At 37.3% G+C, this 72,089-nt stretch overlaps 1 protein-coding gene across 1 annotated transcript; it reads right to left on the minus strand.

Moving 5' to 3' along the window:
* Positions 1 to 4,497: 4,497 nt before the first annotated feature.
* Positions 4,498 to 47,087, minus strand: LOC307097146 (zona pellucida-like domain-containing protein 1; the record flags this gene model as incomplete). Its single annotated transcript, XM_079767128.1, has 11 exons — positions 4,498 to 4,673; positions 5,079 to 5,108; positions 10,907 to 11,015; positions 12,256 to 12,427; positions 19,773 to 19,853; positions 21,470 to 21,567; positions 26,601 to 26,673; positions 28,541 to 28,722; positions 31,866 to 32,086; positions 43,945 to 44,058; positions 47,051 to 47,087. 11 exons carry the CDS (start codon positions 47,085 to 47,087, stop codon positions 4,498 to 4,500), a joined length of 1,293 nt encoding a protein of 430 aa, XP_079623254.1.
* Positions 47,088 to 72,089: the final 25,002 nt, after the last annotated feature.

Here is a 72,089-nt window from a genome sequence, read left to right on the forward strand (position 1 = left end):
AGGATATCAAGGGAGAGATTGATAGCAATATGGTGATAGTAAGGGACTTTAATACCCCAGTAACACCACTAGACAAATCCTCTACACAAAATATCAGCAAAGAAACATCAATCCTAAATGACTCACTAGATCAGATGGAATTAATTGACATCTTCAGAACATTTCACCCCAAAACCACGGAATATACATTCTTCTCAAGTGCACATGGGTGATATTCAAAGACAGACCACATATTCAGACACAGGCAAAGCCTCTTCAAATTCAAGAAGATAGAAATTATATCAAGCATCTTCTCAGATCACAATGGCATGAAACTATAAACCAACTACAATAAAAACAATTAAAAAAATCAAACACCTGAACGCTAAATAGCATGCTATTAAACAATGACTGGGTTACCAAAGAGATCACAGAAGAAATAAAAAGCATTATGGAAACAAACAACAAGAAAACACAACAATCCAAAATCTATGGGACACAATGAAAGCAGTCTTGAGAGGGCAGTTCATAGCTCTACAGGCCTACATCAAAAAACAAGAAATAATGGTAATAAATAATCTAACCCTACAACTCCCTACAACTCAAAGAGTTAGAAAGAGAGCAACAAGAAAAGCCCAGTGTAAGCAGAAGGAAGAAAATAATAAAAATCAGAGCAGATATAAATGACATAGAGACAAAAAAATACAAAAGATCAACAAAACCAAGAGCTGGTTCTTTGAAAAGATAAACAAGATTGATGAATCTCTAGCCAGGCTCACCAAGAAGCAAAGAGAGAGGACCCAAATAAACAAAATCAGAAATGAAAGAGGTGAAGTAACAACCAATGCCACAGAAATAAAAATGATTATGAAAAAATACTATGAACAACTCTATTCCAACAAAATGGACAACCTAGATGAAATGGACATATTCTTAGAAAAATACAAACTCCCAAAACTCAACCAAGACGAATCAAAAAACCTGAATAGGCTGATAACTACTGAAGAAATTGAAACAGCAATCAAAAATCTTCTAGCAAACAAAAGCCCTGGTCTGGATGGCTTTACAGGGGAGTTCTACAAAGCATTCAATGAAGAACTAAACCTACCCTTCTGAACTGCTGGTGGGGATGCAGACTGGTGTGGCCATTGTGGAAGACAGTATGGAGTTTTCTCAAAAAGTTGAGCATGGAACTCCTATTTGACCCAGTAATCCCACATCTAGGACTATATCTCAAGAAACCAAAAACACCAATCAGAAAGGATATATGCACCCCTATGTTCATAGCAGCATAATTTACCATAGCTAAGATTTGGAAACAACCTAAGTGCCCATCAGCAGATGAGTGGATTAAAAAATTATGGTACATTTACTCAATGCTGCTATAAAAAAGAAGGAACTTTTACCATTTGCAACAGCATGGAAGGAACTGGAGAGCATTATGCTAAGTGAAATAAGCCAGTCAGAGAAAGATAAATATCACATGATCTCACTCATATGTGGGATATGATGATAAATATAATTTGATGAACAAGAATAGATCCAGAGACAAATGGTAGGGGATGGTGGGTTAGAGAGCAACCAAAGAACTTGTATGCATGCATATTAGCATAACCAATGGACACAGACACTGGGGTGTTGGGGGCTTGCCCGGGGTGGGAATGGCTGGGGAGGGGGTCAATTGGAGGGAAAAGAGACATATGTAAAACTTTAGACAATAAATAAAAAATAATAAATAACTTAAAAAAGAATAGAAAGGAGAATTATCTTTTTTTAATCTCACTATTTTAACAAAATTCATTTACAATTATTTTATTAAACAATCATTTTTTACATTTCATCACACCTTACCCCTGAAGTGCAAACAACCGTCTGAGGTATTAAAACTGAAGGAACATTTGCACATATTCTGTAAGGTTTCCACACTATAGTAACCAGAATAGTTAGTATAGCTACATATTACATGCAAAAGCAGGTTTGTAAGAACAAAGGTATATAAAACAGATCTGGTTTTATGCAGAAAGGGTGGCAAAAGATAATATGAGATTTAAATTGCTTGCAAAATGATATGTCTGTTATTCAGTTTTACAATATGGTGTACATAAGTTAAAAGGTCAATAGCTGAAACAGTAGCCATCCTAAAACACAAAAATCAAACTGACAAACTAGTGGCAATGATATTATGTCCTATTCATAGGATTTAATCCTCAGGCCAATGGCAGTTCACTTAAAGTATCTGAAGTAGAGATTTTCCAGAATATTTCAATATGATCTACATACACTTAGGGTCATATAAGTACCATTGTCCATATTTTTCTTTTTGCACAATTTTTCCCTTTATATTAGAAAATAAATTTGTTAACACAGATATAGTTCAGAAGGTCACATCAAAGTTATTGTGAAGTATCACAGAGGAGATTTGCTTTTTAAGTAGTAGACTTAATATTGAAGAAATTATCCAGAGACTTTCCAGATCCCATGTCAATCTGATTATGCCTATACCTTGGAAGAGAAAGGTGAGGCCATTATATAGCTAAACATTGTAACATAAACACTTTCTTCTGAACTATTCAGGCAAATTGGAAGAAAGGCACTTTTTGATTTGATGATTTATTTAATTATTAATTTTAGAGTGTAGGTACTTACAGACTGTCCCATGCCTAAGAGGAGGTGGTGGGATTAGCCAAAGAACATATATGCATACCCCATGGACACAGACAATAATTTGGTGAAGGTCAAGGTAGGGGATGCGGGGGTGGGTGGAGGTAGACAAAGAGGGTGAAAAGGGAGGATACCTGCCATAGTGTCAACATTAAAAAATGTTAATAATAAAAAAAAAGGATACAGATACTTTATTTGAGTCAAACCTAAATTGCATAGTGATTTGCATGTAGTATAGTAAATTAAGTACTGAAAAATGGGTCACAAATGTTGAATAGAAATTAGTTTCTACAGAAATTTTTATAGTTAACACAGCATTTCTAGGTTTTGGTGTTTGTCACTGAATTATTTTAATTGTTCAATTGTGTGGATAGCTTGAACAAATGGAAGGTTGTTTTTTTGTGGAGATTTTTTGTGTATTTTCTTCTTGTAAGAACAGAGACTGCTTAAAACTTGGCTTTTTAAAATTTTAGCAAAACTGGTAAAGTGTCCAATGCTTCTTGCAGCTTATTATTAGAAGAATACTGTTAATTCTATAGCAATTATGACACTTTCAAGAAGACACCTTTAAAATAAAGCCTCCTCCACACTATTTGTTTTGTCAGCATCAGAAATTTGTAGGAAAGAAACATATTTTTTGAAGACTCCAACAAAGATATGCAAAATACATTTAACCTATTTTCTCTTTGTTCTAGGGGAGAAAATAAAGGACCTAGATCATTAAAAATCCACATAGGAACATTATGCTTATGTTTGGGGACAAGGTCCTCTTCCCACAACTGCAGCTTGCTTTCCCAAATAATGGTTCTTGAGTTAAGAATAATCTTTGCAGTTGTCTCACTGCTGGAAGCACAGCTGCTGGAGAAGAGCCAACACATGCTGACTTGGGGAAACTGATCACAGCCAAAGGAATAAAGGTCTATGGTCACTTAGTATCTTTCAGAGGTTAAAAACTACTTTTACTGTTTGATCAGAAATGGATACTCCACAACATTCCTTCCCAACTAGGTGAAAAAAAAATAAATAAGGTAAAGAGATTAAGCAAATAAAAAGCAAAAAAACTCATAGACACAGACAAGAGTATGGTGATTTCCAGTGGGAAAGAGGTGAAGGAAGTAGAAGAGGATAAGGGGGGGATAAACGGTGATGGAAGGAGACTTGACTCTGGATGGTGAACACACAATACAATATACAGATGATGTGTTATAGAATTGTATACCTGAAACCTATTTAACTTTATTAATCAATGTCACCGCAATAAATTCAATAATTTTTTAAAAAGACCTATTTCCCAAAAGTTTTTCTAGAAAATTAATGCCAATTTGAGAAATCATCCCAAAATACAGGAGGTCATAGAATGAGTAGTTAAATCTCAGATGTCTAAATTGGTCAATTCAATGAAAGTATATTCCCAAACTGAAATTATCTGGAATAAAACAAAAACAACTTTCATTTCAGGACTGCAAATCTAAATGCCAGTACATTGGGTTTTAATGCTTATGGGGCAAAATGTAAATAATTCCTTTTTTTCCCTATTCCTATCTTTTATCTCTATAACCAATAATCACAAGAAAATTGAAATAAAATAAAATATGACTTATCCTGTAAGATATAAGTCCTGAATGTTATTTGCTTGTTGTCAGTATAATCATTGGTGCCATACAAATATGGCTGACCACATCCATAAGAGACAACAGCAATATTATTAAAATTCTTTCGCTAGCATCACGCTGAAGAGCTACACTGTGAAACCTACCAAACCTACAAATATCAAGTGCTGGCTCACATTCAATTCAGATGGAACACAGACTGAGATCACACAGTGAGCCTTCTCTCCAGAGCAAGAATCTGTTGCAGTCAGTCAAAGACTGGGTTTCTTATGCCATTCAACACCAAACTATTGGGTGCCTTCTTATGCAGAAGGGCCAGTGAGCACAGGAGTAGGGAAAAGCTCATGACGCCCAGAATGACCATTCCTGATATCAGTGCGCTGGTGACGGCATTCAGCTGGAATGGTGGTTCATTTGGAGAACCTATAAGTAATAAGACAAACACAGTGGAAAGGCCCAATGTTAGATTAATGTTACCTTATCCCTATATATATGCAAGCATCTGCCATCGGTATCTTATAGAATAACAGCATGACACTAGATCAAGCAACAATCTATGTGACTGTTTTTAAATTCAATAACCAAAGGATTACATTGTTTCGAAGCTTGGTAGCCCCAGGTTATCAAAAAATAATAGTCATCTATAAAATTCAATAAAAATTGACCAACAGGTCACATATGAATTCAGAAATCCTCAGTGAACTGTTATTTAAAATATAACAAACTTGTAATATATTTAGTTGATTATGAATTTGCAACTGATCACCAAAAAAACTTTAAAATTTAAAAAATCATAATTTTAGTTTCAGTATATGTTAATTATCTTACCAAGCTGTGAATTGTTGGTTGGAGTCTCATCTGGAAGGGGAAAAAGAAACAAAAGAATAGCAATATTGTGTCTCCAAATATTTATCTATGTTTATTATAATTCTATAATTACTTTTTACCAACATGTCTCTTCACCTTCACCCACAAGCTCCATGGGGAAGGCAATTGATAATAAAAATTCTCCTAAACTATTCTGCTTTCCAATTTTCCATTCCACATGTGAAAAATTTCATCATCTATCTGTTCCCCAAGCCCATACTCTGCCACAATATAATTGCAAAATATACTGTTCTGTGTTCTTTTCTGCCAGCTTTGTTTCATCATCATCTCTTTAGTCATGTTAGTGGGGGCAGTAATTGTTAACAGTTATTACATTTTTTATAGCCCTATAGCCTGCCATTTGTTATTCTGTTCTAGAGAAATATTCATTATTTAGTGCTGCTCTATTTTAAGTGTTGCCAATTTGCCCATCGAAATCAGCAAAAGCATCATTTTACACTCCAAGAAGATAAATTCACACTTAATAACTAACTGAAAGGGAAACATGAAGTCTGAGCTTGAGTTGTAGGTTAATTTGCATCTGGGAAGCTGTTGATTTTTCACTTTTTCCTGGCAAACATAATAATAGATGCAATGAACACATTCACTTGGCTTTACAATTTTTGTTACCTGTTTAGTAATCATATAGCAATTAACCCTTGAGCTTGTACAATGTGTGAACTTTGTATTTGTGTTTAAATATGTGGTTGTGTGTGCATCTGTGACTGTTTGTTATTTGAACCATAAAATGAGTGCAGTTGACAGATTTTGGAGTATAAATATTATGACAATTAATGTGCATGTAGTGCCATACAGTTTATAAAGTGCTGTTTTGTATGTTATCACATTTAATCCTCATAATAGCCATATGGTTTAGATATGATTGCTACCCCCACTTTACAGATGAAGAAACTTCCATCTGTCACAGCCTCTTTGATAAAGTAAACATGTGTTTAAGTAAAAGCTCAGCCTCAGCCTCCTTTTTCTAAAATAATATAAACTAGCCAAGTATGAAAAAAAATATTTTTAGTCAGAGATGAATATCTCAAGCTACAAAACTCTAGGATCAGTATTTGAAACCATTGATGGGAGAACTTGGTGAGATATTTATAAAACATCTGATGCCATTTCTTTTTAGACATGTGAGTCTCGGCAGAAATGATGGTTCCTCTGTTTGATCCCTGAAGAGCAATGCCCAAAATTAATAGAGCACGCATTCTCAGGAATCTTTAGAATGGTGCGGTGCATTGCTATAGGACAAAAAGAAAAACAGCTCCAATTTTCCTTTTAAGGCACCCTTAGGAAAATCCTAACCTCCAAGCAACGCCATTTTATAGACACTTTCTTTTCATGGAAAGAGATGGGATGAAGGAACTGTGATTAATTCATCCAAAAGGTCCATGTGACTCTTCTCTTAAGGCAAACTGCCTCCCTGGAACATGGAGAAGAATATATAACACTCTAAAGTTTTTTCTAACAGTTATTCTTTGTTTAGAAATCAAACTCATTGGCTCTAAAACATGTTTCTATTAAAAAATAGAAAGCTCCTTTCTCCTATATGTCCCAAATTAGGCAAAAGTATCCCAACTATTTTCTGCATCCTGAGGTTAATAAGAAAAGTCAGAATATCCCCTCCTCTCCCACATTATCTCCAACACTTCTGTAAGAACAATATCCCAGGTGTCACCCACAAAGGCTTGGCTGTGAACAAAATCTCTGTGGGGACACAAGGCCACATGAGCCATACCAGCTCCAGGTTCTAGGACTCTGAAACTGGAAGCATCCTACATTTGGCAGATGGCTGAAATCAAGCATGTAATACTAGAACATTGTATGGGATTGTATTTGATAGTGGATAAATATAGAGAAAATAATTTAATCTGGTTGCTGTTTCTGATGCCCAGCAATATTAGTATCATTGCATTTTTTTAAAAAAAAGAAATAAAAGCCCCATTCAGCCCAGAAAGGGGAGGTAGACATTTTCCAGAAAATTTTTGTCACCACACACTCCTGTGTATTTTTTAAAAATTATTTTTCTATATTTTTGTTAATCCTCACCCAAGGATATTTTGCCATTGATTGTTAGAGAGAGTGGAAGAAAGGGGGAGAGACAGAGAGAAAAAAACATGACGTGAGAGAGAGTCATCAGTTAGTTGCCTCCCCCACATGCCCGGACCACCCTTCTGTCTCCGGGCCGATGCTCTATCCACTGAGCCAAACAGGCTAGGGCTACACTCCTGTTTTTTGTTAGTTAGTTTGTTTGTTTTTCATGTCCTCTTGTTCTTAACAGACATATATGCCAAAATAAACCTTTGGAATTAGATCAGATTAGAATACTAAACTTGATGGGTTCTTCAAAAACATGTTAGCTGAGGACCAATAGGAGAAAAGTGGTCACAGCAATGCCACAGCTGTTCCAAAGCCAGAAATGGCAGATAAATTATCATTCTCTGCTTTTCTTTCATATAAGTAGTTGAAATAAATGGGGGGGGGGGAAGAACATTAGTACAAAGATATATGCAAAATGAATAGTTTTCTTAGCACAATATATTTTTTAACATATTTTTATTGATTTCAGAGAGGAAGGGAGAAGGAGAGAGAGAGATAGAAACATCCATGAAAGAGGCACATCAATCAGCTGCCTGCTGCACACCCTCCACTGGGAATCTAGTCTGCAACCTAGGCATGTGCCCTGACTGGGAATTGAATCTGGGACCCCTTGGTCCATGGGATGATGCTCAGTCCACTGAGCTACACCAGCCAGGCACAAGCTACTTAAATTTTTTTTTTTCAATTACCTATATAGTAAAAGGAACCACATATTTCAAGTTCAGAGCCTTCAAAATTTTTACTTTCTACCCTGTTATGTTTGTTCATAGTCTATCTCTACCTTTGAACTCTGAGATCACTGAGAGCAGACTATGGCCTGTTTTCTATTGTATTTCAGATTCCAACCAGAGTGCCTATCTCTTATAGGGGCTAAATAAATTCAATTGGGTGAATTACTAACTACCGAAAATACTCAATGATACTAGTTGAACAAGAGTTTGTCTTGGACTTCTCCATTGGAATTTATGTAAACAGACTATTTATTATTATTGTTTTTCAGTGATGATACCTTTAAATTTCCAGAATTGTACCCCGTGATAAGCATTTTCCTATCAAATAGTTTTAGTATTTGGGAGCTTAAAAGAATAACACTTCAGGACTTTTATAGATATTTGAAATTTGAGGATGTAAATATTTTCCTAAATCAACTAACAAAATGATTTAACAATGTTGGGTAAAAATAACCAGAATGGATTTGATCTCATTAAAACACAAAACAAAACAAAAGTTCTGAGGTTTAACATCTTATTAAACTTGACCTAAGCCAAGGGGAAAGGAGTGGTTCAATGAGTAAAAAAAAGCAAAACTTCCAAGTATCAGAGAGATTTGACCAGAGCAAATCAAGCCTGAAATTGGACTTCTCTCTATAAAATCGGCCATAGGATCTGGAGAGATGAATTCTAGCTGACCTACGGTAAAAATAGAGTGAAACCAAGGAAAGAAGGTTGCCTTGGTTATTAAGCAGGACATTAAGTTTATATTGGATTTGCCTGTGGATGGATACAGCTTGATTTCCTAAATTCTGTGTTTACATGGAATTTAAAATATTATTTAGTAACTAAATACATTTTTTTAGGAAACATTGTTATAGATGGTCCTCTACACAGTGAGACCACCATGATCACCAAAAATTGAGAAACATCCTATTGCTATTTATCTAAATTATTTTAAAAATAAATTCACAGAGAGTCAGAGAGGAAGGAAGGGGATCTGTAATGTTTGAACATAATCCTTTGGGAGCTTTGCCAGTGGAGAGCCCAAGGTGACTAAGAGGCAACTTCAGTGTGTTGGGAATAAATATCACCCATGAGGTAAAAACAAGTTGAACTTAGAAAGGAAGAAATCCCGCATGACATCAGTGGTGTTGTTATTAAAGGCATTAGTTCGTTGAGTTTTTAACATAGTTATTTTGGATGACTAGATATGATGTAGGTGAAGCCTACAATCCTGAATTTCTGGTTAGCTATTTAGAAACTTCTACTTGGTAATCTATAGAAATTTTGGTGTTTTTGAAAATTATGTTACACTAGCAAATTATTTGAAATGTGTAATATTTAAATTAAAAAATAAATTAATTGAATTTGGTTCCAGTAAAAAGGAAAGCAAGGAGGTTAATAAGAAGAAAAGCCATCTACTCAACTTTCAAGGTTCTTTTCTTACAGCAAACTGACACTAGACACACTCTATAGAAATAAAAACATTTTTATTGTACCAACCCCAAAGCATTCCTAATCATTGGCAACAAGAGCTGAGTTTCCATTCAGTCTGATTCTAGAAGCTATTTCAGACAGCTAAAGAGAGATAAGATTTGGGCCTTTTATAAGCCACTAACTAGTTCTTTTCAAACCTTTCAAAACACATACCAAACTCTCAGGAGTGTGGACTAAGTTTGAAATTTTATATTTAATAAATGTCTGCATTATTTAAAAGGCCTCTTAGCTTTTTTTTTTTTTTTAATGCTATGTTGATACAAACACAGGGGAGTGAATAACGCAATTGTCTGGATTTTTCAGGCCTAAACCACTTTTTGCTTAATCACCTACTTCACGTAAAACATTTTTCACTGTGGGATGGAAGAAAAGGTAAAGATAATCTAATTGAAATACAACAATAGACTTATGGCTAATATAAAATAGATAAAAATATTAAAATATAACCCAAATCAGAATTCTGCTTTTTAAGACAAATTTAGAACTATAGATTTAGAAAGAATCTTTAAGGGTACTTTTCAAAACCTTTATTTAAAAACTGGAGAAACATTTGCCCACAGAACTGAAATAAAATTCAATCCCAAGTCACAAAGCTTGTTAGGACAAAAGATGGAACTACCTAGTTTTTTGGTGTGTTTTTATTTTTAATTAAAATTTAATTTGTTTTGTTTACACTTCATGTCTGTTTTATTCTGGATGTCTCTGGTTTCATGCTGATGTAAAGCAATATCACTTGAGAGAGAGAGAGAGAGAGCATATACATATACAAATATTGTACTTGCATAAATGAGGATATATATGTATGAACAGTTGTGTATATTAGTAGATTCATGAGTATGAAAGAGTACATTAGACGGGGTTATGTAATATTCAGGATCCTGGGAGAAAAGAAAGGGTACGCAAACTGGGCAATTTAAGGAGAATTTAATAGGACTATTAATAAAAATGTAGGGAATTCACAAGAGAAAGTAAAGTTAATCCGGCAATGGGTGAAGGGGAGGGACCAGCTCTGAGACCAGCTCTGTGAAGGGAGTTGTCTGGCAGGAGCTGGGTGGACTTCACTACCATTCTCTGAGAGCGCCACTTATTGGCCAAGCCCAACCGGAAACTGGATGGCAAAGCTACCTATAGTCTAAGTTCACACAGGTCTGTCAGGGGCAGAGGGCAGGGCGGAAAAGTAGAGTGAATTGGGAAGGGCAGGTGAAACTGTCCAGGATGGTATACTTTCTGTGTGTGTGTGTGTGTGTGTGTGTGTGTGTGTGTAAAAGGAAATGTGATAAAGACAATACTGCCCTTTGTGTAAGCTGAGTAAACAGGAAACTACTGTGAAATTAAAGTTGTTTAGCAGTTTATCTTGTCTTACAGTTAATTAGCGCTCTTTAGGAACCACTTTGTGTTCTCCTTAGAAGCCAACTAACAAGCCATTTTGGAACTGACTATTGCTACACACAAAAGGAGGGGCACGCTTACCACTCCGCGTAATGATGGGCCCCGCAGAGAGGATGGCATTTCCAGAAGTGCTCTGGGGGCTCCCAGTGGTCCTCCTCCCTGCGTCTCTCCTTTCTCTGTGGCTGCAACTCTGAGGAGTTAATGAAAACAAATGAAATTCCACACCGGCACAAAATTGTTTCTTTATGGCCATTTGGAAAGCAGATTCTTTTGGAAGAGATACCACATGTTTAATTTTATTCATTTACTTCTGTGCATTTATTTACTTTACATATAACTGCTACAGTGTTTCTTATCCTGGCTTGGGCCACATTTCTTATTTCCTCCCGTTATAGTAGTGCATTGCCTCATTAATTTACACAGCTCAGTGGCTCTCCTGAAAAAAGAGCTGTGTTTATCAAACTTTTCCTCTTTTATTTCTCTCAAGCCTTTAATAAATCTTTCCCTGAAATGTTGGTCAGCACAGAGCCAAGGTAATGTGAACTCTCCATTTAACCCCATCTGATATAGCTGGTTAGAACTAAACTAGTCTATAACAATAAAGAAAATCATGAATTTGAACATGAATATAAACATACTAAAGTCATTTCATGTTATAAAATGTGCCTGTATTTTTCTCAGATTAATATTGACATGACCCTATAAGGTCTGTCAACAATAGAATTTTTTTATTCAGTAGTAAATGGTTCTATAGTTTATGTGATGGCTTTAAGCACACTTCAGAATCTCACCTTTTATAGATTTTAAGTTTTAATCCAAGGGATCCCTAGTCCATCTGGCCCCAATCTCCCTTTCTAGTGCCAGCCCTGCCCCCTCCTCAGGTTGTCCATCATCTTCCACTCTGCTCCACAGCCTGACTGTAGGCCTGGAGGTTCCCTGGCTACTCTGTTTAAGTGTCTGTGACTTTGACCACTCTTTGGCATGGAGTGTCTCTCCCAGTCTTGATTTTTTTTTCCTTTTGGGTTCATCCATATTCTGGCACAGCTCAAGGTTCATCTCTTCCACCAACCCTCCTAATATCTTCTGCTTCATCTCTCTCACAATGATGGGCACTGCCTCTTACTACAGCCCATATCTATGTCTGCCTTGTGCCATAACATTTTTCTCTTGTTTCATTTCATGACTATTTCCTGCTCCTAAAAGATAAGCTCACTGAATTCAGAATTCATGCATGCATCTCTGTATTCCCAGTACAATGCTTGGCACAAAGTCGGTGTTCAATAGATCTCCACTGGATGAATGAATAAATCCTACTGCAAACAGTTTGACCTGATGCACATCCACTCTCACTACAGAAATTAGTGAGCACTTGATAACCTTTCAGCTTAGATCAATTTGACGATTTAGACTAAAGTTGCTCAGAAACATACTGGCATCAGGAAGGGGCAGTCATCAGCTCTGCAGAGCTTGGTAACGCAGTGCAGGAAGACGGTGGACATTTTCTGATTCTTGTGCTTCACAAATCGGAACACTTCGAAGGAGAAGCGGCCCTGCTGGCTTCTACCGTTTTCAATGACCGTGGTCTGCGGATCTTTGTCACAGCTGCATTTTAGGGAATGTGAAAACAGGATATTATGGAAATTACCAGCCCACTGGGACTTGTAAATAAATCTCTGCAGTCTTAAAAGTACCCCACTACATTAAGAGCTAACAAAATCATGCCATGCTAGAGACATTTAATAAGAGAATAAGCTAGCTCAACAGATATGGTAAGAATGACTTTGATCATAGAACATAAATAGATCAGTTCCTGATTATGACATTACTATCAATTTTTAGAGGTAATTTCACATGGTAACAATAAAAAATATAAGTATATATAGTGAAAAGTCTCCTCCCATCTTTGACCCTGTCCATACCAGTCACATCCACATACAAACCTGACAGAGGTGATCCCACTTGTGTTGCATCCTCCCAGGGAATGTACAAAGAGAAGCACAAGCAACATATTCTTATTGTTCCTTCCTTCTTGCACAAGCTGTAGCACAATCAACATGTTTTGACCTTGCCTTTTTTTTAAATTTAGCAATGTACCCTAAGAGATCCTTCCATATCTATACTTAGTGAGCCTCCTCATTCTTTATCCACAGCTGTATAGTGTTCCATTTGACAGAGTTTATTTAGTTACCTAATTGTGTATCCTTGAATATTTTACTTTTTACAAACAGAGTAAATAATAGGTTGCCTTATAATGCAGCATTTTGAACATGTGCAGGGTATCTATGCAATATATCTGTGAGATTAATTGATAGAGTTTGCTACATAACCCTCTATAAATACTGTTACATTTTTATACTTCCTCGGTAATATATGAAAAAAATCCCTATTTTCCCCCAGAGCTACATGAATAAAACCTATGGAAAAATGTTTGGATTGTTCCCTATTTGAAGGGAAAAATAAACTATCACCATATAATTATTATTTACATTTTTCATATACATTAGAGCCACTTTGTGTTTCTTAATCTGAAAACTGCTTATGTCCTTTGCCCAAATTTCTATGGTTGGCCTTTCCATTCTGATTCCTACAAGTTCTTTATATGTTAGGAAAAGGGCATCCTTGCTTCTAATATCTTGTATATTGTTTTACTTTGTTGTTTGGCTTTGGACATTCCTCACAGTGTGTGTGTGTGTGTGTGTGTGTGTGTGTGTGTGTGTGTGTGTCTGCATGTGTGCACACATACACACTTTTATTTTCATGTTATATTTTCAATATTTTCTTTTATGGTGTCTAGTATTTGGGCTGAAGACAGGTTTTCCATATTCCAAAGTTTTAAAAATATTTCTTGTGGGATCCCTTGTCACGTCCCGCATGTTTCAGGGTTCCCGTTCAGGTCCGGTTTCTGGAGAAGGCCGCAATCAAAATGAAGAGAAGCTAGAAAAGAATCAATTTGGGGAAATGGGGGGCCAGGCGGGAGCCCACCTCTAGTGGGAGGACTACTCACTGCTCTGGCCTTTGCCATCCCTTTTATTGGGGTTCTGAGATACACCCATATCCTTTAGGCTGGAAATTCCAATAATAGACAATCAGCAAAAATTTACATATGTTTAACAGGTGAGAGTTGATTTAACTACCAATGTCTCAACTAAACAATGAGTGACTAGCTCTGACCATTCAGAGCGATTAAGGTTGACCAAAGCATTCTGGATTCCCTTTTCACATTTAACTTCCAATGTTTCAATGTTCGGTTTCAGGCAATTTCTTATCTAATCTAATAATAGACAAATATGCAAATTGACCGCACCTTCGCTACGCCCAAGCCACGCCCACCAGCCAAGCCACGCCCACCAACCAATCAGGACGAATATGCAAATTATCAAAACAAAGATGGCGGCTAATTTGCATATCGCGACAGTGTAGAAAGAAGCCAAGAGCTGCAGAAGGGAGCAAAGCTGCAGAGAAGCAAGCAAGCCGGGGGGAGGAGAAGGGAGGAGCGGAGGCGGGGCCGGGGGAGAAGGAAGTTGAGCAGGCGGGGCCGGGGGAGAAGGGGCGGGGCCGGGGGAGAAGGGAGGAGCGGAGGCAGGGCCGGGGGAGAAGGGAGGAGCGGAGGCGGGGCCAAGGAAGAAGGAAGGAGAGCAGGCTGGCGGAGAAGTTACAAAAGCAGGGGGGCTGGCGGAGATCGCGGGGCGGGGGACAAGGGAGGAGAGCAGGCAGGGTGGGGTAGAGTGCAGCAGGAAACCCTATTGCAGAATTTTTCCTGCAATGGGAACGCTAGTGTTAATATATTTTTCTACCACTTTTAAAGGTGTAGTTTTTATACTTAAGTTAATAATCTGTGTAAAGTTCATTATGGTGTATTGAGTGAAGTATACTATAGATCTAGTGCTATATTTTCTCATGGTTATCCATTATCCAGCACTATTTAAAAAATCTCTGTTTATCCCACTGCTTTGTGATATCACAGCCTACCATATAGTATATTCCCACGTTTTGGATCTATTTCTCAGCTTACTTTTCCAAATTTTTGTCATCTATGTGTCTAGTCTTGCATAGTATCACATTTATTTAATAATTTTAGAGTTTTATTAACTACTAGTGGCCTGGTGCATGAAATTTGTGCATGGGGGGGGGCAGGCAGTTTCCTTCAGCCTGGCCTGCACCCTCTCCAATCTGGGACCCCTCAAAGGATGTCCTACTGCTGGTTTACAGGGATCGGGCCTAAACCGGCAGTCGAACATCCCTCTCGCAATCTGGGAATGCTGGCTCCTAACCACTCACCTGCCTGCCTGCCTAATTGCTCTTAACCACTCTGCCTGCTGGCCTGCTCGCCCCCAACTGCTCCCCGTTCCAGCGTACTCGCCCCCAACTGCCCCCACTGCTGGCCTGCTCGCCCCACCCTGCCCTCCCTCCTGGCCTGCTCCCCCCCAACTGTCCCCCTGCTGGCCTACTCACACCCAACTGCCCCCCCTCACCAGCCTGATCACCCCCAATGCCCCTCCCACTGGCCTGATCACCCACAACTGCCATCCCATCCTGGCCTGATTACCCACCCTTCTTGGCCTCTAACCACCTCTACCTCTGTCCTGCCACCATGGCTTTGTCCAGAAGGTCTCCCCGTCTAATTAGCATATTACCTTTTTATTAGTATAGATAGAGGCCTGGTGCATGGGTGGGGACTGGCTGGTTTGCCCTGAAGGGTATCCCAGATCAGGGTGGGGGTTCCCTTGGGGCATGGGTGAGGGGCCTGTGGTGGTTTGCAGGCTGGCCAAACCCCTTCAGGGTGGGGGTCCCTGCTGGGGCGCCTGGCCAGCCTGGTGAGGGGCTGATGGCTGTTTCCCCAGCCCCTCCTTGAGTAAAGGCCAGGGTGTGTGGGAAGCTTGACTTCCTCCGTCACCAGGGGCAATCCAAGTCTCCTGCTTGCTCTAGCTCCATGGCCGCTGCCATCTTTGTTGGGTTAATTTGCATACTCACTCCTGATTGGCTGGCAGACGTGGCGGAGGGACAGTCAATTTGCATGTTTCTCTTTTATTAGTGTAGATAATATCTGGTAGGGCTATACCTTCCTCGTTTCCATGTTTTTTTGTTATTGTTTTTATGGAGTTGTATTTTATCACTTTTTTTCTTGATTTGAGTACCTTGTACTTGTCTATTTTTTTTTAAATAACTTAATTGTTCTTTATATTTTCTAAAATGTTGATTCATATTTTCATTTCTGATCCAAATGTTATTTAAGAGTTTTAAACTTCCAAGTGGTAGTGACTTTCTGTTTTATGATATTGTTTTAAATTGCTAGCTATCAATATATAGCTTATTTATTATGTCATTTAAACTCCTATATCCTTACTTAATTATCGGCCACCAGAACTAAGTTTCCTGAGAGCAGGTAATTAGTCTTTCACTTTTATTATATTTCTGACTATGTCTTTTTATAGTTCCATTTTGTGAAAGCTTCAATATTATCCAATGCCCTTTCATTATGTTGGTACAAATTTCTTTAATTTAGGAGTGTATTCTTGAGCTTTATTTTTAAATATTTGTTTTATTCTATTATTTTGGTTCTTTGGGGGATTCCAATTATGCATATTATACATGAATTTAGTTCCTTTTGCCATCTTTTATTTCTATTGTTTCTACTCTAACCTTTTTATCGTCTCCTTCACATTTGTTTCTTTTTAATTGAATTTCTCATTTTTATTTTCCATATCCCACCCTGTACTGTCTGCTGTGTCTATTCTCCTTTGCACGCCTTCTAATTATGTCCTCCATTTGCAATAGATTTGTTTTATTCGATTTCATCTAAAATTCTCCCAATTCCCTTTTCACATTTTCGTGGCCTTAAATTTTACTGTTCTTTCTGACCTGAGTTCTTTTGATTGTATCTTCATAAATATAATTACTTCTTAAATTGTAAAACAAAATTATTGTTAGAATATTTGATTACAAATCTATCTGTTTCATGGCAACATTTATTATTATTATTATTATTTTAATTATCACCCGGGATATGTTGAGAGGGAGAGAAAGAGAGAGACATCAATGTGAGAAACATTGGTTGGTTGCCTCCACTACACAACTGGACTGGGGATTGAACCCACAACCTTTTGGTGTATGGGATGGCACTCCAACCAATTGAGCTATCCAACCAGCACATGAAAATATTTTTCCTAATAAGTTTAATTCATCTTTAACAATTTTTTTCTGACATTTTTCACATTTCTTTTGTAGTATATAGGAACATTGTCAGAAATGCCTTCATTTATTGAATATATATATATATCCTACATAATAAAATGGTAATATGTAAATTACCATCACTCCGCTACACCCACAATTGGGCCAGCAGGAGGCACAGGGGGCGGGACTCAGGGTGGCCGGGGTAGCTGATTGGGCCAGCAGGACACTGAGCTCGCGGCGCCAGTGGCGCCGCGAGCTCAGCGTCTGTGCCATGGCTGCCCCGGAGGCTTTCGGAAGGCCTGGGGCACCAGCGGACAGCCGGCCAGGTCCCCCGCGATCAAAGGCCAAAGCGGGGGACCTGGCCGGCTGTCTGCTCCGGCGCAAGGCCTTTCGAAAGCCTCCGCAGCAGCCGGAGGCTTTCGGAAGGCCTGGGGCACCGGCAGACAGCCAGGCCCCTGGTGCACCAGGTGCATGATTCACATGCACTGGGCCTCTAGTATATATATATAAGCCTAAGCGACCATCGCAACGGAAACAACCAAACAGATGACAGAACAGGCTGCATGGGGCGACCAGACCAGCAGGGGTGTTAGTGAGGGATGACCTAATGACTCAACAAGCAGGCTGCATGTGGCAACCAGGCTGGCAGGGGAGTTAGTGAGGACCAACCAAATGACTGAGTAGTGGCTGCATGGGGTGACCAGGCTGGCAGGGGGGGCAATGAGGGGCGACCAGGCTGGTGGGGGGCAGTAAGGGGTGACCAGGCAGGCAGGCAGGTGAGCAGTTAGGAGCCAGTGGTCCCAGATTGTGAGAGGGATGTCCGACTGCCAGTTTAGGCCCGATCCTTAGGATCGGGCCTAAACCGGCAGTCAGACATCTCCTGAGGGGTCTTGGATTGGAGAGGGTGCAGACTGGGGAAAGGGGATCCCCCCATGCACAAATTTTGTGCACTAGGCCTCTAGTTCATATATGAAAGAGTTGGATTTTCCCAGACCTGTTTGTTTGTTTTGTTTTTACCTTGGGGACTCATAGGGCAATGTAGAATATTAATGACCTTCCTCAAGGGTTTCCCTAATTCATGGGCTACCCTCCTGTTTTACAATGACAGGCAATTTTTTTTTTAATAATGTAATTGTGCAGCTGAGTTTTCTCGGCCCTGTGTTTCTCAAGTTTATTCTTGATCATATTCCACCGTTTTCTCTTAATCTTAACTGCTTTTATTAGCACTATCATATTTTGGACTTTCTATGGGCGTTTTTTCCTCCTAGTTTTACTGAAACTGGCATTTTGGAGACTTCTTTTAGTTACACATTTCACTCTTCTATAGTTTCCAACAAGAAAACTGAAAAGACTGAAAACTAAGCTGAAGCCAGGGTAATACCAGATAGAAGTTTGATAATTGTATTCCACATTGGCAATTTGTGATCATTATAGACATTTTGGAAAAAGAAAAATGTCAAAACAAAATTATCCACAGTTTCATCATGCATTAGTAATCTCTGTGAACCATTTTATGTATTACCTTACAGTCTTTTCTATCATATATAACATAAATGAGGTTAGCTGTACATATAATCAGATATGATTCTTTCACTTTATAGTTATTACATTTAAATTATAAGAACTATATATTTCAAGTATAGAAACACTGAGAAGATGGAAAGGGAGAAAGTAAAATACAACCTATCATTTTTTTTTTCTATTTTATAAATAATTATATGATTGCAGTGCCTGGGTGAGCTCTCAATTTACTGGTTCTCCGTAATTCACCTAGCCATTTCCTCATTGCTGAACATCCAGTTTTTTCCCATGTTTACCATTTTAAATAGCACTGATATACCAGAAAATTATCAATATTTTAGAATATGCTTCCCAATTTGTAAACATAGAGTCAAAAAACACGAAATCTTTTAAGGCTTTTGATAACTTTTCTCAAAAATATTGCCCAAATTAACACTTCCAGCAATACAATATGAGTATCAGTTTGACCTCTGAACATCATCTTCACCTTGATTAGCCAATAAAACAAATTCTTTTGGTTTCTCATCATATTACTCCCATCGTGTGTCAATTAGCAGCAGTGATCTGAGCCAACTGCATTTTATAAGGATGATTAGAAGCCATTGCTTGACTCTCAAGTCTGTTCTGCTATCAGATAAAAATGCTGAAAGGGAACTGAGATGATTGAATGTTTTTATGATCAATGTCCCCTTTCCCCAAATTTAGATTACATTCACTCTATCACTGTCTATTGGAGAATGAAGTTGAAGTTACTGGCTCTAATAAAAAAATGAATAGGAGGCTATTTTATACTTTCATATTAAATACTGATAAATGGAGAAAAGCATTTTGGGGTCTAAATTATCTAGACCATTACTTTAAGTTTACTCTCCTTTTAACTTGGGAAGAGTCAAGTCTAGCTGTGAATAAATAGTACCCTCCCACTGCCTTTCTCTTATTGACAATAGTAGCCTAGCCATGCTTTTGCCAAGACAGTGAAATATTCCCATATATCCTAAACATGAATAAAACATCTTTGATGAACCTAACTTACTTGCAACTCTCATTCAACAATAGCCTTATCAGCATTTCCTGTTGAAAATGGGTCTCAACTCTTATACTTACAGCTTTATAAGGAATAAAAGTTCAAAATGTAAAACTTTACATTTGAAAACTATAAAAGTGCCCTATAATGTGTATCAATGGCTTGTATTTTCCAATTCAATTACCTACAATTTAGTTTTTGCTATCAGTGCAGGGCTTAGACACCTACCTAAGGAAGAGATCGTACCGAATATCATCATTTGGATTCCCTGATGGGGTTGTGTAGCAATAATCCATTAAGACATTCCATCTGCAGGAAGAGGCAAACAAAATCCAGAGTCACGACTCCTTTTGGGTAAGGCAAGTAAATATTGACAACTGTCTTACCCCATGAAATATAGTTTTTTATTAGTTATTTGCAGAACATTCTTATTGATTAAGACGTTCTCCTAAACTCAAAGGTGTTTTAAAATCTGTAATAAGTTGCCATCCTACATCAAATGGATGTCTGTACAAGGCAACTGAATGGTCAAAGCCTGAGGAAACAAAACCCAAAAGTGAGCTGCATAGATGCTTCTAAGTTCACTGTGAACAATGGTAGTTTGTTGCCGGAAACAAATCAGTTTCACTAAAAGAGAGATGTTGACAGGAAGCCAGGAAGGCTGGTCAACAACCTTAATTGCTCTAACCACTCACCCTTTAGTTGAGACATTGTTAGCTGAAGCAGCCTCCACCTTTGTTTTTCCCATGTAAATTTCTGTTTATCCTGGCTAAGATGTTTTCCCCAAAGCCTCAATAAAAGGGATGGCAGGGCCAGAGCAGTGAGTAGTTCTCCCACTAGAGTTGGACTACCGCCTGGCCCCCCATATCGCCAAATTGAATTTCTTCAAGTCTCCTTTCATTTGTGTGCGGCCCTTCTCCAGAACTCGAACCCTGAACCGGAACCCTGGACCACATGGGACGTGGAAAGGGATTCCTACAGTTTGTTTCCAAAAGTTACTGTCTCTAACAGATGACAAGAATATTATAATACCACATACAGCAAAGGAGTTTGGTGTGTAAATTACACACTCTACATTATGCCAGAATCAGTGGTGGTGGGTAGAAGAAAGTCATGAGGCAAAGACACAGCCTTCCTCCACAAGGCCAGACTATGTGTACATTTATACATTACTTAATTTCTACTCTGGTGTTATAATAATTACTAGTCCATGGGAATTGAATGCCAATAAAAGAAGACAGAGAGAGAGAGAAAGAAGCTAAAGTAGAACCAAATTTCTAGAGTATCTCTTCAGGATACAAAGTTTAAGTAATAATATGTGAGAAACCCAAAATAAGCCATTACATATTAAATTTTTATAGGACAGGACTGGATCTTTAGCGTTTGAATTCTTTCCATTTTGATCATTCTAAATTTTCTAAGTATCATATGGAAATGGAATGATTTTTTTTTTTGGTGGTTTTTCTTTACAGAGATGTTTCTGAGGATTGTTTTATACAAATTTGGTGAAGATTCTTGTGAAGAGAGTTCTTTGATTTTTTAATAAACCTTTTTTATTGAATAGTAGCATACAAATAGAAAAGCACACAAATCATCAGTTTTCACAAAATGATAGCATCTGATTAATCATCTTTCAGGAGAAAAAACAACAGAACATTCTGGCATCTCAGAAGATTTCCCATGCCCTCTTCCAGTCACTACCTCTCCTTCTTTATAGGAAGACTTGCTATTTTTCCAATTAATGACATAAAAATGAGTGTTACCCCTTAATCTTTGTAATTTGTTATTTCTGTTTATTAGCATGATTAAACATTGTGGCAATGACAGTATTTTTGAAATTGAAAGGAATGAGCTAACTTTGTGATTCATGAGGTTTTAGGCAGCAAAAATGTTTTAACCAACAAAAGATAAGAGTGTGAAAGTACCTGCCATCCAGATTAGTGGCTTGCACAGCTGCAAATACTTTGGTTTTTAAAGGCAATCCTATACTCGGGATAATTAACTGTTGACTGTAGGTTGAATCCTAATGATGAAAAAAAAATAAACAATACATTATTGCCTTGCCAACTACAGCATATTTACCATTTAAAACAGTAATGTCATCCAAAAGGGGACAAATCAATGTAAATCTATCAAACCGACTCCAAAAAGGACCTAGTTAATCTTCTAGTTCTCGTCAAAACTGTCCTAAACCATATGCAAGTAACAAATTCTTTTCCATGCATAAATCTTTTTTCCCTAGTTTACAATATATGATGGTAAGTGAATTTAAATTATAATTAACTGTTAGTCAGTGGTTAATGTTTTGTTTGTTTCATATTCAATTGTCAATATTCAGCTTACTTAAACTAATATTTCATTTATTTAAAAAGTTTATTTAAATTATACCTGCTTTAGTTTAAGCCCTTTGCCATGAGAATTGAATGTCTTTATACACTGGAAAGTTTTTACCCAAAATCACTATTCTGGCAATTTCAAATTACCAAATTTAATAGAAAACCAAAAAAAGAGACCAACATGTTCTCCCAAGTTGTCAAAATGCATGCCATAGAGTTGTAAACTGTCAAATCATTTAGTCTGGAGGTAAATTGTTTCTCCCAAATTCAGTAACTCTGAAGATATTGTTATTTTGTAGCAAAAATAATTTTTAAATATTCATTATGAAATCTCAAAGTTATCAAGCAAGCAAGACAAAATACAGAGCATATGTTTTAAAAGGCTGGAAAAAAGCAACAGATTTTGAATTTTTAAAATTAAAACAGTAATAGTTTGTATGTTTAACTTTTTAAAAAGTTGCAATCATGTGGAATATTTCATTCCCAAATAAGCTAGATAAATGAGAGATTATATGCTGTACTTATTTATTTCTGTGATAAATGATAATAGCTCCTCTAGCCATTTCAGATAGGTAGTATTTTTATTTAATTATCTTTCTGGCTCCCTGTAAGGACAGAAAAAGACCTTTTCTTTTCTTTGCTGTGGCCTTCTACAATTTATGAAAAACACCTGGTAATTAAACCCCAAGATTGTTAGCTCCTCTGTTCATACTGTACTACAAGATAAGCTACTCTCAAGGCTACATTCTTGCATCCCCCTCCTCCCTGATGTTTCCACAACTCAAGGATAATTCACACTAAGGAGTCTCTATCTCTAGTTAGTCGAAAGTTCCCCTACTCTCCTCCCCTTTAAACAAACCTCTTTTAAATTATTTATAACTTTTTCTCTAAGCTTGTTTTACAGGTTTGGGAGAAATACTTTACAGGTTTGGGAGAAATACCCTCCCTAGGAAATCTGTGGAACTATCTCCTAGAAAGCAAACAAATGGTAACTTTTCAAGACAACCCCTGGTATCTGCTCAACTTCAACAGAATCCCCCTTCCTTCCTTGTCGCTTAGTAATAGCCACTGCCTGAAAGAGTAGGCCACCCTCTCTTCCCTGCGCTGTATTGACTAGCAATACTTGGCCCTTTCCTCTCCTGGAAAGTAAAATAAACTTTCTCTCTACATCTGTTCTTTCAGTTGTGAATTCTTTCACAGCCCTTGTCACTGGCCAAACCCTAAACCCTCCCTTTTCCAACTTTCAAGTAATTTTTCTCTAACTATCCAGCATTTTTCTCTTATATTTGCATCACTGTTGTCCAGAAGAAACTTACTTCTTTACAAATATTATACTGCAAAGTCATTTGCAAATAATGTCGTTTAACCATGAATAATCACATTTTTTCCTCCTAAAATTGCTTCTAAGAGATAGTTCTCTATTTTGGATAGTTGCCTTTACTCTTGTCAGTACAATATTGTCTCTAAAATAAATTACATTTATTTTAGATTTTTTTCTTCAACTTTTAAAAACATCCACTATTTCAGATTTACAGTTTTTGTATCTGCTCAGAAGACACCTAATATTTAGGTACAATTTAAATTCACAAGATCACTCTTACTTTCTATTTTTGCAGAGGAGAAAACGATATACTTATATTGCACAGAAATAAAGCCACATTTCAATTCAAAGTCACGTATATGAAAATATGATAGTCCATATAGTCATTACTTTTTATAAATAAATTTTTCTAACTAATATTTACTGAATCCAAGAACACATAGAAATAAAAATTGCACTGAATCCCAATTGGGTAAGCATAAATTTCCTCTCCAAATGACTAAACAGAGAATAAGAGTAGTAAGTATATAATGCAACTTTTCATCATTCCTAAAGGTTAGAAATAAGAGCCTGAATGTGAAATAGGAAGATAGGGCTCCTCATGGTTTTAAAATAATATTTAATTTGAAGTGCTATAATACAATCACATTTGGGTAGCTATATGTTAGTGTTTCCAACAAGTAATAAATATGACTTGGGATTAATTAGTGAAAGTATACTAAAACATATTTCTATTACAAATTACTAACTTTTTGATGTCTTATAACTTGGAAAAATATTATTATGGTCCCATGTGTTTTTTTTAAGTAATTTAGGGCAGTGAAACTCTTGTGTAAAGGTGGACACATGTCAAAGATATTTGTCAAAACCCACAGAATATAGAACATTAAGAGTGAACATAAATGTAAACTATGGACTGCAATTAATACTATATCAATATTGCTTTATCAACTGTGACAAGCATATCCCAAAATAATAGAAGTTGGCTGCAGACAGTGGAGATCTGTGGGGATTCTTTGTACTTGCAGGTCAATTTATCTATAAACCTAAAACTGCTCTTAAAATAAAGTCTGTTAATAAAAATAAAAAATAAAATACAAGTTTTTTTGGGGAAATGGTTGAACTCTATTAAATAACTGGTTATTAAATGAATTTAAAATTCAATTTAATTTTTAATTCAACCATTAGTAATATTTTTATTGCAAACTGATTAAACATGAGAAGTATTCTGGCACTACCTATTTCACTGATAGTCTGATATCCAACAATTCATTACCTTTTACCATGGAATTAAAATCTTAAGGTTATCATTAAATTATAGGCTTTTGTTTAGCATTAAGATTATAGAAACTCTCTGAAGAATTATGTCTGGTTAGCAATGGTACTATTACATTATTTCTAATAATAAAGGGAAGGCTTTAACAGTAGTTTTCCTCAAATTATCATGTCTAAATTTTGATTTTCCAATGAGAAAATAGTTTAATTTCACAGAATATGCTATATAATAAAAGGGTAATGTGCAAATACACTGAACAATGGAACAACTGAACAACTGGTCGCTATGATGTGCGCTGACCACCAGGGGGCACGTGTGGAACATGGCTGGTGTCAGCAGCAGCAGGATGGTGGAGCAGGTGAGCAGGGGGCGCCAGACCAAGGCGGGATGCTGGTCGCTGTTAATGGGGGCGAGCCTCTGGTAGTTACTGAAAATTCTTTACTCCTGCATGCCGCGGTCCCACATGGCGCTTGCACCTGCTGCCAGCACCAGCCCTCCTTGCACCTGCTGCCAGCACTGGAGCCACTGCTTGCACCTGCTGCCGGTGCCCAGCACCAGCCCTGCTCTCTCAGCACCATCAGCAGGTGCAAGCAGTGGCTGCTGGCCCCAGACGCCCCTGAGGGCTTCTCCCCCTCCTCCTGCTCCTGAGGGGCTATTGGAGCTGGCAGCTGCCACTAGCACCTACTGATGGCGCCAGCCCTGCTCGCACCCGCTACTGGCACTGGCCCCAATCGCTCCGCACTGTCAGTGGGTGTCAGGGGGCTGGTCCATCAGCACTTGGGAACAGCAGCAGTGGGAGCGGGGCTGCCGGAGGCCGAGGCAAGAGGGACTGGAACAGGGCACAGAGGATGGGCTGAGACCCGCCCCTGTGCCCACTGCAGCCTTGCAGCCCACAGTTTCTTTCAAGGTGCACAAATTCATGCACTGGGCCCCTAGTATGATTATAAAATGCCATGTGGATATATTTTTCACTTTTTTTAAGATCAGAAATTATCATTCTTGTTTCACTCAATTATAACAAATAATAGTGAGTCCACACCAGTCATCAAATAGAAACTTCAAATTAAAATATTGTTCACAATAATAATAAACATTTGGTCATATTGGGAATGGATATTGGCACATATTTGCTGAAATTATAGAACCAAGTAACTTAGCAACCACTTACACAAGAAAGTTTAGAAATGACAGAAAATCATACCAACAAAAGCAATCTTCTTTCCAATAGATTTTAATTTGTTGTTTAGAACTCTGTGGTGTCAGACTACAAACTTATAAACATGATTTTTTAAAATGCCTTTGGAAAATGTCCTACTACAATATTTATAGCTCATTATATTCAAAGTATAAAGCACTGACTTTTAAATCAGTTGTGTGAATTATAACTCAGTGCCATGATGACATGAATAATAATGTAAAAATCAGATTCATAATTTACAGAAATGTTGGTTGATAGATTGAAAAATTGATATTTAAATCAGGCATTTAAAATGTATGAATAATTTTTTTTAATCAACATGAAAATATCATTTAAAGGATTAATGTTAGAGTTATAAATAGAAATCCATGTACTTTTCATATTTTTCTGCCACTGTTGATATTTACATGATGAACATTTAGGTAATATTATGTAGTCAACCCAAATTATTTCAAATGTGACAGAATTGACATCAATCAAAAGCCATGTTAAAGATATTAACACATTCATAACCAAGCATGCCTTCAAGAGAAGTGTCATTTGGATTTTTCTTAACTTTTTAATACAAATTTATTATTCTTCAAATCTTGACCCTGACTGTGGCTACACACACACACACACACACACACACACACACACACGTAAATAAACATATACACTTAAAAGTAGAGAGACACTTAGAATAACTGTGCAGAATCACATTTATGAAATAAATTTAAGTCATTTATTAACTTTTAGGAAATAATAAATTTTTATTACACCTTTATCACCAAGATATATAAAAATGGTAGGAAAGATGAATAAATGTACCAAAGGATAACAAAGTTAACGTGGCTTTAAGTAGATTTTTATATAAAATACATTTGCGAAAATGGTTCCTCAGAACAGTGGGAGAGAAAATAGCATCCTTCACCCATCAACTTACATTATAAAGGAGCAGGTTCAAAGTGCTGACAAATGTACCATTGTTCTCTCTCACAGAAATAGCAGCTGAGGACCTAAAATAGAGTTAGGGGAAAAACACACAACACATTGATGGAATTTCAAACTAAAAGTTCCAGCTATACCTTAATGTTAGATTTAAGGCACTAAAATCCTTAAGTAGGCCTGACATATTTTTAAGTAAGGCCTGGATGGAATGGGCATATGGTTTAAATCACTAGAGATAGATAATAAAAAGGCAAGAACAGCCAAAAGTAAAGACAAACTGTTCTTTATATATATTTTTTTATTTATAAAAGCATCTTTCCCTCCATTTTGCATTACCTATATGAGACTTTTTGCAGAATTTGAATCTGATGCACATATATTTTCATCAATTCTATTAGAAGTTTCATGAGATCAGGAATTTTGTTTTACTTTGTTCACTACTTGAAGATGGCATGGTACATATTGGTGTATAATAAATATTTATTAAATATTTGAATGAATGTCCATACACAGTGGAACTCAGGTATGTTTAGTGTGGAGATAGAGTATGGGCAGAGTAAGACCTGCTTTTCTCTACACCTGTTTCTGTTAGACTCAAGGCCCTTCTTGTCCTGTTTTCCATATTAAAAACTTGTTTTTGACCAAAATATTTAACATTATTATGCCATTAAAATCAGCTATGAATGTTTTTTATCTGAAGCAAAATGTGTTCTTCACATTCCCTTGTAACTAAGATTAAACAATAACTATACCTTTGTGATAGCAAACCCTGGAATTGGAGAGGGAAGGTTTCCTATAGAACACCCCATTTTGTCAAAGTTACTTGACAAATTTACATGCTAATTTTGTAACTAGAGGCCCTGTCCACGAATTCACAATCCAGGACCCCTCAGGGAATGTCGGAGAGCTGGTTTTGGCCCGATCCCACAGGCCAGGCCAAAGAACCTCACTGGTGCACGATCGGGGCTGGGGAGGGATGCGGGAGGTTGGCCAGCTGGGGAGAGACCATGAGAGGGCTCCAGGGTGTGTACTGCTCCTCTCACTCAGTCCTGATCGGCCAGACCCCAGCAGCAAGCTAACCTACTGATTGGAGCATCTGCCCCCTGGTGGTCAATGCACGTCATAGCAACTAGTCAATTGGTCAACTGTCTGCCCCCTGGTGGTCAGTGCACATCATAGCAAGCAGTTGAGTGGTCTTAGCATATCATTAGCATATTACACTTTGATTGGTTGAACAGATGACAAGACGGCCAGACACTTAGCATATTAGGCTTTTATTATACAGGATGTGTATATAACCCTGTCTTGAAATATGTGTTTTTGGAAAAATGAATGGATACATAACTATAAACAAAGGCTATGAACTCAGTCTATGGCTAGAGCTCTTTGGCTCTGGGCCATGCCACCTTTCTTTGCCAATCATCAGCATCTGGGCAGGTGACACCTCAGATTCTGAGACAGCAGAATACAACAATGAGCATATGGCAGAGACTGAAGCCATACAAACCCAACAAGGTAGTCACTGAATGTTCTACACACAGGAAATATGACAGGTCCTTCTGAACTGCACAAGTACCCAGAGTTCTTAGGTTCTTGGGCTATTTTGAAGGGTGCAAAGAGAACCTGAGGCAGACACCGGATTAGTTTGAGGTTTAATTTGGAGGGAAATATATATAATAAGTATATAAAAATATAATATATATTTTATTGCTTGAGCTTTTGATATGGACCATACAATTTAGATAGATGATAGATAGATAAGACCTAATAGGTTTTCCATTACATTAGTTTGGCTACTTTCAACAAATTCTTCTAAATAAATTCTTATAAATCTTTATAATTCCTTTAAGAATTAGAAATGACTCAAATATAAAAAGTCACCAAGTCACCAAGAGTCTTTATTCTATGAGACACCAAGAATAAAATGGAACTTACGAAGCAAGCTGTGTATTATTAACCAGGTATTCCAATGGATAACTACAACTAAATTTGTAAAGAAGCCCGGGTAGATAGCTGATGATTGTTGGTGGATCTGGAGTATCGATGTATCCTGAAATGTTTCCTATTTGTACTGAAGTTGTGTTTCCATAAGCACTGACTCCAGGGACTGTGGATACCTGTTGGGATGGTAAATAGCTATGTATAAATCACAGCATTTCATGTGCAAAATAAAACATTAGACCAGATCATTATTAGGGTCTCTTTCAACTATAATATATCATGATTGAAAATTAAACAAACATAATGCTATCTTGAAGTGATTATATGTGTCTGAACTAAATGAAACTTTATATTTACCAAAGGCAGTTCATAAATAAAAAATAGATTATATGTTCATAGTGCTATAACAAGTAATTGAAAATCTTGAAAATGTTCATGACAATTCCAAATTCTGTGGCATGGTTTAAAAGATTCCTATTAATCTGATCTTTTTTCCACTTTACCTTCATATTCCCAGGCTCCCACTCTTGGTTAATAATAATGCCCCAGCCCCATAGGCCCTTATTGCTCAGGGCTTTGTGCGGACTCCGCTGCCTCCTCTTTCCCCACTTCACCATGACGTATGCTACTCCTGCCTTGCATCTCATCTTCCTTAGGAATCTTCTGACACCCTCCCGCCCCTGCACATGCAATGTCTATCTCCATCATAGGAGTGGCCACAGTGCATGAGCAGCCTCCTGACTTGGCAGTCTGCTCAGCCATAGTGACACCCCCTTGTTCACCTTCACATCTTTGGAATAGCACAGTGAGGCCGGCATCTTGGGGCCTCCAGGATAAATTCTAAAGAAATGATTTAAGGTCACAAATGTTCTAAGAGTTGATCTTCTCAGCCAGTCTTCCTCTGTGAGACATACAGATTCTATCTCCTTCCAGGGCAATAGTTCATACATGGGTTTCAGGGGGATCACGAACCCCTAAAAGTATAGTCCATGTGTGTATTTTCCTGGAACTTATGAGCTTTCACTGTATTTTCCAATCCCATTAAAATTTAAGAACTACCATACCATATTAAAAATAATCTTAATAAGGTAATGCTCTTGACCTTCATAATACCATAGAGGAATGCAGCCTCTTTCACTATGTCAAATATCTATATGACACTCAATAAATATTTTTAGCAGATATTATGGAAACCTGTAATAGTTAATTTTGGACAACAGAATAAAATTTAGGTATACATGAACCTAGGAGCACATGGGCAAAGCTAATGCGCTAATAATTCATGAACAGAGCCAGAATCATTATGAACACTTTGATTCAAATTCAAGTAATAACTAGTCTACTTAATTTTTTCCATGAAGGATTATCTTTGGAATAGACTCCAACACTGGTGACATTAAAGACAAATCAGAAAACAAGCAGATTTTCCTCTCCTCTCACCATTCCTCTGACCCCTCACTAAACATACCAGTTCTTTCTGTGAAATACACACACATGCTTTGCCTGGAATTTCACCTGAATTGTTTTGTAGGCAGCAGTGCAAGACTAATCCAGAGAAGAAAGGTTAGTGAAGGAAAGCCTTGGGGTGTGGTGGGGGGAGAGCAATGGCTGGGGCTCTCCACATGGACTTGCTCTCTCCACCAGGAAACAGACATGTAATAATCAACCTGAACCATTGCCCCTTAGGCCACTTCATAACCTCTCTGCACACAACTCAGAGAGATGAATAAATGTTTTTAATAAAGAGTCAACAATACTCAAGCTGTGGGATTAGGATGGTCATGGGCACAATATTCTAGCCGACCCTGGGAGGAGATAAAGGACTCTCTTTTTCCTATAGTTCTCTCTCACCAAATCTTAGAAACTCTGCCCTCAGAATAAGCAAGCCTCCCCCATAATCCCAAACAATAATTTATGAAGAGGAAAAGCCAATTTTTCTTTCTTCACTAGGCTAAGTGACCTTGCTCATCATAGTTCACTTTTGTCTTTGCTAGGACTTATCAATAATGTTGTGGAGTGGATGCGAGTGAATGACCACTGGAGCCCAGACCAAATTAAAATTTAGGGAGCCTTCATTAGCCGGCCAGCCGGGCCAAGTGACTAGCTGGGAGACTGCTCTGCCATTCTCCACGCAGGGAGTCCAGAGAGCAGCAGCCACCCTTTGTGTAGGACCGCTTTTAAGCACGTTAACCACATCCGGTTTTTGCAGAACAAGTAACCCAAGACAAAACAGTTTTTCCCAAGCAACGTCAGAATCATGCCAATGACGACCATGTTATTCACAGGGTCATCCTATTCTTCAGAAAGCTGACAGTGTTCTGTGAAAGAAGGCCTACGTGCTGTGAAGGGGCCATGAGACCATATCTCAAGGCCTGGCCTGGTGTCAGCACTGACAATTCTATATGGGGCACAGTCCACGGCCTCTCTGGAAGCATGCTCAAAAATTCCCACTCTCCAACAAATAATATTGTATTTAAATAAGCAAAATGAAAAAAACAGTACAAAATGAATCTCAGTGTAACTCTCCCCAGATCATAACATTTTTACTTCAATTAATTTTAATTCCCAGGAGAGTCAATGGTTTATTCAATTCTATTTTTGGTGTTCAATGCATGAATAAGTAAAGGGACAGCATAGACTCATACTAGTAGTTCTTATTCTGGGTGGAGATATTTGAAGTGATGTTTTGATATTCTCAATGACTAGAAAGAGTGCTACTGGGATTTCATGGGTACGATTGGGAATGATAAGCATTATGAAATTCAAAGGACAGCCTCACACAATGAAGAATTTCACACTGGATATGCTGACAGCCCTCTTTTACAAAACATTGGTGTGAATTATTCAATGTTAAACAAAAAACCTAGACAATTCTAAAAATTCCCTTCTATACTTCATCTTTCTTTCTGAATGAGGTCACTAAGAAGCAATAGGCTAAGGGATTCATTGCCAAATTCACTGGAACAAATAATTTCTCTATGATAAGATGCTTCCATAAAAAGCATGAGGAATGTAGCTAATGACAAACTGGAGAGAAATATTCATCAATGTCATTCACACAAAATAATGTTGCTTAGAGTAGCACAGCCCATCTCAGGCCCCTCAACTGCCCGGCTACAATAAAGAAAACCATTTTTGAAAAATAAAATTGTATGTTTGGGAGCAGAAGCCTCAAGCAGGCAAAGGAAAGTGATTTGTTCAGTTTTATTGGAATTTTCTCTTGAAAGATAGATTGAACTTCTGGTTATTTCATGGAAAGGGATTTTTTTTTTTTCAGTTATGACCTCAAACCCAGCACACTATTTTACACGAATCTTACCACTAAGTTATTGCCACAGCCCTCCAAGGTGCTGAGATTGATGATGAAAATAACCACAGCAGGAAAGGTGTTGTTATTGATGAACCCCCTGCAGTGGGAATCCCCATGCCTTCCATTCAGGGCAAGATCGGTTTCAGAATAACCGGAGAAAAGTACTGTGCAAAAATTAATCTTCATTGTAATGGCCTGCACCCCACAGTAGACACTGATGTCTCTTTCAGCTGAAATTAAAATACATAAAAAACAAATATAAGTCATAAAAACACAGGAGAGGATATAAGAATGACTTTAACATCCCCTGACATATTTATCTGCCCTCTCAATCTGTTTAACTCATTCCTGTATTTGAATACACCATAATCCAAAGTGAAAGGTATAGAAGAAAAGGAGCCAGGAAAAACAATCCTGATTTAGTTATTCAGGGAGTGATCTTTAGGTATAGGATTAGTTTATCTCTGTTTTCCTCATAGTAGATGTGTGTTAAATGTTGGTTGGGTATTATCAAATGATTAGAGAATTTAGTAGAAAAAAAATCAGGTTACTGAGGAAATTCAGAACTAAAGTAACTGAATTATTCAGATCTCCTGTCTAGAGTAGTGAGGCTCACCACCTGATGTATGTTCCCATCATAAGGAAGAAATAGTTAAAATCCATCCTAAGCCAAAAATGCCTACTAACTTCAAAATGTATCTTCAATCTATTGATATTTCTCCATCCTCAGGATATTCCTTGGCCTTTACTACCATTACCTTACCCCCTGGAATACTATATTAACTCCCTAGCTGGTCCCTTTATTTCCACTCTTAACCCCTCTCATTAACACAGCCATTAATACATGAATCCAATCATCTCACCTCTTTGCTCAGATCTTCCATAGCTTACTGACTTGGGTCAAAAGTACACATCTTGAACCTGGTCCTCAAGCCTCTCTGTGATCTTATACTCTGCCGCCCACCCTCCTCTGCATTCCCCGCTCTTTACTATCCCCCTTGGTCCCTACATTTGTTTCACTGAACTTCTCTCAATTCTTTAAAAGCATTACTAAGACTGATAGAAGCCAGAATAGTGGTTACCTCCTGGAATGGAGCTGCCTAGAATAGAAGAAACAAGAATAAATTTAAGGGGTGATGAAAATGTTCTCTATCTTAATCTGGGTAGAGATTGCATGAGCATATGTTCATGTTAAATTTCAAGATGTACCCTGAGAACTGTATGGTATTGTATGTGAAGTATTCCTTGATAACCTACATCAAGCCTTTTCAAAGCCCTACTAGCCCTACTATAGGTTTTATACACAAGGCCTTCAGTATGTGCTCTATCCTCTGCTTGAGATCCTCCTCCTCCCCCCAGCCTTTGTCTGAGAAACTCCTATTCTTCCTTCAGATCAGATTTCATTGTCCTTTTCCCAAAGACATCCATGATTTCCAATCTAATTTATTTCACTCTGTTGTAAGCTGTTATGTTGCCTTAGAGTCATATATGTATTATATATTTGTCTTTTCATTAAACTGAAAGTCCTGGAAAGCAGGAAGCTATGATATTCATCAATGTGCTCCAGTGAGTGTTCAATGAGTTAATTAATCAATTACATACAGTGCTGGAACCATAGACCACGCTGAGGATTTACAAAGCAGTGGTCCTTGTTCTCAAGTGGATCACAGTCCATAAGGGGAGATAGACGTGACCCACAGTATCAGAAGGACTGGGCAGAGAGGTGGGGTGGCATAGAAAGTGAGCTTCACCCAGACCCACTGGTTAGAAGCGGCCTCCTAGAGAAGATGGCATTGAGATGAATTTTGACGTATCAATAGGAGTTAGCTGCACAGAGTGAAAAATGTGTAACATGGAGGGGACAGTGTCAATAATGACACAAGTGTGCAATAGGCTCTGGTTGGAGCTGGAGAGTTCAGTTTTCATTAGGATTTAAAATGCAAAGGAAGAAATGGCAGAGAATGAGAGCAAGTGGCAAACGTGCAGGCAAGATCACCAGAAACCTTTATGTAGAAAACGGTCTCTGTAAAATAACGCAATGTCTACCTGAATGTCACATCAAATCCTCAGCTATTAGAGGGTTCACTAGGAACTCTTTATGCCCAGGGAAATAGAGAGCAAGCATCATTGCATTATTTGGCATGTCATAAATGTATCGAAGTGAATACATATCATTAAATGTTACAAAAGAGAAATATCATTCTTCTTAGCTTAAACCAACTGAAGACTTGAGTTTTATCACCTTTGCTTCAGAGGAATTCATTGATGTTTACAATAGCTTTACAAATGGCGGTGATTACTTTGTCCAGATCTAGAGCTCCCTTCTCTTTTCTGCTTTATCACTGAAGAGGTGTAGCCCCTGCAATGGAACTGAATTTGCTACAGGCTGATCCCACATGGAGATATGACAACAAACTAAAGGCATTTTGCAGTGTAAGAAAAGAGATCTGTTCAAATCCATCCTAACCCAGTTTTCTAAAGACTTTTCACTGCCTCTTCCAAGGAACCCATTTTTTTCTGATTGTAGATACTAAAGACATCCATTCAGCACAATTTGTCCATTTGTGAGGCTCTGGAGTTGGGGGTGAGTTACTTCAAGCTGCCAATGGGCAATTTCTGACAAAGGCAGGTAAAATTTTTTTGAGATACTGAATAACAGTTGCTCTCAATAATTAAATTTTTTGAGACTTCTTCTTATTGTTCAATCCCTGGCCTGAATTGTGACACCCCTTGGGACAATACTTGAATATTAAACAACAACAAAAATCAATGAATAAATGCCTTTAGATGTTGGATTTTTAGTGTTTTGTGCTTAAAGATACCAAGTACGTCTAAGATGGCAGGCCTGCTTACAGAATTTATGTGCCATTATGTTGCCAAAATGGCATTTTCTCCTTGATACTTTATCCAAGCCAACCTTTTCATAGAAATTTTAAAAATAAAGTATTTAATTGAATTCAGATTAGAGAAATGTTCTGCACTCCTTTCATCTATGAATCAGCAATGAATTTGTTTCAGATTTTTAAAAATTATTACATTTTAAATATACTATCACACTGTCAACCATCTATCTACATATAAAAAGGTGTTCTGATTAGGAGTTCATAGAATATGGTTGCCATGTAAATGGGAGTCAAGAGGGGATGGATCCAATTCTTGGAGGAAAAAGAAGGGACATCTATAATACTCTCAACAATGAAGATTTTTAAAAATATCACTTTACTTCTTTATCCACAATAAAGTTCCATTCCTAGAACACCTAATTATACTTTTCCTTTTAGACATAATTACTGACAATATATTTGCAGCATATCATTCACATATCCAATAAGTATATCTAACTTTGTTCTTTTTCTCAACAATTGCATATTCAACTGGCTTAAAACTAACAGCATCTGAATGAGGCTAAGTATTCCTAGCTGGTGATAGACAGAATGACTTTCAACTCATGTCAATACTTTTAAGTTTGAGAACATTTCCTTTCACTAATGTCAGAATATTTATTTTAACATTTTTTATTATTACCTGGAATAATAAGAGTGCAGATCAATGCAATTATTCAAATAATTTACATACACATATTCTGCAATACAAGCAAACATGGTAACACCCCCTAATTGGGCTGTCAGCTTGTAGTTAGCGCAGTGGCTCAAAATGTTCCTTCACCAATTATATAAAAATGTAAAATTCTGTATAAAAAACAATCTTGGGGGTCAGTGCATAATAATAAAAGGATGGGTTGCACAGGAACAGGAGTTGAAAACACAAAATCAGTGCCACCCCTTTAAATAAGTTCTCCTAATTTCAAGATCTAAACTACATGCTACTTCATGTCAACAACAAATTCAATCAAAGTATGTACTGTTTACATATTATGTATCAGTCTCTGTGCTGGACTCTGAAGATAAAGACATTAACAAGATTCCTTTACTACAAGGAGATTATGGTTGAGTAAAGGAGATAGAAGAAAGCCAGACAATTATAATGCAGCCTGATAATGATACAATAGAGGTCTGTATACCATGTTATATACAACCATGTTTGGTAGAATAGAGGCATTTGGAAAGAATTGTTGGGAAAAAATAAAATAGTTCTAACTGGGTAAATTTTATAAAAAGTTGAGTAAAAGATGGCATTAAGAGAAAGGAATGTCGAACTGATACTCAGGTTTCTAGCTTTCATGACTGAGTGCATTATTTCCTGAAGTAAGGAGTACAGGAAGGAAAAAGATAAGCTCAGTTTTTGAGAGGTTGGGGTACATATGGGACATTCAAGCAGAAATATACAGCAGGTAGTAGGAAATATGAGTCTAATATTTGGAGAATAGAACAGAGTAAAAAATATAAAATTAAGAATCACCAAATACTCAAGATGTCAATAATAAGCAATAACAATAGGTGAACTGCCCAAGAGAGTGTTCAGATAAGAGAAATAGGCTGAGAACAAAATAATTATTTCTACATTGTCCTTTAATGAGACTTTTCCTCATTTCCCTGATGGAACATAATGATTCTCCACATCACTTTAGCTGTGAGTCTACTATATTGCTTACATTATATCTAGGAATGAATATTTACTTTCTTGCTAAATTATGAACTCATTGAAAGCTCTGAGTTTTCCCAGAGTGCCTAAGAAATACTCAGCAAATGTTTATTAAAATATACTTGATTCAATTATTTCACAAACAGCATGCATGGTTTCTAACTTTTTAATATTAAGTCCTAAGAATCACAGACAAAAAAAATGTGCACAATTAATAGGGATTTGTCTAGACTGTCCATCTGTAGCTCGTATTTCCTATCTGTATTCTGCCAACTGCCTGAGATGATTCCTGTTTTCAGAGTTTTAGATGAAAATTCAAATCCTTAATGTCAGGTACATTCTGACTTCTAATTAAGAAAATTCAACTCGTTAAATAATATGAATATAATGGTTTTTCATTATTTGTTTAATTACTTAACCTTTTTTAAATGCATTAGTCTTAGAGACTAATTATCTTCCCTCATTATTAATGAGTTGTTTTTTTAAAAAAATCACTTCCCATTAATAGTGATAGATTTGTTAATCCATATTGTCATTAGTAGCAAGCAAGTGCATGACAGCCTCTGAGGCTGACATAAGCACCGTGGCTATATCGTAACACAGAGCTAACAAATCATTATGAGTACCATGTCTAACTGGCACTTTTTATATGTTACTGTGCATATGTATTACTAGAGTCTTATTAAAATGCAGATTCTGATTCAGTAGATCTGTGTGGGGCTTGATTTGTGCATTCCGCACAGGCTCCCTGGTGAGGCCAAAGTCTCAAGTCTTTTATTTAACCAGTTGAGTTCCTTAATCACAACTATATATCTTGACTGGGCAGAAGCTAACCCTTAGGTAGATTCTGTCTGGTGAGATCAAATACTCCCACCAAATATGTATTATCTATTTGTATGATTCACATGCTCATAAGGGAGAAATTTATAGGATAAGGGACAGGAGAGAGACAGAGAGAATGAGCCCTGAAGCAGATAGATGTGTTTCATCTGACTTTCTTCCTGAGGAACTAGCTGATTTGAATCTCAGTGAACAAAGATTCATGAAAAACTTTGTGAGACTTAGCCCAAATAAGTCCATTCTAGTGCTCAGGTGGCAATGTATCAAACAAACTTGGGAATAGGATTTGTCTTCTCCTACCCCCACCTCTACTCCATTCAACAAACCATAGCAGTTTAATAACTGAAGGAAGGAGATAGTCCACCTCAAAGGGCAGCTATGCCCTGGGCACTCTCTGAAACTATGGTCAGAGACATGAGGGGAGGATAGGTGAGTCTATTGTGAGCAGATGGAGGCTCTGTGCGGTTCAGATGCAGGTATTCACATAAATATTATTGTACCTGTATCCATGGTTCATAGTAGCATTGGTTTAAAATTGACAGTATCAACCAAAATCTCTCCAATCTAATTGGAGGAGCCTTTTCTGTATGCTGGAGTGAATCACGTTGTATTGCCATAGAAATCTCACCTGGAAACAATTTACTTCCTGGTAGACATCCCAAAACTAATGTATACCATTTAAGCAGATTAAAGAGTAATTGATATACCATTTCTGTTTCTATCCCTGTAAGAGGAGAGCAGCAATATTTGGCATTACATAAACAGAACTGCTTAGAGAACAGATGCTATGTATGCTGCTTTAACTCATTTTTTTAAAGTTACTATCCCTCTTAAGTTTTTATACAATATTGAGGTTTTGTTGCTAAAAGAGCAAGAAGTCCTGAAGGGGTATTGATATTTCATCTACATGAAATGCCAGCAGCTGATGAAGAATTTAAAGTGGATTAGAAATTTCAGGTTTCCTCTCTATATTGAACAGGTTTCTTGCCATCTCAGTTTTTCACATCTGTTTCTCGTTAGCAAATGCAAGCTGTTGTTTCAGTGTTGTAGGAACACTGAGGCAAACTTTGCACATGCATACCCACACTAGCTTCCCCAAACCAGAGGAGCTTGGTCATCTTTTTCAGGAAGAAAAAAAATGCATATGGGTTTTGCTTCTACAAGCAGAGGAAGTAAAAAATTCATTCAATAAAGAACTTTGTTATTAAAGTAAAGAAGGGTAGGGACTGAATTATTCAGCCACTGAACTTGCTGACTAATTGTTCTTCTCTCCACTGCACTTTATCACTGTAGATTAATCAGGATGTGATCAGCAATCGCTGCCTGGATCAGTTCTTCTGCCTCATCGGGTGCAGTAATTGCAGTCACAGGTGCACAGTGGAAGCAGGCAAACTCTTCACAACTTGAGACCAAAACACCACTACAGAGGAAGAAGGCAGGAGAACTAGTCTTTCTTATCTACACAGAGATCCAGAACATACTCTCTAGGGTAATTATTACATTACTAGAGGCTCAGTGCATGAAATTTGTGCTTGGGGGGGGGGTGGTCCCTCAGCCTGGCCTGCACTCTCTCCAGTCTGGGACTCCTTGGGGGATGTCCGACTGCTGGTTTAGGCCCACAGGGACCAGGACTAAACTGGCGGCCAGACATCCCTCTCACAATCTGGGACTGCTGACTCCTAACCGCTTGCCTATTTGCCTGCCTGATTTCCCCTAACTGCTTCTGCCTGCCAGCCTGATTGCCCCCTAACTGCTCCCCTTCCAGCCTTTTTGATGCCTAACTGCTCCCCTGCTAGCCTGATCGCCCCCAACTACCCTCCCCTGCTGGCCTGATGGCCCCCAACTTCCCTCCCTGCTGGCCTGATGGCCCCCAACTGCCCTCCCTGCTGGCCCGATAGCCCCCAACTGCCCTTCTCTGCTGTAATCCGCTTCCTCCACCAGGACCAGCCTCCTCCACACCATGCAGAGCCATGGGCCCCCCCAGGTGCGCACGGCCATCTTGTGGCAGCCATCTTGTAGTGCCTTTATCATTGAAGACTTCTTTAGAAATCTGAAAGTTTAGGTTAACCCTTATAAACTATCATCTTGCCCACAAAAGGGGCTAGTTCCAGAAGGTACCCATCAGTAACAGAGGTCAAATGCAATTATCTATGTATTTCACTCTGGTCAAATAATTCCTTGATACCCTCAAAGTCAACTGTGGTTTGAGTTTTATACTGGGAAGAGCACACTATAACATTAGTTGGGCATATCTCTATTCCCTGCTATTAGCTTGGAAAGCCAATAGTTAACCATTTTTAATTAAATATTATTCCTTTAAATTGGAAATGAATTAGACCATGGTATTTCCCTTGGCTCAAGGATAAATGCCATGGAAATTAAAGAAAATAGTTCTAATGCCATGAAACACAAAGGTCAGATAGGGTGAGATGATTACTCTCATTATTAACATTATTTTGCATTTAGATAGCCCCTCTCCTGTACCAGACTCATTCTCATTCTAGCCCACTGCTCAGTAGCTGAGCTGCTTGTGAAGCTCCTAATGACATCAAGAGTGATCTTGATATGGAAAAGTGAGTCAAGAGGGGAGTGAGCAATTAACCTCTAGGCTTTATTAGCTCACTCTGATCTTTTGCAAATGACCTGCAAAAGTAGACTTACTTGAAAGTAATCCTATATAATAAAAGCCTAATATGCATATTGACCGAATGGCAGAACAACCAGTGGAACGACCGGTTACTATGATGTGCACTGATTACCAGGGGTCAGACGCTCAATGCAGGAGCTGCCCCCAGCCCACAGGCCCCAGGTCAGCCAAGGGAGGTGACTGGCGAGGGCTGGGGTTGGAGCCGGCAAGTGGGCAGCACCAGGCCGGCCAAGGTGGGTGCCAGCAGGGGCCCCCTGATCACTCCGCAGGTCGCCCCACAGATTGGTCATGATTGCCGGCCAGGCCTAGGGCCCTTACCCGTGCATGAATTTTGTGCACCGGGCCTCTAGTACCCATATAAACTTAAAGCCTCTCCTGGAATTCCTGATTTATCTGGATTTCAAATGTTTTTAAATATAAATTTTAAATTGCAACAATGTGTGTGTGTGTGTGTAGGTTTAGAAAATTTGGATATTTGTTGTCTAAGCCAGACAATACTAAAAATGCTAAGATTTATAAAGACAAACAGAAATTAAAAATAAGAGGCTTAGTTATCCTTGTTGAAAATAAAGGAAAGAACTTCTTCCTCTTTTAGATCATTTACATCAGAAAACATAATTGTAAGTACTTTCTCCTCTCCTTGAAATGTATATAAATCCTGTAGAAAATTAGATAGGTCTTTTGTCAGTTCTATGACCTAGAAATGTCTTTTTCAAGACCTAGAAAGTATCTCTTGAAAATGTAAATATCAAAAAAGAAACCACCCCGTGGGAGGGTGAGAGCCTAACTTCAGTAGGATCCGTGCTTCAAGATGGCAAAAGTACCTCCTTTCATAAAGATATGAGGATTTTATTTTTCCTCTGGATAAAGCCATTACGCTAACAGAATTATCAAGTAATTTTAGGATAAACTATATGTGACAAATGGTGATGTCAAGTCCTCCTACTTCAGGTCTTGTTATTGTTTATCTTGAAAACATATCCGTAATAGGTTGCATCTGCTTGGCTATATACTAGTAAAAGAGTGAGATTTCTTTCTGTCTTTGCAACCTCTTAGTGGATTGCCTGTGATGAGCACCACATTCTAGCTTAATGTTTATTCAATGATAAAAGTGTTTTTATCTCTACTGTCTTTGTGGAGAGGATTTCTGGATTGAGAGATTTTTTGTTTTTAATTGTTTCCCCAACACATGACTGAGCTTTTAATTGGAAGAATGGACTTGAGAGAATAATAGAATATACTCTGTCAGTTGTTCTTAACCATAAATGTGCATTTGACTCATCTGCAGGATTTAAAAATACAGATTCCAAGCACCATACTCAGAGATTCTGTCACTACATATTTTGGGTGAAGTAGTAGAGTCCACACTTTAACAACTAGCCCAGGTGATTTTGATGCAAGTGGTCAATGGGCACCATTGTAAATAGATGTTTTAACATAATTTTTAAAATTTACCATATGAAAAATTATTCCTTTTACTGTCCTAATCACTCCCTGGCACATTTACATATTTTATTTACCTTTACAAATATATAACTACAACAGCAGCTAGATCCTCTCTGCTAAGCAATCTTTTTACATTTGGGCTTTCTTTTACAGAGTAAGAAAGCATTGACCATCCCTCTCAGGGCCTGGCCCCTCACTCTCAGAGCCCCTGCCTCCCACCTCACTGCAGAGATAGAGACCATTAGCATCTCTCAACTCCTCTGCCTGTGTCTTATTTCTCCTTTGCTCCTAAATCAAAGAATCAGCTACCACTTTTCAAGGTTAACTCATCGACCTGTACCTTAAGTCTCATCCACATTTTATTTCCTTGTTATCTCAATTATTTCAAATCTCTGGAGTACTTTCCCATTACTCATGTATACTCAGTTGTCTCTAGTCCTCTAATCCTAAAATTCTTTCTTCTCATTTAAATATCTGAGTTAGGTTACTTCTTCCTTTCCTTCACCACCAAAGTTATCTAGCTAGTAGTCTACTTTCATAACTTTAATTTCCCTGTTCCCTCATTTCTTGCTGCACAGGGATTCAGCTCTCACATAGCTGTTTCCAGTGTCAACCTCTCTCCTTAGACCCAGGGCCATATTTCCTACTACTGGACAGACGCTGCCACTCTAAGTTCTTAAAGCACCTCAAGTTCATGTTTTCCAAACCCAAAATTTCTTTCTAAAATATGCAAGTGCCCTATACTTTCGCTGTCAGGTAACAGTATCAACATTCAGTTATCCATGTTCAAAACATCCTCTAGTCCTCTCTCACGTCCCAAATTGAATCAGCCCTTAAGTGCTGGTGGGAGTCCACCACACAGTATCTATTCTCCCACTGTCACTGCCTTCATGATATTTCTCTTGGCCTCTAGTCTCTCCTGACATGTGTCTATACTTTTCCCAATGCCTGCTTTTTACAACAAAATGTGACCTTTGCAAACTCTTCAGAAGGTATGTTTAAAAAGACTAAATGACTCTTCACTGCCTATAAAATAAAGACAAATACTTTTATTACACAAATAACACATCAAGTATTCTTGCAAAAAAAATGAACCTGACTTTACTCAAATCTCTAGCTCTAATTAGTTTATAGTATATACAGGAGAGGAGGAGCATATTAAATGACATGTCAGAATGGCAGTCAACCAGATCTAGAGTGTCAGAGTCCTACAAAACAAATGACCAAATTACTTAAAGAGATAGAATTTTAGAAAAGCAAAGGACAGAGAGGAACGGTTATAAATTAAATTAGATTTAAGACACATATTAATAAATGTGGATATTTTAAAAGCAAAATGCCCAAGTATTAGATAATATTAAGGATTCATTAAGTTTATTAGATGTGCATATGAAGTACAATGATTTTTAAATTCTTCTTTGTTATGAATTTATTTTAAAATATTCCAGAGATGGGATTGATAAGAAAGATAAAACAAAATTTGTAAATTTTGATAATTGATGGACTGTTAATCAATATAAGTGCTCTTTTTATTAATATCTACTTTTGTATAATTTGAAATTTTCCATAATAAAAAAAAGTAAAACAAACAAACGAATGCAAAACATCATTTCTGATATTCAAAACCATTAACAAACCTGCTTTTGCATACTTACCTTTAGACATTCTCTTTCCTGACCTCCATGTTTTAGTTAACCTGCCAAACATCTGCATCCTAGGTCTGAGCGCATGAAGACATTCCCAAACACTTTGGTCTTTACTCTGGAGCAAGCCAGATTGCCTCTCTGCAGATAAACTAGAAATCTCACATCAACTATGTAACAACCTACTGATTGCTCTGTGCAAGTGTGCTGTTGCCCTAGCCTGCTCTGGACACAGGAGTAATGACAGGTATGGAGAATGTAAAACGTGGTAGAAGTTTTTCAATTTGGATGGCAGACTTGAAAAAGTAGTTTCAGATTGTCTAACTTTTATTTGAAAATGCTGAACTGTGGTTCTATAACTTTATCTCATATGAAATGACAAATACTTAAATGAATTGTGGATTTACATCTCATTGAGTGCAGATTTGAGGAAGCTGAGAGACATGTTTATCAATATGGTCAAAATCTCCTGTCACCAAATTGATGGGTTGCTGTGAAATGCACTCTGAAGCTGGCCGGGTATTTTAGTGGTGACAACATTTTATTGAAATAGTATTTTTTTAGTATTGCATAATATTTCACAATCATTTCTTAAGTGTTATTTCTAATAAGTCTATTAGCATATATGAGCAGTTTTGAGAGTCTGAATTAACTTATGAGGGAAAAAAGGCATAAATTAGGCAAATTTGGAATAAAATTAGCCTTTCCCAATTTTATCACCCACTAGCCAATATTTTTTACATCTGTGAGCAGCCATTATAATGATATTAACTACGATGAACACTTTGTATGTTAATGTGGATGTAATTTACAACTCCAGAAAAATGTCTTTTGTCATTTGCCATTTGTTAATATCACTTAATATAGAGGGATCCCCACACCATTTTTCATATGTATTTAAATGATTTACTTTCCAAACATAATCACTCTTTCCAGATATAATTAGAGAAAAGATTAGGCTCAGACTTACCAGGAAATCTACTGTGGAGGTTGGCATCACAATTATAGCCATTGAACTGAGCAGACCCCGGAAGTACTCTTATTGTTAAAAGCAACAGCAACCATGTCTGTTCCATTGCAAAACCTAGAAAAGAGTTACCTATTATGTTATCACCAGCCTTCACTCTTACTTGCTGGAAATACTGAGGCTGATCTAACTCACTGTTGGATAGGTAAGCAGTCTATATTCCTGCAAGCAAAGGTCGTGAAAGGCCCAAAGACTCTCAGAAATAATTATTAACAACAAGGCAGAGATTTTGGTTACAATAAATCAAAATTATTTTCATTCTTTGGCTTCATTTTGCTAAAGGCGACAAAGCCAAACTTTTGTCATAGAAGAGCTACTAGTCAAGTATAAGTTATCAAGTTTGTAAAAGGAAAAATTCTTTAACATAAATTGGAAGAACTCAAACCAAGTATTTGGTAGATTAGAACACCATCAGGCAAACTGACCAATTTGGAGAAAACTCTGCACTTGAAAATACCCATATACATAAAGGCAGAGAAATTTAACACTTACTACTTGATCCTCAGAGAATCCTAATGCTCTCAATGACCAAATAATGTCAGGAAAAATTTCCCCTCAACAAAGAAATTCCGGACGACTTCTCCAAATCATTGGTGTGTATGACATTTTGTCAGGAAACACAGGCATAAGGCAAAAGGGAGAACAGAAAGCACTACGTGTGGAACTGCACCACGGTTCCTCCAAGGGCTGTGCACTGGTGGGTAATAAGGATGGCTAGACATATGAAAACCTTGAATTCTTGCAAAAAAAAAGTAGTGGAAGATGATATTTTTAAGCTGTCAATGTGGATTGAATAAACAAACATAAATTGACTTTAATACTTAAATACCAGTTAGTCTGGTATTTAATTATTGTTTTCTCCTCAATGTCTTTTTATTAGCCTGATAAAGTTAAAACATGTTCCAGGAGTGCCCAACTTATTCATAGAGTATAGTATTTTCACTAAAAAAAATAATAATAATAATCTTTTAGGTTGGTGGTTTTGGTTTATGCATAAAAAGCAAAAATAAAATAAAATTGTAAATGGTTGGTTCAAATAACTTAGTGCACTTTAAAAGCTTGAGGTTTTGGGGAGAAAATGATGTTTTAGATGTCCTTAAAGATCTGCCCTTGGATGATTACTCAAGTCTTTAGCAAAAGGAAGGAAATACATCTTATTTTTGAATAATCATTTTAATATAACAAGTTCATGGTGAGCGACCTCACTTTGGTGAGGATGTGGGAAAGGAAGGCATGAGTTTACACTCAAAAATAGTCTGAACAAATATTAACTCAACAGGAGCTTCCTTTCTTCAGCATTATAACATAATAGTCAGGCACAAACCTAATGACTTCTGGGAGAATAGCCACATGTCTGATTAGTTCTGCTCCCCCAGGACAGTCCCTAAACAAAAGGCTCACACAATTGCTGACCCAGATGTGGGCTCTCTTGGCCACACCTACACCTTCGTTGTCTAGTTCCTGGAGACCCTTCAGATAGATGAAGTCATCCCTGCTCTTTTGGAGACTTTGGAAGACTACTAGCAAAAAGAGCAGCTTGTTGCCTGAATGGTATCTTCCACCTCACACACACCTATCTCAGCCCTGCCCCACCTCATGATAGGTGCCCTTGAGACTCTATGCCCACACTGTTGTCTTCACTCTGGAGACGTCTCCCATTCCTAGGGATTCACAGAGTCAGGCGTTTTCAACAATGAGTTATTTTATTATTCTGAAATGCTTCCTAGCTTTTATATTCTCTCATAAGAGAAAAATAACATTTACTGAGTACACACTGTACACATAGAGGGCACTGTGTACCAGACCATTTACCGACAGTGTCTCATTCATATTCCTTATCATAATTGGATGGGACAGGTACAGAGAAAGAAAAATACATCTTAGGAAGTTTAAATAACATGGAAAACAAATAGAGAAACTGGAATTCAACTTCAGGTCTTTCTGATAACAGAGTTTACTGCATAAATTATCTGAATATCTATTACTAAATAAATTCAGTGGATTTTTTGTTTCTTTTTTTGGGGGGTTACCATTTATCATCAGTTGCTTTCTTTAGATTTTTGAATTATGTACTCTTTAATATTATCTTTTTAACTGAAAATGAATAAACAAATTCTTATGTAGTGAATGTAATATGTTTAACAGATGTATTTATAATATGGGCATAAGGGGGAAACATTATGTTTTTAATAAGAGAAAGGAAGCCCTTATTATGAAAAGAGTGAGAATTATTACTATAGACTAAACTGGACACATCTGTGTTTATCAAAAATGGATGAGAAATTCAAGCTATTTGAAAGAATCTACTGATAGTAATAGTAAGTCTTTGCTTTACCACTTTAGATCTGATCTGAGGTTGTCCAAAAGAGGTATGCCTCTCCCCTTCACACCATGAGTAGGACCTCCTGCACTGTCATGGAGATTAAAACCCTTAATAACTATTTTTAAAGAAAGGAAAGTAGCAGTAGAAGGCAGCTTGCTTTAACAGAAAATACATTGATTTTGAAATAAGCAGATTCAAATAAATGGATTAAAATCCCCCTTCAGTCAATCTCTAGAGTTGTCATTTAAAAATCAAGGTGAGGATCAGAACACAGCATGGTCAGTCTGGATATACAGAAGGTATTAAAATACTTGTTTCAGGGCCACCACACATGGACGTGCAAGTTGTACCCTGCACAAGGGCATCCAATGAAAAGAGATGGTGACAGAGCCTGTTCTCCTTCGGCTAAGCCATGTGCGCTGGAGCTAGACTGCTCGACACAAAGGAGTCCATAGACTAGGGGCAGTTCTGTTAAGTTGAATCACATTATTCTATTTATAACGTTATCTGCACTGGTCTGTGTTTCAGTATTAAGAAATATTGAGCAGGGCATTTTTGAAAGGACACCCACATGTCTTGTATAGGCAGCATCTACATTTTGGTCCCTTATAACATTAGCAGTACTTACGGCATTTTTAAGACTTTGGGAGGCTCTTTATATTCCATCTACAGGTTAAAACAAAATGATGAATTATTACCTTGCAAACTTCCTGTTCCCAATCCTATCTCCATCATTTCCCCTGAACATAGAAAATCTGAGCATCAATTCACAGTAGCAAACTTGGAGATGCTACCTTGCCACAGTTCCTAAAGTTCTTTTCTGAAATAGGGCCTTTGGGATTTAAAGAAGGGAAAGTAGCCTGTTGAAACTCTTTACAGTCCTCAAAGCATAATGTCCTGGTTGCTCGGACTCCCTAGCTCCTGTGCGGGAGCAGCTCTAGACAAATGTACTCCAGTCCTGATCTGGCTCAGAAAACTTAGCTGAGCTTCCTGTCACAGGTAGAATCTTATTTCTGTGGTCTGCTGTGGGGTGGCCTGAGGTGCCTGCTGTTCCACTGTGGCTCCAGCAAACTCTGGTTAGAGAACCAGAGTAGAAGCATTTCCCCTCTTCTCCACCGTAATTAAGTGCAGGAACCAGCGCCCCTACTGTGGTGCTAACAAGGTGTACAAGGCTGCCTAACACAGCCAAATTATAAAATACCAACAATAGAGAATTAGATAATAGATAATTGGATAATAATGACCTTGAAGATATGTGTGCCTGAAGTTTTGTACATTTCTTAACTTAGAACTCCCATAAATTTAAATTGATGCGGGTAGGGGAGGAGAGGGGTTGTATACACAACATTGAATTTTAAGGAATTCAGAAGTGTTGATTTTAAAAAGAGTCATGTTCATCTTTAAACTGGTACTAGTGGGCTCTGTATTTTATACTTAGCAAAACAAAGGAAATACTAAATAATTTGCTGTCAAATATCTCAACATTTCTCATATTAAATTTTCTTTTTAAAATAGCTTCTTCCAAAATATGAAATTCTAATATATTTTCTTAAGATTAAACTTGGATTCAGAGAAATGTAATTTCACTTTCAATTCTCACTTAATTTTATATTACATTATACAGTTCTGTCAGAAACCTGGTTCTCTAGATTGTATATATTTAATTTTTTTAACCTTCCTATTACTGAGATCTGCTATGTGCCAGGCACCGCACTCTGCTTGATATTCAGCTGTCAACATAAATGTAAGTGTTACCCATGTTGAAAATGTGGAAACAGGGCCTAACGTTTTTCATTGATTGACCAAGGGCCACACACCTAGGAGATGGCAGAGCAGACTTCAAAGCCAAGCCTGACTCTCGGAATTGTAACTCTACTGTTTGACTTAGTTGGAACTTATCAGATAAATAAAATTAATGTCTGCTAACTTCCAGAAAGTAAATTATATGAATAATGTGTGCTTAAAATATGCTTTGAACTAAAAGATTTAGATGATTGAGGCAAAATATTTTTAACTTGTACATAATTGTCATGGCTCTATTTCACTTAGGCAATGAGTGAATCAAGAATATTGTTCTTTGCACAAATTGATTTAATGACAGTATCAGTGAATGTTAAAGGGTGACAGTTTATGAGAACGTACTTATGTCTTTTTGTTAAGCACTTCATACATGAGATAAGTGAATTATTACCCTTATCCTGGGAATGAGATAACTTAAGCACAGAGATGTTAACTTATTTGTCTAGTGTTAAACAGACAACCAGTGTTAAAATCAAGATTCAATGCACAATGACTCCAGAAAGCAGCCTCAACTATGAGGTTGTACTGCCTTCCAAAAAAATGATTCTTATAAGAGAAATTAGATGTAATTTGTCAATTCCTTACTAAATCTGATCAATAGCAATTTATTTCTACATTTATTTATTATTATTGAATGCTTACATGTACCTGGGACTATCCAGGGAAATTGAAGAACAGCCATTAAAAAACATTTATTTGCATAGAACTTACATTCTAGAAGGCAGTCAAAAGAAAACAAGCTATATAAGTAAAGTACAGACTATATTGTGATAAGTGCTATGGAGGTAAATAAAGTAAAAAGAATGATAGGAAGTTCTGGGGTAAAGGAGAAGGAGTATTAAAATTTTAAATGGGATGACCAGGGTTATAAATCAATCCATATACATGAAGCTCAAGGAGAAAAAAAATTCAGTTATGAACTATAGTATCAACTTGTCTTTAATTTGTACTTTACTTTTTCTATTTAGACATTTTCCAATTAAAATACACTTTTAATGCATAAATTATTCTCTGGGAATACCTTGGACATTTTGAACAGCTATGTTAACCTTTTCAAATGAATAAAGGTAGCTTTTAGTGCCCAAGAAAAGTAATTTATTAAATAGCACTCCTGTGATCTGAGGAAAAAAGAGAACACGTTTAAAAGTGCCTTTATCTACTCTTGAGAAATAACTTTTGCAAAAACAAGTGGGCTCAACAATTTATCAAAGTTTCATACTTCTTTAATTTTATGCCTTCATATAGGCCAGTCTGTATCATGCTGCTCTAATTGGGAAGAAAAATAGAATACTCAAACCAAACAGCAATTCTTCAAATGTCTAAACATCAATCTAAGATTTGTGCATTTTCCCACTAAACTAAATCTGCGTATCTTGTCATAGAGAGTCACAAAATTATGGAATGGGCTGTATGGCATTGGTGATGGCCCCAGTCCTCTCATTCCCAGCCTTCCCCTGCATTTATGGACCAACTAGCCTCTCAGCACAGCCTTGCTTGCCCTACAAGGGGCATAACTTTATTTCTGATGCTTCTGAATCACCTACCCAAGCCTGATCCTCAGAAAAGATCAGAAAAAGGTCACTAGACTTTAAATGACTAAAATTTTTTAATGTTCTCAGGAAAGGGGAGGAGAAGAAATGTATGCGTTTTAACAGAGATCAAAGTTTACATTAAAAGGAATAAAGCCCTACTCTAGCCTTCAAAGCAACCAACAGGGCCCAGATAAGATCTGGAGCAAAAAGGCATTGCAATTAAATAGGTCAGCAACTGTCTTGCTTAGTGAAATCTCATGGTATTACACAGTGTTGCCTCCAGAAAAAAATACTATCAGCTCACCCTCCAAAATCACAAGTTTTAAAGTGCTATAAACCATTACTATTTAATAAAGAAACATGTTTTCTAATGGAGTAAATGATGCTATATGTTCTTTATTCCCATGTTGCCCTTGAACATTAGAGGCAAAATATATTTTCAAAAGAAAATGAAAACAAAACTTTCATCAGAAATACCCATTATTATGTACGTCCTCTAACAGAGCATGTCCTTGTCTTGTTAGACACCTGTACTTTTCAGAATAATGCCTCAAACAGAAGGAAATAAGTTTAGCCATCAAGAAGACATTCAGAAATTTTATAACTCTAAAGTTGCTGATGTATACCAAAAGAAAGTATAAATGCTAAAGGCTGTTCCTAAGAAAAAAACCTACTCCAATTTTCTCTGACACAAAGTGAGTGTTCATTTATTTCCCTTTGCCCGCCTTTCTCACTTGTCTGTTCAGGGTTTTCTTGAGTAGCATTTAAATGATCTGTGTTTAGTTTAGAACATTTATTCTAGCACCTTGTTTGGGGGGTACTGAGAGATTGAACTAAGTCACTCTAAAAGCTTTTCTATAATAATTCACCAGGTTCATTTTTAAGATACATGCATATTTCATCCTTCTGAAGCAGCTCTGAAGATGTTAATATGTTGACTTTCTCATTTCATGAAATGTGATAACAAATTAAAAATGTAACTATCTTAATTTTCCTTTTAATTAATTTCGCAATTAACTATTACTATGATTATTTCAGAATGAAGATATTTCTTTCTCAATTGAGATGTTATACAAATATTTATGAGCCACCACAGCTTAAGAATCGGCGATAAGAAGGGATACCATGCTGACATATTCTGGCTGAAGATTAACCCACTTCCAAAACATCAAAAGCATTTGCAATGATAACAGAAAGATAAGTTCATATTTGTTGACTCTTGCTTAAGAATAAAAGAGCACCTATCTATTAATACTTCACTATTTTATATTCTTCTGTTAATGTATTCAATTATTTATTCATTCTGAAATTTTTACTGGGCACTTTCTAAGTGTCAGACTCAGGGCACTGGGAATCCAGTGGCTAACAAAACAAGCATGATCCTTACTCTTACAGAGTTTACAAAGTAGAGAGAAATAGTCATTAAACTAGTAATTACATACATAAAAATATTCTCACAAAATATATTTGGTAAATGCTATGAAAGAAAAGTAAACAGTGCTTCAAGAAAGTAAACCTCACAGCCTAATTTAGCTGGGAGATGTCAAGAAAGACTCTTAGAAGTGTCACACTTGACAAGAATTAAAGGATTAATTTGAGTTAGACACAGTCTGGAAATGAGCACTCCATGTAGAGCTCACTGCACAACCATGGGTCCCAATATGTAAAAACAATTAATTTGGGGGATGTGTGTGTGGGAGGGGGTAAAATTTGAAAGAAGGTTCATGATGCAAAGCAAAGAGGAAAGGGCCAGGAGAAAAAATCTGAAGGTACAGACCAGGAGACCATGGTGCACCATTTTTTCCTAAATGGAATGGGAAGCAATTGAAGGCCTTTAAGTTGAGGACTAGGATTGTAATATCCTGAGTGAGGTAAACAAATTTAGAATGTTCTTTTTAACCAAAAATAACAGGACACGGTGTTTAATTCTAAGTGCAAAGGTAAGTAAGAGAAATGAGTCAAGGGTATCTCTCAAGTTTGTCTTGGTCAAGCAGGTAAACAGCAGTACATATATTGAGTTGGAGAAAATTTGAGGGAAGCAGGCTGGAGAAGAGACAAGATATCAGTGGATTAGGGCCAAATGCAAGGGGGTCTAATTTTTCTGTACAGAAACTGAAATATTATAAAAGATGAAACACATAGTAAGAGGCAGTATAGGAACCTCAATTTAAGTTGCCAGGGCGAAGTTGCCCTCTTAGCGCAGTAGGCAGCGCATCAGTCTCATAAGTTGCCAGGGCAAGCCTCTGTTGCTTATCATAGAGGGTCTTATATAAATATAATATATACTGACAGGAGAAGTTTTCTAACATAGTCAGAGGGATAGCATCTTATTGAGCAGTTAGAGTCTATAGGTACCTCATATAGTCAAAATTACCCCCAAAGTTTCTTAATTTTCCCATCTTTATGTGAGATTCATGAGTAATAGAATAATGTTTTGGGTAAGTTTCCTCCTGATCATTTATGATGGCCCACTCTTTGAGGAAGATGAGAACAGAACCTATATGAAAAGGAAAATATTGCCTAATTCTGACTTCTAAATATCCTTATTTTAAACTCAAATTAGAGAAAATAGTCATAAAAATTCATGACTTTTGTATGCTAAAGACAAAGGAGATTTTTGAGTCTCCAACATCTGGGCTTTAATGTGAAGAGCTTGGAGACCTGAGCCCTTTGTTTACACTAAAACCCACAGAGGAGATGTGAGATAGCATTTGTCATAAATGAAATGCTCGGTTCCATGGGAAGGAGCTTGAAGAGAAGTGGGAAAGCAAGAGTGTTTAGATTCTGATATGGGGTTTTCTTTCTGCTCCCCATTATAGATAAAAATATCCAGGCAGGTACATGGAATCTATAAGCAAGAAGAACACATACCAAAGTACATGCACTCACATTAGGAAGTCAGAATTGAGAGCGACAGTGATAGGACAGATCTAGAAAAAGAGAAGGCTTAAAATAGCTTCACATACAATCTCTGTACAATCTTCCAACTGGTTTGGAGATACCTTAAAAAACTTTCAGAACCCTTCAAGAGAGATAGAGAAGATAATTAAAAATCAAAATGTGTTATATCTTGCTGGAAAGCTGTTAGGTGGTGGAGACCTGCAAGATGGATGGTCCTGCAAGGGATAGCTGTGGAATGTGTCAGAAGTCTGAGTCCCACAGCAGCAGTGGGAAATTATGTGAATAAGGTATAGTCACTGGTAGGAGATAGGATAAACCATTGTGCCTTCATCATTTTGAGAAAAGAAATAATAAGTTATGCCTGCCATGGTGGACACAGCAAGGGCAATGGTGATATCTAAAGATCAAACAGATAAGAGTTATCCATTAAGCCCAAATAAGATCACAAGATGGTAAATGAACCAAATGCCCTCACCAAAGCCAGGAAAATCAATTTTTTTAAATAGCTAATATAAACAATAATTAGCACTATTTATTTTATTTACATACATGTTATAGTTTATTATTTATATAATTACTATTGATAATTATTATTATATTAATTATTAAGAATAGTTATCAATATGATCTTTTAATTATTACTGCAACCTTATCTGATAGGTACTATAAATTTCCCTATTTTACAGGTGAGAAGAATGAAGCACAGACAGGTTAAGTAGCTTACTCTATGTCACTCCATATAAAGAGGTAGAGGTACTTCTGAACCCAGGTAATCTGGCTACAAAATCCATGCTCTTAAACCTATACTACCCTATCTCCCTATCTTCCCTTTCTACACATCAAACATAAGGAGGTTAGAAGAAGGGGGGTAAAGTAAATTTTGACTGTAACTGAATAGTTAACCCCAAAGAAATTAAATTTCAAACCAGCAGTGACTAAATTCTAAATCAGAATTATCTTGAAATGGCAAGATTAGATGTTTCCTGCCAGGGGCAAAAAGCAGACTCTTGTGTAATTTGAGTTCACTTAATGAGAAATAGCAAAAATTTCATTCAGATGTACCCATGATACAAACAAATTTTATGTACAAAACCCTGGAGAGAGACACACATGATCCATGAGCTCTTCATAGCTAGTTTTTCTTCTCACAGTTGAATTGATTGCTATCTTTAGAGATGAGATATGTATTATCAGGGCTACATTCTCAGAAGCTGAGAAATGGACATGCCTCCAAGATTACATATAATTTTGAAATACTCACAGAAATATAGGTTAAACAAATTTAAAAGCTATTTTTAAATCTGTAAGCATTAAATATTTGAGATGGCTTGTTATAACAAATAATTAAACTCATTCAAACATATTAAACATCCTTTAATTAAAATGTAGTATATTTGATTTCCTTTCAGTACATTAACTACTTTTGCATATAGTACCAAATATAATTTAAATACCCATAAAAATAATTGATAAAATTTACTGGACTTATAGACTAAAAGTCTGAATTTAAACTTAAAATCTTTAAGAATGGCTAGGTTTGGTTATTTACTGCTTTAATTGAATATTAATCCTTAAAAACATTAGAATGTATTTTTAAATTATTCAATATAGAGCGTCAAGGAAACCTCACATTAATCACAGAATACATGGTTGTCATGCTTCAAAAGCCATGTTAGTCATAGAATCCGCATCTGTAAACACTAAAATCATCCACTGTGCGTTGAGATGCTTACACTAAGAGAGTTACAGGGGAACCAATATCAACTGAAGGATGTCGGTTTGATGTGGTCTGTCTCACATCTACAGAGTCATAAATAAATTCATTGACTGGAATAACAGGAAGACTACATATATTATTTAATTAATTGCATTTCTCTTTTCCTCCCAAGATTACATAGTTGAATTTTTTATGATAAATGTCAGATTGGTGTGACTTCACTAAATGCACAGAATATGCATTTCTGAACACAAATTTCCACCCTTAAAAAGTTTTTAATCAAAAGGAAAACGTTAGCTTCATAATAACAACATTAATAACTTTAAAGCTTCTAAGAGTTAGTTTATAGGAGTACCTTTATGATCTTGGGGTAATGAAAGATTTCTTTGGAAAAAAACATTGATTTATCATCATAAACCTTAGGCCAGGCCTCCCAAAACCTTCCTAGAGGCTCACTGAGATATTTTTGTTTTCATGTTGCCTATTAATCATATAACATGACATTTATGCAATGTAAACTAGTATATCCTTGAATAAATAAAACCATAGGCTTGGGCTCTGGTTCTCATTCCATCATGAATTATCTGCATGGTCTTGGGAAGTCACACAATGTGCCTTACTCTCAGTTACCTCATGTGTGAAATGAAGTGCTTGACTAGGAGAAGACTAAGATCACTTCCAGCTATAAAGAGCCAATGAAACCATGACGTTTTAATAACTGCAGGAGAAAATAGTGATAAATTCCCCGAGGTCTTCTTTCTAAAATCACCTCCATCTCAGAATTCTGGCTTTACTACATCAGGAAGCTTTAGAGATCTTCTACCATTTTCTTGCCCTATCCTTGACAATCACTGAGGTGGCAAATCTGGAACACCCTCATATCTATGTCTTGTCATTTAATAAGCAATACCAGTAAAATCAGTGAGCGGTCCCACAGGCTAATCTCCATGGTGTTAAAGGAAGGCTGTAACCCTTCCACTTCCGGATGGCTTTGTTCTTCCACAGACAAGCATGGCAAAATTAAAATTACATGAAAGAAACATAAGTAAGTTGCTATTGGTTTTATACTTTTATCCCCTCCCCCCTTGTGTCTATATTTCTGTTTATTTCTCAAAGGCTTCAAAGGTCTTTAGGAAGCAATAATCACAAAATAAAATAGGCTGCTGGTAATGTAAAACAGCACTTCACTCTCCCTCAAATACGTTCTCAACCCTGTTCTCATTAATGTTCATGATTTTTTTTTTATTTGTTGAGCTTTTGGGGGGATGTAATATTAACCTTCATAACTCTGAGAAATACACTGAAGCCAACGAAGCTGCCTCTGCTTTTTTTTTAAATTTCTTTATTGATTAAGGTATCACATATTTGTCCTCATCCCCCCATTCCCAGCCCACACCCCTCCCCACACATGCCCCCATCCCCCTGTTGTCCTTAACCGCTGGTTAGGCTCATATGCTTGCACACAAGTCCTTTGGTTGATCTCTCCCCTTTACCCCCACCCTCCCCTACCCTCCCTCTGACCCAGAGATCCCACTTCTAGGAATATATCCCAAGAAACTGGAAACACCAATCAGAAAGGATATATGCACCCCTATGTTCATAGCAGCACAATTCACCATAGCTAAGATTTGGAAACAACCTAAGTGCCTATCAGCAGATTAGTGGATTAAAAAACTGTGGTACATCTACACAATGGAATACTACGCTGCGGTAAAAAAGGAGCTCCTACCATTTGCAACAATATGGATGGAGATGGAGAACATTATGCTTAGTGAAATAAGCCAGGCAGAGAAAGATAAATATCACATGATCTCACTCTTTTGTGGAATATAATGAACAACATAAACTGGTGGGGGGGAAAAAAATAGATCCAGAAACAGAGAAACATCATTCAGAACGTCAAACCTCAGGGAAGAAATTGTGAGGTAACCAGAAACCCAAGAATGCCTGAGAATGTCTTTCTAGCCTTGCTAGCAATCATCAGAAGTACAGTAATTTTACCTGGGACAAGAGGAAAACAACTCCGATACCATGTGGATTCCAGCAACAGAGAGGAATTGACAGGACTACCCCAGCCATCAAGACAGAAGAGAAGCAGTCCAGAGATGGAAGACGCTGACGCGCCTTGCCATACTAGCAGTTAACAGCTGTGCGACACTACAGATTGCCCAGGACCAAACCAGAGAGGGTCAGACCAGCATTACCACCATTTGTCCACCATCCAGAACTGAAATATCATGGCTGACATGTACACATAAGGAACTGTGTGACATTGAAATTGGGTCTCAAAAGAACTGTTGGCCCAGAAAGAAACTCACTACAGACTGATTCATTTGCCTGTCAGCATAACCATTATTGCTTTTCTCATTTTCGGTTCTTATAAGTGTATTTCTAATAGCACATGATCTAACTCATCTAGGGGAAATAATGAACAATATAGACTGCTAAACAAGAACAGACCCAGAAACAAGGAGGCATGGATCAGACTGTCTCTGCTTTTAGATGTGGGAATTGATTCCAAGTGGCTAAATATGTTCCCAGTTAGTGCAAACTCATTATAGATAAAGTTAAAAAAGATAACTAAAAGCAGGTCCTGAGATAATAATTTCTAATATTGCTAATTTAGCTGTTGCTTAATAACAAAATTGCATCCACAAAATATGATACTTGGGGAATGATGAAATCAGTTTCACAAAAGTTTCAGCCAGTCGGGTCAAGTAGTATTTATCCAAACATGACTTAAAAACTGATGTTCAAATCAGGGAGAATCTAAACTTTAAACACTTCTACTTAAACTTTTCAATTAACACCATAATAATAGTTTCTATTTTATGAATTGAAATGATCATCACATCAAATTCTTACTCTGAAAATCAGTAATTAAAAGGTAGGTCTTAAACATTAATCCTGACTTTCAAGTAGCATCAATATTTCTATTTTAAAATAACTCATCAAAAAAGTGTGTGTGTGTGTGTGTGTGTGTGTGTGTGTGTGTTTGTGTGTATAGCAAATATGGCAAAATATTAAATATCATATTATTTTAATCTCTTGTATATTTTAAATTTATCATAATAAAAACTCAAAATCAAGTGACCTATAGGTAACTTATTCTAACTGTAGTACCTAAATAACTAATGTTGCCTCTCTAAGGTCCCCTTGTTATCTATAAAATAAGGACCTACATGATCTAAGTGACTTAATAACTATAACAAAGTAGACCTAGCTATAGAAACGTTTTAAGGGACATTTCATCTTTTACCTAGTAGAGTTAGGCAGAAATCAGCCTAACTTATTTATAAGATCAAAGGCAATGGTCCAAGACATTGGAGAATGAGATTTATGAAAGGGAGGAAAGCTACCACTTCTTAGAAGACAGCTTATGAGCTTTATGTCCTGGGTAAGATGAACATAATTTTAACAAAATCATAAACCTGTAATAGCCAGATTTAGGAATATAAAATGCAACTCTAGGTACAACTTTTCAGCTCCTGTCTCATAAAACAAATGGTCTCCAGGATCCAAAGCGCCAAACAAACTCTAGATGTGGCTGTGGGCCACGGCAGGTAACATAAGCTGTCCTTACAGTGGATCTCAGTCAAAGGTAAGTGAGAGGGAAGGAGGTGAGCAGGGAAGGAAGTTACCAGAAGGATGCATTATCATGGATGAGATTGCAGACAGCATTGTATCCTAACTAGTAAATCAGGGCCTTTGGAAAATTTCAACATTAATTTTGCAGGCATTTGGGAATCCCACATCTTCTGGAGAGTTTATTTTATTTTGTGGGTGACTGGTTAAAGAAGGGGAAGGGATTAGCTAAAGAACATATATGCATACTCCATGGACATGGACTATAGTGTGGTGAAGGCCAAGGGAAGGGGAGCAAGGGTGGATGGAGGTGGGCCAAGTGGGAGGTGGAGAAAGGGGGACACCTACATTAATGTAATCATTGAAAATTTTAATAAAATTAATAAAATAAAAAAGAACAGTATAAAAACTAAGGCTTATCATGACCAAAATAAAATGTCTCTGACTCAAAGATTTACACAAAAGGTTTTACCCAGCAATACATAATTAACTGCTAAGTGAATTTCAGTGGGTGTTTAGTTTGGTTCATTCACTGGATGACTCCATGAAAAAAATATAAGTGGGACTTGAAGAGTAGGGACTAAGTATTTAAAAAACATAAAATAATCTCATTTTCTCCTATATATGATATTTGAAAATCTAAATAAATTAACTCTCTTTACTAAACATAAATCAAAGCAATGGAATAAAGAACAGCTTTGTTTTCAAACTATCTACACATTCTTGAGAGTTTTACGGAGACCCTTAGAAGGATGCTGCATAGGCCCTCAAAATCATGGATTTAGGTTAGAATAACTTTTTGAAATAATTATTGTGCTAGGATATTGATTTAGTAGGTCAAGAATAGCACTTTTCATAAAATAGAATAGGATGGTATATTATAGTTTTGAATGGAATAGGATGTTTTTGTAAAATGCAAAAGTGTATGTATGTATGGGTATAGGTATACTATATCATAATGTAAAATATCAGACTTGAGTTATAGTAAAAAAATGTGAAACCCACTTGGTTTAGAACATGGTAGCAACATGGTACCCATGGGCTCCATGTCCCTACCCACAAACATGTTTTCATTGTCCTCACAGAGAAAGCAAGTAAAAAAAAAAATATACCATTCCTAGACTTAACTATCCACAAGAATAATGTTGAAAGAAAATATAGTCCTAATGTTCTGAGGAATGACTCAAAGTTAGATAACAGGGTCTAATTGATTACTTATTTCTGTCTTCAGATGATGTTTGTTAAAAAATTATATTAAGGAAGTAGAAGCTATAGATACTTGCTTAAGGAAGTTTGTGAATTGAAAAAATTAAGAAGGAAATTTTTTTTTTCACAAAGAGAACACTGATGGCAGAGAAGAGAAATGCAAAGGAAAATATTCAAGGGCATAGGGAGAAGACAATTTATAACAATAGTGTTTTCTCTTCTGCTCACTGGTACAATGTTATAAACAACACATAGAGAATTAAGACTGAACCTCCATTTCCTTTCTGTTTCCTAATAGATGAAAAAAAATTCATCCCCTTGCATAAAACAGATAACGCTTTGTTAAATAAAGTGTTAGAGCTAGTAATTTTAGTACTTTTTACAAGAATGAGTTAGTATTGATACAATCACAGGAGCACAGTACAATCTCCTGTGGCACATTAGCAAGAAAACGCCTACATTTTCAAGGTGGCCATCTCGGATGGCGGAATGGTCTACAGCTAAAGAACAGAGGATGGGCTACAGGAAGATCAGACTTTTAGGCTCTCCTTGATTGCATCATTCTGACTAGTCACATTAACCAACCGATCACAGAGCTGAGCAAATAAAATAAGACCTTCTGAAAGTATAAGTATTACTATTCAAAACTCCATGTTCAAATTTCTAATTATTTCTCTGCTACCTGAGAGAGGCTCAGCCAACTTGTAAATTTGTAAGAAATTTACAAGTAAGAAATCATACACTAGTTCCCTCTTGGTCTGTAACACTGTCAGAAAACCATCATTTGAAAGTTGATATATGCTCCAAAAAAAAAAGAAAATGCAGTTTAACTCTTAATGGAAATAAAACGGTATGTTTTCTGGTGAAAATTTTAAAATTGAAATAATTACAAAGCCAAGTTAAAATGTGAGATTAATATTTTGCATCCATAGCATAGCTCCATGAGCAAATCTGGGTGTTTTTGTTTGTTTGTTTGGTGTTTTTTTTGTTTTGTTTTTTAAGATACCTCAATCTCTCCCCCATCTTCAAGAGAAAATCTACCTCTATGATGGAGAAAGAAAAGCTCTCAGGATAAATTTCCTAATTACCCACCCAAACCTCAAGTCTTTATACTCCCATACCCAGTCTACCCAGCCTAGACTTCTTATAGTTCCCAAAGATAAGAAGATATTTTCCACATTCACACCTTTGCTCATTTTGCTGCCTCAGTCTGGAAAGCTCCTGTTCCCAATTCCTCCCCTCCACAGGAACATCTCTCCATTCAGCCTTTCAAGAATCAACTCAGACATAGCTTTTCTTTTGAACTATTCCTCTATTAAGACAACCCTGCTTTCTTTGTTGAATTGTCAAATTGACCCATTACTCTTCTGTGTTCTCATCAGAGTCTGTGCAACATTCTAAAATAGTAGTTCTAAAAATGTGTTACACTTAGATCAAGCACTACTGACATTTTAGACTGGATAATTCTTTACTGTAGGATGTTTTAACATCACCATAGGATGTTTAATGGCATTCTTGGTTTCTACCTCCTGCAGGCCAGGAGCATTCTCCCTCAAGTTATGACACTCAAAAATATCTCTTCCAAACATTGTCAAATGTCTCCTGGGGTCAAAATCACCCCAGTTGACTAAGATGTACATTTTCATTCTCCCCTGATAAATCTGTAAACCTCAATATTCATGAAGTCAAGAATATTGCATTCACATTTGTATTTAGGATCTAGAAGAGTGACGGGTCCACTGTAGATTCTTAAGATATATTTGTTAACTATAGTTATCATGATACAAAGGGGGTGGTACCATACTATCACAATACAGAAAATCAAGGATGTCAACATCTAGTCCTGGTCAGGATAGTGCTTCACTTTTTAAAAATTACTTTATTAATGGAATTAAAATTTCCAAATCCATCTAAATAATTAAAATCCTCAAATTAACCCACCCATTGCCAGAAATAATTTACATTGATTTTTATATGTTTTTAATACAAAATAAAATGAATCTGGGGTCTAGAACTTTATTTGAAATTACAGGTACATATGTAAAACTTGGATTAAAAATTGCTTAAATTTAGTTGGTTTATTCTGTTTTGTTAAATGCTCAGTCAATACAATTATGTTCTCTAATTAGCTTCAATTAATTGCCTACTTTTAGAAAGACTGTTTAGTGAGTATTTTTTATGCCTTGTAAATAATATTTTCAGTTTTTAAAGTTCCTAAAAAACTAAAAAGCACCAAGCTTAAATAATTCAATCCTTAGTTAAGTCTCATTTTCACTCCACTAACACTGATGGCAAACATTTCTAAGAAAGAATTGATAAAGCAAGAAATTTTGGAAGCTAGAAATACTGTATATTACTTTAATTTTAAATGCTTATTCAAAATAACTTTCTAAATAGAATTGCTATGCCAGAATACAAATACATGAGCAAAAATATGCATAATTCACTGATATACACACATTTTTGAAATGTATATATTCTATGGATAATGAATTAAAATCTCTAAAAGATTAGTATTTTAATTATGCAATTATTTTAACTTCTTAAATCCAGGTTATGATAAATTACATTTGAAATAGAAAAAAATAGCCATGAATTCCAATTCCACAATATATTTCATCTAAAGAAAAATGGTTTAGTTTGGAAGTATAATTCATGTAATTTACGGAAGATTTATTCAGTAGTTTAATGATGAGATGGTGTGTTCAACTGAGCGACAATGTAGTTATATGAATTCTGGTTATTTATTAAATAAGCATATATGAGCAAATATAGCGTTTTAAGTTCTAATACGTGACAATAAGTGGTCTTCATTCTTTCTTACTCTAATGATGCAAGTTTACATTGTGTTAAGTGCCATTCAGTCAGCTCCAACATCAGACGGCCCAATGAATGAGTGATGCACAAAGTCTTGTCCTCAACAGCCCTGCGCAGCTCCTGTAGACTCACATCCATGGCTTCCTTTATGAAGTCAACCCATCTCACATTTGGTCTCCCTCTTTCCCTGCTGCCTTCTATTTCTCCCAACATTATTTTCTTTTCCAAAGAACCCTGCCTTTTTATGACGTGCCCCAACTAGGACAGCTTTAGTTTTGTCACTTTTGCCTCCAGCAATATTTCAGGCTTAATTTGCCCAAGGGCCCACTTGCTTGTCTTTCTGGCAGTCCATGGTGTCATAGAGCCTCCTCTAGCACCGTATTTTAAATGAATGAATTTTTTCCTATTAGCCTTCTTCACTGTCCAACTTTTGCATCCATACATAGTAATTGAAAATATGATAACTATAATGTCATTGAACATTTCAAGTTAATCTCATTTTTTAATTTTACAAACAAAAAAAAAGCCGCAGATATTTTTATTTGGCCTTAACAATCTTTTAACAAAGTAAAAATATTTTTCAGATATATTATTTGGATTTTTCACAGATATAGCAATAGAAATAACAAAATGGTCATATTAACCTGACTTTAATTTTGCTGTTCTTGAAGATTAGCAACTTTTTTCACAGTTTAGCTCTATATTTTTTAGATATTTTTGTCGCTATAAAAAATTAAAAAAGATCCATGTATGTAATTTTTTTGTTTGTTTGTTTTCATATTTCTTGAGGTGCTAGTATATCTTCTTGTGAATTCTAGAAAATTAATGCTTTAAAATAGGGGTCAGTAAACCATAGCCTGCAGGCTGAATTCTATCCATCACCTATTTTTGCATAGAGTATTAGTAAAAGCAGGTTTGACATTTTTTAAATAGTTAAAAAAGTAAAAACAAAATTTCATGAAAAGCAAACATCACATAAAATTCAAATATCAATGTCTACAAATATAATCTTATGGGAATACAGCTATGCTCACTTGTGGATGTCTTTTCCATGGTTGCTTTTGAGCTGCAATGACAGATTTCAGTAATCATGGCAGAGACCCACAAAGACTAAAATGTTTACTATCTGGCATTTTCTAGAGAAGTTTTCCAACCCTGCTTTAAACAATTAGTGTGTGACTATATCCACAAGCAACACGTACATCTCGGGGAGAGGACATAATATATGTCTAAGAGGATTTATTTTAGCCAATATCATCTTTTTATTTTCTCATTAATATATTTTTTTTCTGTAAGCTTCAGTAAAGGCCATTGGCCAGCAGCAATAAAATACTTTCCATCATGTTCATTCAATATTTGGAAAAGTATTAGGAAGCTGGTCAAATCAATCATTTACTTTTTTGATGTGTACCTTTCTTCACCTCATCATCGAAGTCTTCAGAGTTTGGAATTCCTATAATTTTCCACTTGAAATTGACATAGACATCTAATAACAATCAGCAATGACTCTGAATATGTAAAACAGCTTGATGTTTACTTTGTCATGTCTTGGTAAAGCTGTTAGGCCTGGCTCCCAAGCTACACCATTTTGTAAGAAAGATAAAACACAGAAAACCATATCAAGCTTAACTCATAGTCTTGACCCAGTTTAAATACAGAAAAAAAGGGAAATTTTGCTAAATTATATAAAAAAAATGAATTCCTTGCAAGCAAACATTGCTAATAGGCATTTAAATGATGCAAAAGATTATCATTCTCATTATCAATGAACTTAATGCCATCCAAGCTATTGAAATAGCTACAAAAACATAAATCTTCATTATGCACTCTATGATGCCATTACTAAATAGATTATAGTGTGAGTATCTGCTCATGCTTCAAAAGTTACCTTTAAAATAAGATTCTGTAGCAGAAAATTCAATTGTTTATTACCTCTGCATCATTAATATAGCCCTTCTTGAAACAGCGGGGGGAGGGGAGCTTTAAACATCTAGAAAGGAATGTAGAATTGCTGTGATATCTAGCATGATCTTCCTTCTATATTATGTGGTTGTTAACAATAATGATTACTATATTTTATTTTGAGGCTGTTTCTAAAAATCTCTAAAATGAAGGTATAGATTTTTATATTTATCTAAGTATTATAATAGTCAGTGAAGAAAACTAAAAAATCACTTAGGGACTTTAAAAATGTATAACCAGAAGCAATGGTTCAAATAATAGTTCTGATATGTGTCTCATACTGTAAAGCTAGTGACTGCAAAATAAAATAATAGGTATTTTCTATTGTGTATGAAAAGAAATATTAGATTTTAACTATACTCAAGCCTTTTTTGTGTTGCGACCAATTTTATTTAAACTGACAGTTTAGATTTTTTTCTTTGTCCCCTAAAATGAATTATAAGAGGCCAATTCAGAGTAGCAAAATGAATAATGTCATGCTCCTAAGAACCAAAAATATTATCTTAAATACATGAAATCAAGAAGTGAAGTTTCATTCTTAATATAAAAAACAACTGATTTTATCAAGAACAATCTTGGAATGGAAAAAGCCTTAGAGACCCCCTGAGAAATGGAAATCACAATGTTTCCTTTGAGTCATGGATGACTTCTCCCAGGTTAGGTTAGCGCCATGTCACTTCTAACAATGCTAGGTTAATCATTAAAATAATTTTCATTTAAAAGAAAATAAAACCATTGTTTTCAATGATCCTACCATCTTGGTAATTAGAGATAATGTTCTACACATTCAGCCAGCTTAGCTGGTATGATGGAGTCCTGATAAGAAATCTCAAATATAAACTGTCTGTTTGCTTCTGATAATGGAGCATCTGTCAGCTTTAGCTGACTGGAGGTGGACTGTGGACAGGACTTAAGACAGAAATACAATGGTGTGGTGAATCCTACACAACTTTGACCTCAAGCTCTGACCTAAAAATTGAAGAAGCTACCAAGAGTCAGTCCTTTCTCCAAATCTAATCAAAATATTTGGTGTGGTAAAATTTTATTTCTACCTTTCTATATCCAACTATGGGAAGATGATTTTCTCTTCCTTTTGCTATATTTAAGGTATTTCCCAGTCCAACCCTTACCCATCCCTGGAAACACACCACCAAAAGAATCACCAGAAGTTGACTTGTGTTATAAAAACATTATTAAATCAAAATGAGTTTTCTGTGCTTCCTAAAAAGACAGCATTTGCAGTCACTTTAGGTGGCTTCAGTGCTGGGCACTTACCCAAGTCCCTGGTTCTGTGGAGTCAGCTGTCCTCCATGTGCCTGGTTCTGCCGCATGTGACTGAGTGTCCAAATGCCTGGCCTTAGCAAACGTTTTCAGAAAAGATTCAACCCTTCAGATGAGAGAATAATTGCTCATTATTAGAAGTCTTTAAAAAAAGAAAGAAAAAAACTGGATTTTAGGCAAATGCTTCCACAGGTCTCAGAAGGGTTTGCAAGACTAATCATCACCAACATGAAACTTGAGCTCATCTTTTACAGACCTTTGTTTCCTTCCCACTACATTTCTTTCAGTTTTCAGTTCATTCCCTTACTCTTTTTCTCCTATCTGTTTTTGATCTTCTATTTTATACTGTACAGAAGTCTTGAGGGGTATGTGTGAAGGGAGCCATCATCAGCCTGATGAGGGAAAGCCTGCTGGTCTAAAAAAAACAACATAAAGTAAGAAATAAGGCCTGAGATTGGACCGAGAGTTAATCTGCACAGTTATCAATGTCCTGTTGTGCTTTGTGAAAGATGCCTGGTCCTTTCAATACTAGATTTCATGTACCGATGAAATTGGGATATGGAATATCATCGTGAAAACAGTTTTGATTGAGGAAAAAAATTGACTAAGAGGCTGTCAATGCAAAAAACTCAACAGGACCCAATTGTGAAGAATGAGCTAGGCACTGAGCCTGTTTCATAAGCTCGGCTTTTGTTTAGAGGCCTCCAAACAACTCTCAACCCACCAGCCTTTGGAGCCTAGGACCCAGTTTGGATGTCATCTAAGGATTCCACTCCAATAGCTATTATAACTTCTCACTGGGAAGTAAAGTGGGAAGCTGGGATTCCGGTGCCACAGGGAAAGCTTTTTGAGAAACTCTGACCCTAGGAAGGCTTTATTTGCTGCACTAGCATTCTTAGGGATGACTGTGGGGGAAGACTGGAACCCATTGTGTAGGCTTATATTATTCCCCCTGCTGTTTAATAAGAATGGCTGCCCTAATAAGGCATGGGAATATACCTTGATAAAATTGTTTTTTGTTCAATCAGTTTAGGATACTCTAACAACATTTACGTTCTGAATTGCTTCTGTGATAGAGGCAAGTTGCCTATGGCTACTGGGAATGGAGATTAAAATACAAGAGTTTTCAGCTTTTTAAGATTTCTAATCAATCCCCCTTAACCAAACTCTTTCCCTAAAGGGTAGGTGAATTTAAAGCTGATGTAACTACTGAAAAAATAGTAGCCAGAGGCCATTGACATTGCCTTCAAGCTCCTGTTTAGTGTTGGGAGATATTTCCAGTGCTTTCTACATCAAATCCAGGTTCATGTTTTTCAGGGGCATGTCAGTTCCATAAACAAGCATAGTTATAATACCATTCTAACTCATGAGTAAATATGAGATACCTGGGAACCTACCAATTTTTTGAATACCATTAATGAAACTGTCCTTGCATTTTTGTGGTTAAGCACTCTTGTTAAAAACATAAAAACGATTCTAGGAAGCCTCTTCCTAGCTGTGTTGACAGGACCTGCAGCTTTCCTTCCTCTTCCAGAGGCTGTTTGACTCTGAGGCTTTTGAGTAAGATGTTTTCAAGAAATGTTCAGCTTTTACTTTGAAAGCATGACCATTATGTTCTCTACCATTTTTAATTAAAATGAAAATGTAACGGGTTCAAGTAGCAATTAATATGTTCTTTCATTTATGAAAAAAATCAGTCGCTTCTATCCTCTGAGAAAATGGACATTTCATAAATATTGAATACCTCTACCCACATACTCTACAAGCTGGTTAGCTAAAAAGACAGTGATTCCATTAGAGGCTTTCAGCAAGGAAAAGATCAAATAGTTGAGATAAAGTAACTGACATTAGTTGTTACTATTTCATTTTTAAAATGTGGTGAACAGCCATGTCGTACATTCCACAAACTTTCAAGGGAAAATTTTACCAGCTTTCTGAAAACTCTGAGTTCTTTATTAGAGGATTTCTTGTCTTACAGGCTATGTGACTTGGCTGAGTGTTTGGTTAGGGGTACATGCAGCATATGCTTATATCAGGAAATAATTTTAGCCATATAAAATATTCATTAGTACTTGATACAACCAGAAGTGGAAATCTAAGCAGTTATCCGGTCCAGAAAAGGACGTAATGTTTCATAATAGGAGGAAAGTGACCAATGTCCTTCAGTTCCTAAAAAAACAAATTTAGACTAGGAAGGCACACTGACTCAAACTAGCTGGCTCATTCGTAACTTCCTTTAGAAATCATGTAACTAAACCACAATGACTGAATTGCCCCAGCTAGAAAATGAAAGTAAAAAGCCCTCTTGGTCAGATGCAGCCATTAAAAACATAGTGAATGAGTCATTATTTTAGGATTTTACTTATAGGAAAGTTACATCTTTTCTAGCATTCAATATAAGTATATTTTCAATATGGGACATGAAAGTGAGATTTTTTAATTTTTTATCTTTTTGGGAATCACACCTAGAATGATGAAATTGACATTCACCAGCAGTTGGTACAATGGGTGAGGAATAAAGATAGATTTCCACTGCCTTCTCATGATGTTACCTCTCAGTGATGGAGCTCAGAACTGTCTTTTCCCTCTTCACCTTGCTATACACTAGGTATCTGATATTAAATTACTTCCAGAATGATTCTATCTCATCAGATTTGTAGTACCATTTTCTCACGTACTCCACAATGCACTTATTTATAGGTCTTCTCCCTCTGGACACATACCTAAAGGTAACCCCTGCATGGGTTCTCCTTGTTCCCTAATACTTTCCTAGTACTCACAAGACTGCCTGGCATATGAGGCCTCAATAATATTTGAATAAATAAATTAATGAAAAAATACAATATGAAAGTGGTAAAATATGTTTTTCTCAAAGATAAAGGAAAAGGTAGGCAAGACCAGTTTTAGCATAGTTTTCTATTTAAACAAACTTAGCTTCACACTAAAAATTATGTTATAAAATATGAAAATTTTATATCTCTATACCTTCAGGATTGATGAAGTTTGTATCATCCACATGTTTAGCCTCACTCACAGAGTTCCTTTTTGTTTTAAAACTATAGGCCCAGTGCATGAAATTCGTGCACGGGGGGGGGGGGGGGTGGGGGGGTGGGGGGGAGGGGATTGTCCCTCAGCCCAGCCTGTACCCTCTCCAATCTGGGGACCCTCAAGTGATGTCCGACTGCCTGTTTAGGCCCAATCTGGGATCGACCCTAAATGGGCAGTCGGACATTCCTCTCACAATCCAGGACTGCTGCCTCCCAACTGCTCCCCTGCCTGCCTTCCTGATTGCCCCTAATTGCTTCTGCCTGCCAGTCTGATCACCCCCTAAACACTCCCCTGCCAGCCTGATTGATGCCTAACTGCTCACCTGCCAGCCTGATTGCTCCTAACCGCACTCACCTGCTGGCCTGGTCACCCACCCCTAACTGCCCTCCTCTGAAGGTCTGGTCCCTCCCAACTACTCTCCCCTGCAGGCCTGGATTCCCCCCAACTGCCCTCCCCTGCAGGCCTGGTCACCCCTAACTGCCTTCCCATGCAGGCCTGGTCCCCCTCAACTGCCCTTCCCTGCAGGCCTGGTCACCCCCAACTTCCCTCCTCTGTCGGCCTGGTCACCCCTAAGTGCTCTCCCCTGCAGACTTGATCGCCCCCAACTGCCTTCCCTTGCTGGCCTGGTCACCCCTAACTTCCCTCCCCTGCAGGCTTGATCACCCCTAACTGCCCTCCCTTGCAGACCTGGTCCCCCCCTACTGCTCTCCTCTCCTGGCCTGATCACCCACAACTGCCCTCCCTTGCAGGCCTGGTCCTCCCAACTGCCCTCCCCCTGCTGGCCATCTTGTGGCGGCCATCTTGTGTCCACATGGGGGCAGCCATCTTTGACCACATGGGTGCAGCCATCTTGTGTGTTGGAGTGATGGTCAATTTGCATATTACCCTTTTATTAGATAGGATGGACCTGAACTCAGTGATATAAAGAAAATCAGAAAATATATAGATGTTGATTTTAATTTTGATCATTCAATTAATCCAGCAGCCAGAAAATAGTTTTGACCTCATAAATCTTCCCTCTCCAACTTGCTTTACTTTTTATTTTTAAGTAAGTGGCTCAGTGCACGAAATTTATGTGGGGGGGGGGGGTCCCTCAGCCCAGACTGCACTGTCTCCAATCTGGGACCCCTCGGGGGATGTCTGACTGCCGGTATAGACCTGATGTGGGATTGGGCCTAAACCAGCAGTTGATATCCCTCTTGCAATCTGAGACCAATGGCTCCTAACCGCTCACCTGCCTGCCTGCCTGGTCACCCCTAACCACTCTGCCTGCTGGCCTGCTAGCCCCAACTGCCCCCTTGCCAGCCTGATCACCCCCAACTTCCCCACCACCAGCCTGATTGCCCCCAACTGCCCCCCTTGCTGGCCTGATTGCCCCCAACTGCCCCCCCTGATGGCCTGCTCACCCCCAACTGCCCCCCACCAGCCTGATTGCCCCCAACTGCCCCCCTTGCTGGCCTGATTGCCCCCAACTGCCCCCCCTGATGGCCTGCTCACCCCCAACTGCCCCCCACCAGCCTGATTGCCACCAACTGCCCCCCCACCAGCCTGCTCACCCCCAACTTTCCCCCCTGCCAGCCTGATCACCCCAAACTGGCCCCCAGTGGCAGCCTGCTCACCCCCAACTGCCCCCACTGCTGGCCTGATTGCCCCCAACTGCCCTCCCCTCATGGCCTGATTGCCCTTAACGGCCTCTGCCTTGGCCCTGCCACCATGGCTTTGTCCAGAAGGATGTCTGAAAGGTCTCCCAGTCTAATTAGCATATTACCCTTTTATTAGTATAGATAGCATGTGGCCATATTTTAGATACAGCCTAACAGCTTTATGACTGCAGAGCTAGACTGTAGAACTGTGGGTTTTTCAGGTGCTTACAGGATCAGCTGTAGTTCATGTACTCTTACACACAAATGGATTGAGTCTATGTTCTAATGAAATTTCAGGCCACACAGCATTGTACATAAATTGTAAAAACAGATTCAGTCATACTCAAAAGAGGGCCCAAACAAGCTTTACACATAAGTTCAATCAATTTCCCAGCAGCACAAGTAATTTAACCAAATATTCCTAATCCCAAGAGCCTAAAAACAGAATAAATTAGCCTGATCAGCATAAATTGTTAGTTGATAAGTTAGCAAGCAGATATAAGACTAACGCTTTATTGTACTGAAGGTATTATTGTACCACAAAGGGGGAAAATGTTATTAAAGGAATGCTGAATTTATTACTTTACAACCACCAGTGGAAAATACTGATATATTGCTACTCATATATCACATGATGATTAAGCCTTTGTTTGTTTTTTTCAGGTATTTTTAGAAATTTCCCCTTATATACAAGATTTACTGATATATGCAAAATGCTCTCAATGAAGAATTCATGGTTATTACAGTTTTTATAGTACATAATTGGTTGGTAGCTATTAATTTACACATGATCAATTCCAGGAACTAACTTTAATAGATATCTGATAATGAATAACTTTAAGAAAGCTTTTAAATCACCCCTAGATTTACAAAGCATTTCCTTATTTCTTGGATTACATAAGCACACTCATTTCTGAAAATGCATAGCCAAAAGCATTAAATTTAAAATAATTGTAAGTTGGAGTGTTGATGCTTATAAAAGTGCAATTACTGTATCAGTTCACCAATACAACCCTATTTACCAATAAAGGCACTGAGATTGTGGTTTGTATTTCCAGCAAATCTTGAAAGCCACAAACTGGATAATGGTAAGGAAAATTGTTCTAATCATATCTCTGTTGTCATAGTAAGACAGGCCTATTCCTTTTTTAAAAAAATTATTATTATTGATTTTTTTTTACAGAGAGGAAGGGAGACAGATAGAGAGCTAGAAACATAGATGATAGAGAAACATAGATCAGCTGCCTCCTGCACACCTCCCACTGGGGATGTGCCTGCAACCAAGGTACATGCACTTGACCGGAATCAAACCTGGGACCTTTCAGTCTGCAGGCCGACGCTCTATCCACTGAGCCAAACCTGTTAGGGCCAGGGCCATTCCTTTTAAAACCAAGAATTCTAAGAAATTTTGAAGACAGAAACTCAGGCTATCACAATAGTTTCACTATACATTCTAGAAAGGTAGGAATTTGCCCAGAACTCCTTATTTAAATTGAGCCTCACCTTTTTCTTGAACAGGAAACAAACTTCAAGAACTACAAGGGCTGGAAGGCAATGTAAGTGATGGGAGCCACCTGGTGAATGGACATGTGGGCACATCAAGTGAATAGCTGGACTCATGGCCAATTAGAGAACACAGAGCTTGCCTGAAGGCAGCAATGACTACATTCTTGCAAGAGGTTGTTGTCATGCAGAAATACATTACCCAACATTGCCAGAAATTCCAATATTTTAAGAAAAGAGATTATGCTTTTTATTTGCAACCACCCTAACTTCATATATTGTTTCATGTTGTTAAATCATTGGCACATATTGGACTGGATTAAACTTTTGAAAAACCAGTTTGCCACCTTGTCTAGAAGTCTGAAAAGTCAAAAGCATTTTATAACTAAAGAAAAATAAGCTAGTTTTCTGCTAAAATCTTGTTCTTTTGGTGTGGTACTGCCTAATTAGCCAGTAGTGGCATTTTCATGAGTCACAGAGTGAATTTCCTATGCCCATTTATACATTCACTATAGACCGGGTGTACGAATTTGTGCACAGGTGGGGTCCCTCGGCCTGGCCAGCGATGGGGGCTGATTGGGGCCGGCTGGCCAGGAGGAGGGACTGTGGGAAGTTGGCTGGCTGCAGGAGGTTGGCTGTGGGAGCGCACTGACCACCTGGCCAGCTGGGTGAGGGACCACAGGAGGTTGGCCGTGGGAAGTTGGCTGTGGGAGTGCACTGACCACCAGGGGGAAGCTCCTGCATTGGGCATCTGCCCCCTGGTGGTCAGT

This window comes from Cnephaeus nilssonii (genome assembly GCF_951640355.1).
Source record: "Cnephaeus nilssonii genome assembly, chromosome: 3".
NCBI lineage: Eukaryota > Metazoa > Chordata > Mammalia > Chiroptera > Vespertilionidae > Cnephaeus > Cnephaeus nilssonii.